At 38.8% G+C, this 66,575-nt stretch overlaps 1 protein-coding gene and 2 non-coding genes across 3 annotated transcripts; 2 read left to right on the forward strand and 1 right to left on the reverse strand.

Moving 5' to 3' along the window:
- Positions 1-6,765: 6,765 nt before the first annotated feature.
- On the reverse strand, positions 6,766-47,176 carry m1ap (meiosis 1 associated protein). The gene is made up of 11 exons (XM_059354415.1): positions 46,913-47,176; positions 46,588-46,785; positions 40,583-40,748; positions 15,778-15,939; positions 15,526-15,682; positions 14,292-14,433; positions 13,249-13,312; positions 12,684-12,826; positions 11,174-11,289; positions 11,002-11,083; positions 6,766-6,987 (listed from the first exon to the last, which is right to left on the reverse strand). The coding sequence occupies exons 1-11, from the start codon at positions 47,174-47,176 to the stop codon at positions 6,766-6,768; spliced, it is 1,716 nt and encodes a 571-aa protein (XP_059210398.1).
- On the forward strand, positions 29,962-30,033 carry trnaa-ugc (transfer RNA alanine (anticodon UGC)). The gene has a single exon. It is a non-coding gene; the product is annotated as a tRNA-Ala (tRNA).
- trnaa-cgc (transfer RNA alanine (anticodon CGC)) lies at positions 46,249-46,320 on the forward strand. Its single transcript has one exon. It is a non-coding gene; the product is annotated as a tRNA-Ala (tRNA).
- Positions 47,177-66,575: the final 19,399 nt, after the last annotated feature.

Raw genomic sequence — 66,575 nt, forward strand, 5'->3', positions numbered from 1 at the left:
TACAATTACAAACATATATTTGCTGACAGAAGTGTGATACAGCCTTTAAACTGTAAATGGTTCAGAGCTTGTTCCTGTTACAAAAGTTCTTTCTGTCACCTCTTCACATTGCTCTCCTCATCTGCTTTGACCTTTCAAGCATCTGCAGAACAGCTCAACTGACTGCCTGATCGCCAATGAATGTGTGTGTGTGTGTGTGTGTGTGTGACAGCTATAGGCAGTGTATGTGTGAAAACCCTACAAACAGGCCTGCTGCTGTCAAGTCAGTTCAGCTCACAGTATGTCAGGGAGGGACTTTGTGTCGGCATGCATCCCACCACTGCCGCCATATCGCCATGTGTGCATTCCTCTGTGATTATGTGTGTGTGCTCAAGGTTGGTCGCATCATAGTGAAAGCATATCAGAGACCTCGCTTCATAGTTTCAGATCTACCTCTGTGAGTATTCTCAGTTTTTGGAGAAATGTCAGGTTTAATGTTTTGCTGCAGGAAACCAAAAGAGCAGAGACACTAGTGCAAAAGTGGAGATTTAATGATTAAAAATGTAAATAAAAGCCACAGCTCGACCTGCACGAGTAGGTGTGAGTTTGTGTGAGCCGTTTCTAGCCACATGTCGCTATCTTTAGCCAGACAGTTTTATCTTCAGGTTTGAGGTCTCGGCACTTCTGCATTTAGACGTCACAGACACTCACATGCAATCTTTGACTATTATCATGTCAGTCACAGTCTTCCTGTCCCCATTTTTGTCTGTCCTGAGCATTTGTGACCGTCTTCTTCCTGTCAAGCTCTCTCCCTGTCTCTCTTTTTTTTTAAAGGTCAGGTCAGACTTACTGTAAGAGAACAGGATGACTTCGACAACAAGAGGCACTGAAACCAGCCTTTACATGATCAGGTGCTTTTTGTGGAAGCTGGACTCTCTTTACATGCTACAAAATAAATGCAAATGCAAAGTGTTGCACTCGTGAAGACGACAATGCTGGTCTCATAAATGCCCCATAAACATTCAGAGGAAAAAATACTGAAAAGAAAACATGTGAATGACGTCAGAGGCTGAGCTGAACATACACAGGCATACTCCAGATCACGACTGTTGCTAGCTTACAGGTAAAACAGTCAAATTTGCATAATCAACAGAAACAAATATTTGCCTCACTTTCTGTTTGAGTACACCTGCATGACTTGATTCTTTAGCTGATGAGGTCACAACAGAGTTTACACTACTACTTAGCTGTTTACATGGCTAATACAAAACTGATGAATGATGATTTCAATCTACATATGTTCTCTGCTGTGTTTGACAGGGGTTGATGCCCAACTGTGTTGTTTACCACATCAAACTATAGACAAACTTGTGCCATTTTCTATCTTTGCATCAGAATAGGAACTTTTTCCACAGGTGGCACACTTGTTTGACCATGCAAACACACCCTCATTCCTTCAACTACCTTCTTTATTTGTGCATATCCATAGATATGCAAATCTTTTATAAAGTGCAAACGTTACATGACCAATATCAAACATGTAATATTGTCATACTGTTGGAATAATAGTGGAATATTAGTGTGCATATTGACATCTGCTGCTGTTTCTTACCTGCTAAGTCTGTTAATGCAACAATTTAAAATAATATACATTTTTTTAAAGAGCTGCAACATGAAAAGTATTTGTTTTTTTAAATAGCGAATCTAAAATGAAATCTGAATATTTTTCAGTGCAGTTCTTTAACGTTTCAAGACGTGTAAACTCATTCAAAATCTTCATTTTGAATGCACAAGACATGTCGAAGTTGAGACCCTGCTTGTTTCTGAACACTTTCACACCTGTCAGCTGCACTTCTCAATATACAACACACTTGAGTTGAAACTCAGCTGCATTTCCTCTTTCTGTTTTAAGATTAAAGTACACAGAATATAGAAATACAACGTCTTTCACTTGCGCACTTCTGACGAGGATTTGTGTGCTCTGTCTTCAGACGCACCTGAAACTGTCCGGGTTTCTTCTGACTGCAGACCACCAGCTTTATTTTTAGCAGAGCGTGGGCTAAGCCATTCAGAGTTTCATTCACTCTCTCTCGGAGGAGGAAACAACAGTTTTTTCTCATTCTCATGTGTAAAGGTGAAGTGTGATGATGCATGATTGCGCTTTGCAAAATGTGCGAAACGAAAAGAAAACGTTAAAGAGCAAAGTTTCCTTTGACCAAACTAAGTTCATATTTCTATAAAATTTCCAGAGCTTAATTTTTTGACCAGAGTCTCATTTTAATTTTGACTCATGATAATCCGAAAATCACATTTCCAGACTTTTTTCAGCTTTGTAGAGCTGCGTGGGAGTACAACACTTTCAGATATCTGTCAGTAGGATTATAGCTCGGGTCCGGACTTCACCTCCTCACTTCCTCACAAAGATGCACTTCCTCTTTCTGTTCTCAGTCGGCTCTGCTTGTAAGAGAGCTGATTATTCTCTGCCTGTGACCTGCATATGAATTGTGCCTGTGTGTTCCTGCTCTGCTCGTCTGCGTGTATATTAGAGTCCTGTGCAGTCAATGTTGGTCAGTCGGGACAATTACAGGAAAGAGACAGTGTATTACAGTTTGGGAGACAGAGTTTTCTTCTGCTCTGCAGATTTCAGCAAAGAAGGAAATGGTGTGTTGAGAATAGAGCAGGAAGTCACAGCACTAATATTATCCTGACTCAGATATAGCTGATGAGACATAGAAGACATGCTATTGCACTTTTAGTCAGGCACACCACAAAAGGTTTTTTTCTTTTAGATCACCATTTACTATAAAAAAAAATCTGAAATAGCAAAATACTGTGGCTAAGTGCGCCAAATGGGAGACTTTTGAAGAAACAGGAAGCCAAGAATTCCATCAATAAATATTCAGCCAAAGTGTACCATAACAGAAGAGTGTCCTGAGACACAGACATGGGTTTACTGCCTGCAAACTGAGACAAAATGGTGCAGCAAAGGTCACCTCTCCACCCTCAGGAAATGATCAATCAAAACTTAAAAGGTTGGAGACAAAATCAGTCATGTATTGCCTACTGAATGCACGCCATTAGGAGTTGGTCATGGCAATGACATGCAGTATATTGAAGAGAAGATGACAACGCTGTGACTACACTTTTTCAAGTCTTTTCAAGCCAATTTCCTCTGAGATGCAATTTTTGCAACTTTGCTAGCAAATGGCACATCTTCCATGTACTATGGGTTAATGTATAAATATAAAGTTTCACTGTGAAGTAGCTGCAAGACTGGACTATTTACACATAAACTAGAGCCCAAACGATTTAGAAAGCAAATAAAATGAAGTAGCATCACCATGGGGTCTATTGAGAATTAGCCTATGGGCTTTTAGCATTGGATATTGGATCATTTCGGAAAATAAGCTCTGTGGCAAACACACATTTCTGATGCTTAAGCATTTTGTTCAACAGGATAATCTTAACAAATGAACACCACTTTTATGATGTTTGAAGCATTAATGCAGCCGAGTAAGTAAGTAAAGTAAAGTAAGTAAGTAAAAAGTAAGTAAGTAAAAAGCTAATGTTATGCTATAGTGAGCTACACCACGGTCACATGACTTCAACGTCACTACCGCTACGCTTCAGACGATCACCGACAAGCTAACCAGCGTTTTGACCAGCTAGTGAATCTGCCTCATGAATTACTCATTAAGATAATTTACAATCTACAAGAGTTTGCAAGAGCACTGAAGAACATGACTCGAAGCTGTGGGGCGGACTAGTGAGAGAGTTCCCGTCAGTGTCCAGCGTGATGTCGTTTAATGTCCCCGACAACCACTCTAGTCTCATTTAGCCACTTGTAAGCAACCGCCTTTTTAAGGACACCTAAAAACTCACAAGTGGGGGTAAATTACTAACATATCTTATGTCATACAACAAAACGTGAACATCTCTTCAGCTTGTGTTAACCACAGACCTTATTTCCTCCATCTAACCACCTCTTCAACACACACTCAGAAAAAAATGTCACAAACTCACTGTGTATAAAAACTGAATCTAGCTGCTGCATATCTAACATGCAGGAGGCCACAAATAGGCCGCTCTTCCATAAAGAGACATATTCTCATAGTACTAGCAGTCAGTGAAAGATTTACGTTTGAGCGCCCTGCGGGTGGAAGTGTAGGTGGTAAAAGGTTAACGTTGGTTAGAGAGTTATCATTACAAAACTCCCACCAAAACCAACATACATTTAGGTCAAGTTATTGACAGTTCATAAACAAAATATGCAGTTTTATGAGTTAAAATGCTTTTCGATAGAAGTTCAAGATGGTTTCTAAATTGACCCTCTCTCTGTGATGGTCTCCTTAATTGAAAACATTTGATTATCAGATCACTGCGATGAATTTTGGGATAAAGTTTTTAAAGATTTACTTCTTATTTTAAAGGTTTCGATTGTAGACTCTGTCATGCATTGTGCCTTGATACATTTTTTGGGAACTCAATGACTGCAAAGATGAAGGTCTAATCTATCAGTACGTATATTACATGTCCATCTTAATGAACATTTTCATTGTGCTATCTGTCTGTGGAAGTTCTCCATAGTGTGTTCTGCAGGCGAACCAGTGGGTGTTAAAGGTTAACTGTGGTGAGATGGCAAATAAAGATAATCCTCCCACCAAAATGTTACTTTAAGACAATTTATTAACTCACAGTTCATAAGTATTAAACTACAAGTCTGAGAGAAAGTCAATAAGTATACAAAATGTAGAACTTACACGATCCCACAACAACTGAAATATCAAAAACAGATTTTTTTTTCAATTTACAGAGTGAAACAATTGTAATGCCGAAGTCCTTTGTAGGTCAGACAATAAACTCCATGAAAAATGCACAACATGAAAGCTGAACAGGAACCGTCAACACTGTAAGATAACAGTGTTTGTTTGGTGTAGTCATAAAAACAACAATGAACAAAGAACGCAGCAAAAGTCCCCCCTTTGGGGGAAAAAACAACAACTGCCGAAACCTGAAAATCTCCTAACTAGAACTTCCGACAACGACACTTTCTTTAAAATTCAACTCTTTGCAAATAAGAACACTTTTGTTAACTGTCACTCAATAATCTGGTGACATTCAACGAGTGTGGCTAGTGTCGTTCCCGTTAAAAGGAGGAACTTTGGCTCAAGCCTTTTGACCTTTACTGAGGACAGAGAGGCTGCTGTTGTTCTATTTGAACAAATGTATGAAATTCACACACGTTGACTCTCTGAGCTTGTGGTGATTAAAAAGAAGAGAGAATCAGGACAGAAAGGAGACAGAGAGAGAAATAGAGAGAGAGAGAAAGAGAGAAAGAGAGAGAGAGAAGTGGGTAAAATGTCAGCGGGCAGAATATGGAGGTCCGGTCAAATTCTCTTGAGAGACAAAAGAATCGTTGTGGATGTAATCCGTGAATGCAGAAGTCCTGTGACATCACAGCGTCATGAAGTCAGTCGCTGCTGGGTAGTCACGAATTTTATACGGTTCAACAAGGAGGTGGAATGGCGGGAGCCTCATTAGGCTTGTGTGATGGGATGACAAAGCTCCTTAACAAGGAATAAATTAATAATAGTGAAGCTGGGTGTTTCTAACTGACCGATATGTGCGTATGAGCGTGAATCAATGATTTCATGTGAGCGTTACATTGTGCAGCAATTTCCAGTGATGTCACTACGTGAACTCCACTCGCCCTCTCTCGAAAATGTTCCTCGTCGCAAACCTCTCGGTGTGGAAACAGTCATATTCAATACTTTTTATCAGTTTTTTCTCGCCTCTGTTCTCCTTCCATCCACCCCCCTCACGCTGCCTTTCAACCCCCAGAGAGAGAGCTCGCTGTGGGGGTGAAGGAGAGCAGAGAGGCCCCTCTGTCTGCTGCTTTATTCTCTGTCTCATTAAAACAGTGGAGCTGTGTTCAGACCGGGGCTTAAGGGCAAAATGGAAATGGAATGTGCATATATGTGTTTGTCTGTGAGTCCTATACTACTATAGCTGCAGTATGTCTGCTTTATTGTCCCTGAACCATAACTTTTCTAACCGGTTTCTGCCTGATTTTTTATGATTCTGTGAGACTTTTTACACATCCTTCAATATCTCTCTGATCTCCTATACCACCCACCTTTTCTTATTTTTTCTCATTACTTTCTGTCCCTTCCCTCCATTTTTAACTCCTCCAGGCTTCCATTGTCCTGCTGTTTCCCTTCTTTTCATCTTTTCTCCCAATTTTCATTGTGTGTAATTTTAAAGTTTTGCTGCCTCAGCGAGATTCCTTTCTCTCTCTCTCTCTCTCTCTCTCTCTCTCTCTCTCTCTCTCTCTCTCTCTCTCTCTCTCTCTCTCTCTCTCTCTCTCACACACACACACACACACACACACCGGCTTGTTAAATTCAGATCTAGCTAATTCTGTTTGTGCGGTGAGGATAAATAGATATGAATTGAAGCATCAAAAGAAGCTGCCTCTGCCCAGAGTGTAGTGTAAAATAGTATGTCTATTCACAGTGTGCGTTTATGTGCAAATTAGTGTGTGTCTTTCCCTCCTTTACAAAGTCTTTAAAGCCTTTATGAGCTGGCTGATTACTCACAAACTTTACAATGGGGACCGATTAGCCACGTGTGTGTGTGTGTGCTGACTAAGCTGCAGAGGCAGGTCAGGATGCTGAAGGGTTTCACAGTGTGTGTTTTATCACCGTCTCTCTCTCTCTTTTTGTCACCTCCCTGTCAATGTACTGCTCTCTCGCCCCACTTTCTCCCGCTCAGCCCCGACTGTTCTTACTGTATCACCATACAGTCATCATCATCGTAAACTTCCTCCTGTCGACTAGGGGCCGGGGCCCGGCGGCTTCCACTGCTGCTGCTGCTGCTGAGGAGCATCAGAGCTGGACGCGAGGCCTTAGCAGGAGGAGGTCCCAGGGAGGAGGAGGAAGAGGAGGAGGGCAGGGGAGCCACAGTGGCCCTGATCTTGCTGTTCATTCCCAGGTGGCGGTTTTGTGGCTGAGAGGAGACAACAAAGAGACTTTGAAAAACATTACAATAAAACAACATAAAGCAACTTTTGTCCACGCCCTGTGGACAAAAGTGGTCATGTTTCAATGTGAACCCCAGTGTGCTAAAGATTGTAGCCCTTTTCAGACTGATATTTCAAGCTGCGATATTTACACTTGTTTTTCACCTTCAATCTGAACGTGCCAGAAACGTGATGGGGGGACCAAGTGATCCTGGAGGTAGTGACAGAGGTGTTAACTTATGCTACCTATACATCAGAAGACTTTGTAAATATTTGGAAAAGACTCCCGGAAAACTATCAGCTCACACCTGCTCACATTTAAAGACAAATGTTTAGAGCCTAGTCTCAGACTGAGATTTTAGACACACTGTGAAACTTGCAGGGTAACTATTTACAAGACTACAACTAGATTATTTTAGCATTTTTTCCCCATCATGCTCTTGGTAAAAACTTACAAAATGGAGGAGAAGCAGCTTTTGGCTCCAGCTGCTCTAGTGTGTGCAGTGGTTTGTGTTGAAAAAAACAACAACAAAAAGAAGAGAAGACGCCACAAAATGCCCCTCACAAAGCTGAAAAAGGTATTTTTTACAGTACAAATAGATATAAGGAAGAATAAAGGAAAGCAAAATTTAGAAAGGAATTCATGATATTAATTTATGTCATATTTTATTATAATTGGTTTAATTGAATTACATTTATCAGCTCTATCAACTTTAATTTAGTTAATCATACAATAATCATTGATTATTTATTACTTTATTATACTTTATTATTTATTTATGTTTACATTTATTTATATATATATATATATATATTTATAATAAATATATTTATGTATACATTTATTTATAAACAGCGCCCCCAAAACTCCCACGTGTGGCCGTAAATATATGACATCACTATTTTTATTTATTTTGGACTGAGCTTACTAGCATTATTGTGAGGTTACTTTTTCCTGTGGAAGTGGTTTTACTGGCCGGTCTAGAACCGGGGACCTTCCCCCGCTCATCTATTGGTTGGTGATTGTGTTACATCACTGCTACTTGCGATAATATCAAACGTGTTTAAATTAAACCCAAGGAAAAGACTGATATGAAACAGCGCAGATTGCTACCTTACACTTTATGATTGAGATGACGGGAGCGTTGTGACTCCACTAAAACTCCTAGATTTACAGTTTTTAGTCTGGGACTGTGAAAATCTTTTGGTGTAAGCCCAGCATCAGCGAGACTGTTTGAGGTGGGCTCAATGTGAACAAGCAGAGCTGGCAATTTGGAAAATATGTGATATATCATCAGACACACGCCTCTCAGTTGAGTCCGACAGTAATCAAATCATGTTCAGCCAAATGCAAAACAACTTTGTTTGAGTCTGTAGAATCTCTACAGTGAGAAAAAGCGCAATGTGCAGTTTTTCCACCATTATTGTTTTGAAGTCACTCGCCGCTGCCGTTGCTTACTGTAGAGATACTGCTGCAGCACATACATAAAGCTTGTTAAAGCACTTCAGTGGGACTTTTGTGGAAACGCAGTCTTGATTTGGCTAGCCCATGCATTTGTTTCTAGTCCCAGCCTAGTCTCAGACTGAGACTTTAGACAGACTTTGTAACTTGGAGGCTAGTGAAAAACAAATGTATTTTTATTACTATTTTTCTTTTTAAACACAGCTGTTTGAAGGATGAGTAGCGATGATTATTAGGTTAGGATATAAACTATAGGCCTACTACATATTTTTATAAGTTTATGAAACAATTGTTGTTGTTATTAAGGCTCGAAAATTAATTAACAATGACTGATGGAGAAGGGGTGGGATTAAATTAGTGTGTACCTCTTCCCACTCCTTTTTTGATATTAAGAACCTTTTAAAATAATGGCCATCTTTTTAGTTTTTTGGGCGATTTTACCAGAGGTGGCCAGCATCATGAGGAGATGATTTAAGCAAAAAAAAAAAAAAAGTGTAAATTTGTGGCCAAGGTTATAATATGTTTGATAATCTTGTGTTAGGTCATGCTTTCTATTTAGTGTAACATTATTAAATTCAGGACGACCATTTTGCTTTATTTTTACATGTTCGAAATCATTAAAACAATTAAAAAGATAAAACTTTGCTTGTGAAAATATGAACATAGACTCTGTATGCCATAAATTGTTTCATCTGATTCTGACAGGCGTTAAGAATAACTACATAGAAATAGCAAATCTTCCCAATGATGGTTGCATCTGCTAATGTTTGTCATAAAGGGGCATCAGTATTACACTGAGATATAACCATAACCAGTTAAAAACTCCTTGTAGCTGCTTAAATAGCATTTAAATAAGAAAGAAAATGGTGTCTTTGCTCAAATAAGAAAAACGACAAAAGGAAGAGTGAGATAAAAGAGAGGAAGAGGAGGAGGCTCTGAAGGAGGTGGAACATGTCAGAGATAAAGAATTAAAGAGGAAGAAGACATTAACAGGGCAAATACAAATATTATGGTAAGAGTTAAGAGTTGAGTTCCACTGCAGTGAATAAAAAGAGAGCGTGCCAAAGAACGGAACAAAACAAAAGCAGAGCTTCGAACATTTTCTCTGTGTTTTGCTGCTGTAGTGAACTATTTGCATGTCAGCAGTCTTATCAACCCTGGTGAGTCACACTGCCAACGGCTACACACTCTCAGGTCACAGTAGGCCGCAGTGGATGTCACGCTGAGATCTTTCAAAGTGAGACTCTAGCTGTAAAAAGGCTTAAATCTGCGTATATTATGAGTTATACTTCAAGTTCTGAGACATGTTAGGATCTTTTTCAGCACAGCAGCAAACAGAGACATTTTCAGTAGTTGAAATGTTTCCAGACTTCTGAAAAGACACTTAAACCTTTTGCGATTTGAATCCTATGTTATATTTAAAAGTACTGTAGAAGATCAAAAAATACCGCAGTGCTGGCATATTAGATAATTTTATCAGTTTCACCAAGAAAAATAAAACAAAAGCAATATTATCTGCCTAAAACACATAGTTTCTGTTTGTCTCAATAAGATCATCTAATCTCTTCCTGTATCAACATTTTAGTTTTGGCACCAGATGTACTGTGTTTAAGTACATTTTAAGATACTTGTACTTTACTCACAGTATTGACACTTAATACTGAGATGCAGTAACTTCATTTGAGAACTTTAGTTACTTTTCAGATTAAATGTTTACATAGAAAACATGTTGAGTTTATGAAATTTAAAACATGGTGAAAGATTAACCACTGGCTCCTTATCGCTTCATCTTGTGACTCTCATATAAAATCATTGTGTGGCACCTGTTAGAGGTCTATGAGGTGTTAGCAGTTTCACGAAAGAGACATTTCCTCTTTAACTTCTCACATGGTTTTTATTTTTAATTACTTATTTATAAAATCCAAAGTCCAAACAATGAATAAAATGTGTGTATCAGAACTTTGTCTTTGCTTATTTTCTCGCCCGTTATTCATCTATTAGGCACCATGGGACTAAACTACCAAACAGTACATTACAGATTGTAAAGTGATAAAAACTAGTTCCCCCTTACAATGCTACAGCAGAAACACTGATGCATCTGTATTATTAATATAATTTATTACAACATTACAGTTACTGGGGATAGTAGTTTCACTGCTTGTAACATTTCTGCATTTTTGTTTGAGACAGATTTTTAACTTCAAATATGTCAACCGCATGATGAAAACTATGTGCTAAGGATACTATTTTAATAAATTAAACATAATACATAAAGGGGAGTTATTGTGTGTGTGTGTGTGTGTGTGTATTTGTGCACTGAACGGTTAGTGCTGCCATCTACTGAGTAAGCACAGAAGTGAGAAGAGAGGAGGAAGTTGCATTAGTGAAGCAAACAACCTTAATGATCTTTATAAAAAACATTCTTCCTGCTTTATGTTGTCACATTGCTTTTGACTTCTGTTATCTACAGAGCAATTGTTCTTATTTATATGAGCAGCAGGTGATGACCTTTACTCTGCCATAAAGCTGCTGTGTTTACCTGCCGCGGCTGTCTGCTGCCTGAGGTTTTAGGTCCCTCTAGTGGCTGAAACTGGTCTCTGTGGGCTGCTGCTGGCTGCAGCCTGGAATCAACACCAATATCATGTCATTAAAACACTCCCATTACATCCAAAGATTGATTTGCATAATATTTTCATTGTCAGCTGCGTCACCTGTATGGGTATCGTGGCTGAGCGAGCAGGCCTCTGCTCCTGAGGTGCTGGTACAGGTTACTGCTCAGAGAGAGAGGGTTGAACACACACTCCTCATCCAGCTGAGTGAGACAACCCTGACACAGAAACAGAAATGTAGAAGTTGCAGTTGCTGTTTACAACCATTTACTCATATGAGATATGTAGTGAAGTCTGGCGGACTTCCAGAGGAACAGGAGAGAACATGGAGTTGTGGCAATGACAGCAGATAATGTTGCAAATAAGGATGTTGGGGCAAATAAAATACAAATTCTAAAACATGGATGTTTCACACACTTCTTGAACCGAGCAGCACAGAAGATCTATACAATCACAGCAGATTTAAAAGTTTTAAATTGAGCATAACTTTTCTTTACATATTCATATTATTAAAAGGGAATGGACAATGAACATTTGGAAGAAGAAGCTATTGATACAAAACCCTTGGCTCTGTACAATATTGATACTAACAGCTGTAAATCCATTTGTACTTGTCTATTGTTGTGAAATTTCCTAATAAAAAGATAATTACAAAAAAATAAAAAAAATAAATTGAGCATAACCACTTCAGTCTCATCTTCTATTCCTGAGTTATGGCGTTGAACATTGGCCAGATGAGTGTTTTTGAAGAATATTATAAATGACACAGTGAAACTGACCTTTTTGAGATAGAATGTCATCACTTCATTGTTTCCTCATATTGGATATTGGTATGAAATGTTGTTCTGGATTTATGGGCATGTTTTGCAAGGTCACAGGGACCTTGACATTTGACGTCCAAAATTGAATCAGTTCATTCTTCACTGTTAGTGATGATTGTTTGTGAGAAATTTAAATAAACAACCTCTTGCCATTTCAAAGATGTCACGTTTTATGTGTGCCGTCACGTCCATAGCAGAATAATAAAAAATTGTACTAATTTTAATAAAAAAATAAGTAGTTTAATTAACATATATAATGTGGTATAAAGTACAAAAATGCAACAATTTCTGAATCTCTGCTTTGAAAGTGAGCAGTGTTTCTGTTCATGGTTACTACAGTCATGGGATTCATATACAATAATAGTAAATACTATGTACAGGGTCGCTCATAAAGTTGGTCTAAAATATTTTTTACCTCTTTCCTTGAAATGATTGTGACTGTGATGTGATTAATTATTGACAGATAAAGTGTATATCTTCTCAAAACTTTACAAATCAATCTCTTCCAAACATATCACAATAATGAAACCTCGATTAACATAAGATTGTGTCTGAAAACAAAACTTTTTGGGCCATCGTGTATTTGTAGTGATACAACTATAACAAGGGTTTTCTATTAAAATATACAGTTCTATTGGTTATTCTCACCACTCAAGTACATACCAACTGTACTTGTATAGGTCTTGCTCAGACACTACTTTTTACAGAAACATTTTTATTATATTCAATTCCATTTCTGCTTTTGATTTCTACTTCTGTAATCTGCTTACAGTGAACAAAGGTCAGCTGACCTGTATAGTGTGCAGGGCATCGGCTCCAAGTTCCTGAGCTGAGCCTGGTAGTGAGCAGGGCAGCAGCAGCTCTCTGGACACCACAGGCTTCAGCAGGAGGGAGAGAGACGGGGACGGCTGGAGCACGTAGTGAGAATACACACCTGTGTGGTCACAAGCACACACACACACACGAGCACACTGTGTGAGCACACTCACCGGGACTCATCAGCTTTCAAATCAAATCAACTTTATTTAAAGAGCCCTTTAAGATAGCGTTAGCTGATACAAAGTGCTATACATGGCAGGACAGACCAACAATAAAAACAATAAAAACAAAGAACAAGCAAAAACAACTAAAACAAAGCGAGTCTCATGCTGGGTAAAAAAACAAAACAAAACAAAAAAACAGTAAATAAAAGTGGGTTTTAAAATTAATCTCAATTTTAAAATGAATCTTAATTTAAATAAAAAAAACACAAAGAACAAATAAAAACAAAAAATAAAACAGAGCAAAGGCTCATGCTTTACTTTGTCTCTTTCCCCACACACACACACACACACACACCCACACATACACACAGACCTGAGGCTCCTGCTGCGGGCCTCTGTGTGGGCTCCACCTGCAGCAGCAGGAATAAGTCACGACTCTGACGGAGAGAGGAAACAAATCGAACATCAAACACTTTGATTCCTTTGTATTTCACAGAGGACTGCTGAGAATGTTACAAGATGCACAAAGTAACCTAAAGAGCCAATCAAAGGCTCCAAATAAGCACAACAGGAAGTAGAGTGATGGATGTCGTATTGTTGTCACTCAAACTCTACACTAAATTAAACATAAGGTTACGTCAAATTACTTGAATATTTGAGTAACTTCTGTGGATAATGCAGTTATCAAGCTTGTAGATTTTTTTTCCATGACAATACTTATTTTTTGTATCTATTTCCATTAATTTGCTCTATTGTGCATAGATTACCATTTAAATCGTTGCCCATAAAGTTGGAATAATTTTGTTTTCAGACACAATCCTCTGGTAATTGTGGTTTCATTTTCACGTTTGGAAGAAATTGATTAATAAAGTTTTGAGAAGATATACACTTTATCTGTCAAGAATAAATTACTTTATCACAGTCATTTCATGGAAAGAGTAAAATATTTATATATATTTTTTAACTTTATGGGCGACTGTATTAAAACAGAGCATTCTTGCATTCAAGCATTCTTGCTTGTAGTTCTTTTTTTCTTTTTTTGTTAATGCAATATTATGTTTTGTTATATATTTTATGATGTGTTAACATAATCTATGAAAATTGTGGAAAAAATCTTGATTATTATTTATATAATTTAGTAAATTATTGATGACTATTACCATAATTTAGTAAAAATAAAGCTCTGTAGTGTGTTGTTTTATGTTAAAAAAATATTTTATGTCTACTGTTCAATTCTACTCATCTGGTATACATAATGCAAAAACAAAAACAAAATAAATAAAAAAACACCCAATTTTTTCTTAGAACTCTAAGATGTTAATATATGCAGTGATACATTTTTTTTAGAAGCTGATACTTCTTTTTCTCAAATTTACAAAGCTGTCGAAAATGTCTAAATTGTAAAGAAACACGCACCCTGAGTGTGTGGCACAGAGCGTGGAACAAGTTGTGGTTGGCCTCCATTTCATCCCAGTCCAGCTGCCAGCAGTTGGTGGGGCGGATCACCAGCGGCAGGCCGTACAACACACTCTCACACACTCCGTCTGCACGCAGAGTCCTAAAAATTATGGACACACAGTTTTTTTATCCAGTCAAAGAAAAAAACACACTGAGAGTGATCATCTGGTGTGACCGCTGTGAGTGTAGCGTCCAACATTTTTAATGACTAAAAAGACGTAAACTATCTTCAGTAAAACGCCGTCTGTATGCAAACACACAAGAATTCATCAGCAGCCGACAGACAGAGGATGACATCATCCCTGCCCAGGTCCATTTGTTAGCAGCATGACCGTCCTCCAGCTTCATTTAAATGTCACTGCTGTAAATCATGACTCATCAGTATGTAAAGCACGAACACACACACAGCACAATAAGTTTCAGACCGACTGGTATGCAAAACACACACACACACACACACACACACACACACACACAGGCATAGATTACATCCTTCTGCAGCTCCTGGATATGTAAAATGAATGCAAATGAGAGAAGAGGAAGAAAACAGTTCACCTAGGTTCTAGGATTAAGGACACTATATTCTGTAAATTACATCATCTGTGTTAGATTGTGCATAAAGACACATTCAGATGCATAAAATGACTTCATTCTATACTTTGTTTTGTGTTTGCTGGTTAGCAGAATATGTTTTTTGTCGTAACTGATAAATCATTTACAATTATTGTTTATTTTTTATGCCACATCCTTGGCCACCACTGTGACCATGTCCCATGAGTTTCTGCTTTCTAACAATAAAAACTTTTCCTCAAACAACTTAAGGAAACTTCTCGACTTCTTGAGTTTAAGCACCAAGTGATTTTTCTGCCCCCAACTCCAGCTGTGTCTTGGACTGTTCTCCAGCATCGGAGCAGAACAAAGCAGACTCAGATGTGACGGGACGGTTTCATCTCAGAAATATTCCACTATTCCCTGCTGTCAGAATGGAACCATTCATAGACAGGGTGGGGTTTTACTGGACACACACACACACACACACACAGCTGATGGAACATGCACACATATTCATACATGTTTCATCTCTCTAGACACTAGAGAGGAAAAACAACTGCATGAATATAAATGTTCCAAAAAAGCAATAATGCCAAATGATCATTTGCATGCTTAATTTAAACTTTCATGTGTCTCTTACTTGATTGCTTTCAGTCTCGGCGGCCGGCTCTGATTGGCTGATCCCTTAGAGACAGGCAGGAAGTCCCTGATGCTCTCAGTCTTCACTCCCAGGTTGGGGTTGATTGGGATGAGAGCAGGGCTTATCAGACGCTCCTGCATGTCACACTTCACACACACTACACAGGTGATAAACGTCACAGAAACAGTGTGAATAAACATTGGGTATTACTGTAACACAGTACCACGGTTTGTTTGTGTGCAGTACCCGTACCTGGATTGTGATTGTGATTGTGCAGGGGGCTGGGCAGCAGGAGGTGGAGATGCTCCTTGTCTCCTCCCTGCTCCTGAAGCCACGCCTTCAACACCGTCTCCACCGCGAGCACGCTGTTTTCCACCTGCTGCAGGTCGACCTCTGTTCCCAACATCAGAGAATCTGAAGACAAACACACCATCCGATGAATTGTGATGACATGTGTGTGTCATAATCTACAGTTTGGAAAAAGAAGATGAAGAAGGGAAAAAAAAGGAACCGATGTGAACGCCCTCCGTTGATGCACCATATTCTGAATGGGTTTGTATGATTATGAAATTTGAGCAGTTGCTGTTAAGGGGAGACATTGCAGGTGGATAGGGTCATTTTTTAAAATCTTATCACCATGAAACCTCCACAGTTTGTTATTTACATAAAGACAATATTTTTTTGCATTACAGTTTTCCTAAATTGTATGTTTAGATATGCAATTGAGGTATTAGCTCATCTAATTTGCATATATTTCCAGAACATAAACTCCATATTGGATAAAGCAAATTGCAGAGTTATTATTTTTATTATGTTGATGCACAAGATTGAAAGATTGTTCTAGAAGGAAATTGGGATATATCCTTTTATCATTTCATTAATCAGAAAATACTAAAAGCCATAAAAAAAACATTTTTGCCATGTTTTTAGGAACAATTTTTTGAGAAAACGGCCTTTTAAGATTTCACACATTATATAATTTATTTTTTTCTTTTCAATAAAAAAAAAGTCTATATATTTTATATAAACATTGGATCTACTTCATAGCCACAATATAGAACATGTAAACATAATATTGTGCAGGAGAGTGGGAGCTTTCCAACGATGCCGTTAGGACAAGGTTTAGACTAAATTACTATACACGTTGCAATTGGACACTAACTTTTAGTGAATTTAGGAGAAATCTACAAATAAAAGTCAAATTACCACCTCAATGTTTGTTTTGGATGTTTTCTTTCCAATATTCTAAAAGAAGACATGTTATGGGAGAAAAAATGCCTAAAACCTCAAAATTGACCAGTGCATGAAAAATGTGTTTTGCCTGTTAGTATCTTGGGACAGGGTTAGAGTTTTTAAAAACCATTACTGCTCAGAACTTCCAACAGATCATGAATATAACAGCAACATCGGTCTCCTGCTTGGGGTTTGTTTGATTGAGGAATATTTTGATTAAAGATCTTTTCTAAATCCATGGCATCAGCCGCTGTAGTAGAAATTCAACTATTTTCATGTATGACCACTAGGTGGAAGCAAAATCCCAAAAATTCAGACTGTTTGAACCTGGTGACATCTGACGGCTTTAGTGTCTCTGGATCATTGAAGAACCTTCTTAAGCTTGACTGGATGAGAAGGCCTGCCACTGATTTCCTGATAGGAAGAAGTAAGGCTGCATTTTGGATGTGAACTGACTATGTAGAGGAAAAAAAAGGCTGTATAGTGGTCTATTTTTTTTCTGGTTGTTTTAGTTAATGTAAATCTCTCCCTTCTCGCATTTTGTGTACAGTACACCTTATCCCATTGGATAGAAAGCAGCTGGCCTGCTTTCCTCTCTGACTTCCACTTCTCATTACAGAAATGAAAAGACACCCTATGGACCTGCCCCACCCTCCTCTCCTACTCTCTCTCTCTTGTTGTCCCCCACCGTCCATTTATTACTGCAAACTAGACACAAACCTTACAGAACGCCCCTCATCTCCCTTTCCCTCTATCTGGTGTTTAATACTTAATGACCCATCAGTAGATAACTAATGGGACTAAAGGGAGAGGAGAGGATCAGGAGGCACTGCGAGGGAGCGAGGGAGGGTACAGATGGAGGAGAGGCTGACAGAAGGGGGGATAAGACCGAGAAAGAGCACAGAAGATGGATGAAGAACAGACAAAGTATTTAAACTCTCCCTGCCAGGAACTTTTAGAAAGAAAATGAGAAACTTTAAATTCCTAGAATAAAATATGTCGTTTCTTCTTTCATCTGTCAGAGGCTGCTACAGTACGGTAGCTATTTTTGGTTCTGGGCCAAAGTTTCCAAAAGTGCTTCATCCAGAAATAAGTACTTCATCTGAGGGGGAAAGAATTGTGTTTGCTCAGTTTTTGCTGATGGACGTTTGTAGTCAGATCCCTGCTGAGGGAAGGGAAGAGAGAGAAAGAGAGAAGATTAAGTGGGTAACAAAGCAGTTACTGATGGCACTTGTGCTTTTCAAATTCTGCTTTTATGTGTCAAAAAGGCGTACTGTAAAGTCAAGATACTTTGCTTTCAATCCTGACACATGCCACATAGCTCTTGCTCTTAATACGGATTAAAGAACTGGTGTGGATTCTCTCATCCTTGGGATCAGCGGTAAAATAAGACCTGTGTCTTCTGTATATCAGCAATGCTGCCTCACACAACGAAGACAAAGTGAGAAAAAGTTTAAAGAATGAAGAACATGGACAGCCACAGGAGGAGGACAGCAGAAGAAGTGATCTTGCTTTTATGGAAATTGCTAAGGAGAGATGAGAGAACTATCCTGTAGAGAACAATAGAGATGGAAGAAAGCGAGTGGAAGCAAATCAATCGCCATTACTTTAGATAATGTCTGTCTGGGGAATAGGAATGGAGAGAGGAGGTGACAGAGGATGTGAGAGAGGATGGTAGAGAGAAAGAAATATGGAAGGTGGTGTGGAGAAAAAGAAAGTATAAATTACACAGAGAGAAAGAGCAGGAGGAAGGAAGAGAGAGTACAGGGAAAGATAAGATGAGACAGAGAGATGGATGGGTATGGTGAGTGTCGGAAATGCTCGTAATTAGACCATGGAGTGTGTACCTGTGTGTGTGTGAAAGAGAGAAAATGTGGCTTGGTATACTGGTGTCCAAAGAGCAGTACATTACTGACAGAGGATGAGGTGAGAATAGTTAACCTCAATGTGTGTGTTCGGCAAGTAGCTGGAGTGATGCGGCGCTGTGTGCGTCTCTCCGGCAGGCTTATCTGACTCCATGAGGAATGTGTTTACACTGCTCAATCCTCCCACAGATGTCTCTCCTTCTCGCTCTTTGCTGGGTTCATTAAGTGTGTGTTTACTGTAGGTATGCAAGATAACGAAATACAAAAAAAAATCAATCATGTGTTATCTCTCGCAACACTATCTCTTCGTGCCTCTTGGTTTATATCCCTTCATGCTGCTCTGGTATAATAACAGATTAAGAAACTATTAACCTGAGCCAGACCGAGTGACCCGTCCCTCTGACCTACAAGTCTAATGTGCTCCTGCATCTCATTAGCATGACCTTGGTGCGTGTGTGTGTGAGTGTGTCTGTAAATGTGAGAAGATAAAGTGTGACACACATGCTGAGGTAAGGGTGCAGGGTGTCAGCTGGATTTCATTAAGCATGTGTGTGTCAGCATATGTTGTGTGTTGTAAATCATAAGTGCTTATGACTCACGTTTGACTCAAACATAAATACTTTAAACATGAATAAAGGGTGATTACTGCATGCATGAACATACAGTAGCACGTCTAAGCAGCTTTAAAGGTGCATGTATTTATTGCTTTGTATGGCCAATGGCTAAACAGATTGTAATGTTACTTAAAAACCGAGACCTTTTTCGGATTTTTATGTTATCCTATAAAAGTCTGTGGAGTGATCTCTATGTTAAGGATTTGGGGTGGTTTTGCATCCAAATGATGTGATGTTTATGCACACTCTAGAGTGCCTTTCCTCTCTTTAGCTCCCCCACAGCACCAACAGTGTAAAACACTAGCTAAAGTTAGCCAACATTAGTGGAGCCTGTCTGGCCAAACATGAATGTGACAGATGTTGAAAGGAAAAGCAGGCCAGTTCATGGAGCTTTTAGTTTTCACACTTTGTGAAAAAATGATCCAGAGCTGGCTTTCTTTATATTGGCATCTCTTTTGTTCGTTTGCATGTTTGCTTACAATATTGAAATGATATCTGAGTGGTCATGCTATTTGTCTAGTTTACCAAATTACTTCACCATCTAAAATTATCCATCATACTGACTTGTGTTTTTTGACAATGTTCATTTTAGCCACCAATAAGTGGTTAAATGGTACAAAGCAAAGGTATTCAATAAAAACTTTCTACCAGCAAAGAGAGAAAATGCAAGGCATGGGTGGGCGGCCAACTAGCTAACTGTAAGTTACACTAAAATTAGCAAGCTAGCTAACTTAGCTCTGCGGTATAGAGCTAGCATTGGTTGCTTTGTAGCTGATTAGGTAATAGCAAATGGATCAACATGATAATATGTGAACTTTGACCCTGACATCAACATGTTTGTCATGTACAGTCTTGGGAGTGTGACTATGAGCAACAGGATGCCGACTACTGTTCACTTAGTGTCCATTAGTGTCATTAATAACAAGAATCTTCTGACAATTCCATGTAATGCTTTAAACGTCTGTGTGAAACCTGTGCCATTTCAGTTATATTCTCTTTAAAAACAAGGCCCTGAAGCCTCTACGTCACATTTGTTGCACCACTGATAGGTTTCTGCCATTAGGATCCAACCAGTTTGGATCCTAATGGCAGGAACTGAGTACTTTTTGCTGACTCATCACATCCCTGAAAACACACATCCTTTCAAGGACTGCTGCTAATGCCTCGTCTCGCTTACTTTCACATTAGCATCTCCCCTCTGTCTCCACCTGCCTAATGATCTGAGAGCGTTTCCTGTCCTGATGACTCATTTATGTTTCCAGATGTTGATGCTCACCTCAGGCACAACAACCCATTTGGATATTTTGGCTTCAGTTGACACCTGAGTGATGCTGTGCGTCTGCTGCATTTTAGATTACATTTTGAGAAGGGCAAACAAATTTGTGATTCACCTCTACACACAACCCTTAACACAATTTGATTAGATTAAAATGTAATGGCTTCGACTTTTACTGTAATTTCCCTGGAGACATCCCTCTTTTTTGTTACACAAATGACTGATTAGCGTTTTCAGAGTAGGTTGGGTTATTTTGCTCACCCCTGCCAATGGGGTAGGGGTCTCACTTTTAATCTGAAAACCGCCTGAGGGGAAAGTTTAAATATTTGATCCTTAATGCTCTAAATGTTCTAAATTCAAAATTGTGTTTAGATTAGTTTGATCAAAGTAAATGTAAGATGGTATTTGTGGATTCTTTTTTGAAATCTGAATGACCCTGGCCACTTTATCTCTATATGTTACATAAACATAATGTATAAATCACTCTGGGAGATAACTACATCCCTTGCTGTCTGTAACAGACATTTTTCTTCCTCTCGGTCTCTTCATATTCTGTGCTATTTCTTTTCCCTCCCTGGCCCACGCCCAGTATTGCTTCCTTTTACTCAATGCATTAGGAAAAATGCTTCGTCCTCGTGACCATCGACCAATGTAACATTAGCCTGTATGGGGAAATTAGTGATACCGCGAGCACAAAAGGAAGCAGATCATTACTCCACAAATCTGTTTCCCCTCATTTAGACAAGGATCCGCTTTACCAGGTACAGATAATGGAAACTGTACTGTAATGTTGGGAAGCTTTTAACCATCACATTGTCTAATTACAATAAGATTATGGTGATGGAGTACTACTTTTTTTTAAAATTAGATTTTCAGCAATACAGCTAAACACATCACAGCTGGTGCAGCTGGTGGAAGGTTTTTTTTTTTTTTCAACTAAGCGTCCAAAAGACACATGTTATGGACCAAGATGTGGTCCATACCTCATGATTATAACTCATAAAAGTATATGCAATTAGAAAATCTCTCTTAATACACCAGATAGTGTTTATTATGCAATCCAAATAAAAATAACCTTATTTGGCACCAATGGCAATTGTGTGATATCAACCTACCACATCCCATGACACAAACTTCACAAAGTGCACATAAACATGAAGGAATCCGTGATGAGTCTGTGGAATTTCCCTCTGACATCCATGATTTCCCATACAGAGCGACATTGACAGCACACGCTCTGTCCTTGTCTGTTAGTGTGTCTAATAATGATGAATAGCTCATTGATGTCATTTGAGACTGTGACAAATAGGACATTGATCATCTGGTCTACAACACAGGCACTTGACAGACCAGCGGCTGTGTGACCTAACTGCCTCGTAGTCACTTCTGATAAAGCCGTGTGGTCACGGAGACAATTAAAGCAGACGGACACTCAAAAAGGACAAGAGGACAAGGGGGCGACAACAGTTATCTGGCTGTCATCACTGAAGATGAAGAGCAAGAGACAAATAGTTGAAAGAAGGTCAAAAAAAGGCGAAATCCTTTCATGACAGCTCATTAGGTACGTTTCCACATTCTGGTTATTTTGATTCTGTGCATGTGCAAAGTTCAACTGGATGCTAAATTAAAATATGTGTGGATAAAAGAAAAGTCCATTAATTTTCCCGCTCTTAATTTGTGCTGTTAATAACAAAAGTCCTGCAGACTACCACAAATCTGTCTGTTCAAGCTGGGGACACACTACACAACTTTCACAGTCTTTACAGATTTTGAAAAGACTTGGAGTACACACTACATGACTGGTTTTAGCAGATTTTTGTATGACGACTGAAAGTCTGGGGAACACTAAACAACTGCTCCTGATGGGGGATCACAGACTACATGATTTGTGAAACGACTAAAGTCAACTGAACGCATCAAACTCTCGCAAGGGCGACAGTTTATAGGGCCAACAAACATACCAGTTGGTGGAGGTAATGCACCAATTTGTTGTTTGCCAACGGTCAATAAAACTTGAAGCAGAAGAAGAGGAGGAGTTAGTAAACAAACGTGTTGTCTGCGCAGCTATCTGCTTGAGAAAAAAATCAAGAAGAAATACGGGTCAATATATTCCTTCTACTTCTGTCGTCTTCTGACACTATTTCCTGTGTCCCCCCCTCTCTTTTTCATTGGCTGTTGGCAACACCTGTTTGCAGTTGGGTCGGTAATCAGATCACACTACCCGAATGTGTCCAGATTCGGTTTAAAAATGTTTGATTGACTGCGACTGAGGTCGGGTCGGGTCTGTTCCCCTCACACACACTAACAGATTTTTGTGCCAATTAACCATGCCAACTGTCCCCAACTAGTGCAGACTGGTGCAGACTTTGTGGGTAATATCTGGCAAAAAATGTTGTTGTGTGTTCTCAGCTTTTCCAAACTAATATCCAACTAATTATTCAAACTAAATAAATCACATTACAGCGATACTTGATCAGCAGACAGAGAGAAGTAAAGTAATGGCAATAGATCAACTGCCTGGTTTCAAGCAGAATATGGGAATAGGAGAGGGTTAGATGGAAGAAAAGGACACAGAGACTGAGGGAGGATGGCAGCTGGACGACTTCTTTGAAGCACTTGAAAAAGACAAGAGGACAGAGGATGAGAGGAGCTCTGCAGACAGTATTCATGGAGGCACATAACGGGAAACCAGGAAATATGATTAAAAATTCAAAGATGTCTAGTTTTTTAGAAAGTTGTTTAAGGACCTTAAAGTGACAACAGTTTACACAGTTGTACTGAACAAAACAATTATGGCTGAAAAAAAGTCCACTTTCTAGGAATCAACAAAAGCTCACAGTTAAAGTGACTCCCACACACTTTTGAAATAAAAATAAGACGAGGAAGGAAGATGATGGTGACAGAGTTGATGTATAAAAGAGGGCACAGAGAGGAGCTGGGAGCTGGGTGGAGAGATGGGACAAGTGATAAATAACAAACCTCTCAAAAGAGAAGAGAAAAATGTCCTTTTCCGTAAGTGTCTTGAAAGCCAAGATAAGAAAGATGCACAGTTTATCTGTATATGCTCAGATGTAGATAAAGAAGACAGGAAGAGGGACGGTGATTTTGTCCTCTTACAGGAGATAGTTAGAGAAATAGAGAGAAGATAGAAAAGAGGACATGAGACTAAAACTCAGAAGGAAGTAATGAGAAACAAGAACAGAGAGAGAGAGAAAAAAGTGTCATTAGAGAAGAGATGAATGATATTTTGAAGTCAGAGACTGTGAGAGATTAACAGATGTTATATAGATAGCCAATTCAAGAAATTAGACTAATTTTGGTACGTGTTAAGATGTAAATGAACCTCAGGCAAATGAAACCCAAATTAGAAATTGAGAATTTAATTGCTGTTTTGTGGTGATAAGACGATCCTGGAGGATTGAACAGTTAGCATATTTTTTCAGCAACATTAGCAGTGTGGTTCTCGGGATGACAATTTCACTCTGACAGTTGGCTGGTAAGACATTGGTCCAAACTAAAGACTAGGGTTTTAAAAATCCTGGAATATTCTAGGTGGAAACTTTGCATGGGAATTACTGGGAATTTCTGTTGAATTTATTGGAATTAAGGGAATGAAATGGAAATATATGGGGTTATTTGCTCAGGTTGCATTTACCATGTCATATGCAGATAGAAGCTTCAATCAACCATCTGTTGTTCTGAAACAAAGAACAGAGAGGCGAGTAACTGAAACAGCTTTCTGTGGCTTCAAAATATGTATCTGCAAACCACAAGCACAGGAAGACTCCACCCTTTAATGTATCAGCTGGTGCATATAACGTTTTAGTTTACCGTTATGAATTGTCAGACAGAAAATGTTTCAAGAGCTAAATAAAAAAAGATGTGTAGATAGATTTACAGACAATATTTTAGGAGAGGTTAGATAAACAATATTGTGCGTGCATGATGAAGAGCAAGCAGCCATCTCTCAGTGTGGGACTAATAGGTTCCATATCCTGGTGTGAAGAGTGATGCCAGTCTCCATCTGTATGACCACCTGCTGCTCTGCTAACGTCACACAGAGGTGTGAACAGCCTGACCTTGGCACCGTGTATTTGTGTGCGTGTGTGTGTGTGTTTATGTGTGGCAAGATGAAAAAGATGCACTACTAAAATTCATGCATTCTCATATTATTGAAGTTATATTTACATATATGTAAACAACACAAAATTCAGATTTTGTCCACTACATTCTTTCTACATTCTTGAAATGTATTAAATTGATGAAAAGTAGCTGCGGTTGGGTGTGTGCACATATGTCAGCAGGTCTGGGTGGGGTTTCCTCCTGAGCACCTCTTAGTCACCACACACTAAAGTGAACTAGCTGACTGTGATGGAAAATGAACTGAATGAATGAGACAGAGAAAGAGAGAGAGAGGGATCCCGGGTTGAATGACTGCAGGTGTGTGGTTTTAATCGTACCAGAGAAGGAAAAGTCTGGCGGAAAGCTCTTTTTACACACAACCAATTACACAAAAATGTAGGAATGGTGTTTATTAACATCCCACAGGAGTTTACAGTGCAGTTTTCTGCCCAATAATGATGTACTGAGAAAGTCACACACACTATCAAAAATATCCTCAACTTACTCCAACACAATTATGATGAAATTGCAAATTAGTTGTGAATCTCTGGATTTACTGAAAAAATAAATCACAGCAATAAAATAAAACCAGAAAAAAAAATCCTTGTTGGAAGGATATAAGTGGAAGACTGTGTACCTCATCATTTACACTGAAGTTGCATGAGGAAGAATCTTTAATATCCAGTGAGTATGAATTAAAGGAATGATAGCAGCAAGTATAATTTAATGTTCATTGGGGCTCCTGACTGTAGACACACCTTTGAAGGAATATTTTGAGATTTTGAGAAATTTGCTTCTCTTTCTGGCAGACACTGCTTTCACACCTGTACAGCCTGTTCATGTTGTGTGTGTGTGTGTGTGTGTGTATGTGTGGGCATTGCTTCCCTGACTCACAGCTCGGCTTCTCCTGCACACCTGCTCTCAATCAGCTCGTCAACCCTCCCAGTCTGCACACCTGCCTCTCATCAAGTCATCAGCCTGCAGTACATCAACCCTGCTTCTTCACTCACTCATTGCCAGTTTGTCATTCTAACTACTGTTGTTGATATGCTCCTGTCCAAATCTAAAGATTGGATTTATCTTGTATTTTACCTTGTTCAAACTTATAAATTGAGATTTTTGTGGTCCAGGATCATCAATCCTCTGTGTTTGCACCTGATTCTTCCAATTCATTCCTGCCAGCCCTCCCTCATTTATCCTTAGCTTCATCACTCATTACCCCTCTCTTGCAGCTCCCCTGGATTTCCATTTTCTTCAGCAATAAAACTCTTTAATTTTCCAAAAACCAACCGGTCTGCTGCCCTGTGTTTGGGTCCACCACCAACCCCATAACAGTTCATACTGAACCAAGAGGAGAAACATGTAGTTATTCAGACTGATGGGTACCTCTGACTTGGCGAGTTTTGGTGATTGTGGGGAAATCCAATTCTTGCCACTGACGGAAGTTTTTTACAGGACTTTAATGCTTCTGCGGTGTTCATTTATGTTCCTTGGTGCCACGAAAAGCTCACAAAGGCATAACTGATCATAAGCATTATTAGCGAATCGACTGCTTGTTATGAATAATGACTGACAGATAAAAATAGGAAAAAGGAGTTTTGTACACTTATTACTGTGGAAACTATATCCCAAAGTCAAGGAAGGATCCTCAAACGGTTGAATTTGAAGGATATTACATCATCGACATTCGCTGAAGGACCGTCCCAATGTCCAGGATCCTCCGGAGGACAGAGTCCTTCTTTTGCCCAAATTCAAGATGCATGTGTGTATCCTCTGTGCGCCCCGCATACCCATAAAGCATTGCGCACGGAGATTTAAAAATGGTGAGCGACGAAACAGCGTCCATCTGGCTAAAATCAAATATCTGCCACGATAAAGTCCTGTGGTTGGGTGGTTTGCTTAGCCTAGTTTAGCTAGGATGCTACTGGCACCTGTAACACTCACAAATAAACACGTTATGTCTTGCTGTACAAAAATGTTTTCAATTTATGTGCTAGAATAGATTATTTACAAACATTTTCATTGAGTGTTTTTCTTGCTGACTAAAAAGTGTATTGGACAAGAGTCGATATGTCATAGGTAAAATACTGTTTTAAGCCCAGTGTATGACTCTATTTATCTTTTTTAAGGCCCAGCAGAATAAGGATTTAGTCTTATTTGGGGTCAGGGTGCAGGGGCTCTGTCCTTCACTGTCCAGATGACCACATGGCAAGCATTTGCTCTGCAAAAGCATATTTGACAAAAAGCTTTGCTTGTTGCTCTTCAGGTCTTGTGAGTGAAGGCAAACTGAGTGGTTGCCTCTGGGGATCAATAAAGTTTCACATTATTACTGTAATGTAATACAAGAAATAAGGCTGGTTGTGAGCCCGCAGGACAAAGATTTGTCTTACCCTGTTATAAATCTTGGCTGCGGGCCAGTGGATTATAATCCTCCTCTCAAGGGACACAAAATTTCAGAGTCATTATTCTAGCGACTCAAAATGGATTTGCAGGATGTATGCTGATCCAAGTGCAACTGTGTGGGGTGTGGAAATGGCTTAAGTGTTCCACAGGAGGCAAATAAGGAGAAGGAAAACACTTCTGAACAAAAAGAGCATTTTGTATTCAAGGTGGCAGTCACAAAGATACTGCAGGCAGTGGAACCGTTAACATAATTACACAATACATTATAGGACACCCACAATCTTGGCAACATGTATATATTCAAATGTGATCTGATGTAGAGTGTATAGACTAAAAACAGGCTCCTCTCAGTGTATACTGTATGTATTGTTTCATCCTTTTTTATCTTTGTAACATTGACACGCCGAACAATGTTAGGCTGAATATGTAAAGTGAATGTTATTATATATAGTATGTATTTTGACGAAACGGACACACTTCTAAAAAAACAAGTGTTTTAGCCATAGAAGTACAGTAAATCTAGGTAAATACATCATAAATCTATGGTAATACAAGAGAGATAAAGTGCGAGCAAGATAAAAGCCGGGAGGAAATGGGATACTTCACACAAAGTCTGCAAAGTATGAGGGAGGAGAAAGTTGGAGACAAAAACATAGCTGTGAATCTGTCCTCCTAAAAAGAGACATAGGAAAAGAGGAAAAGGGAGGCGGAGGAGGAGGAGAAAGTAATTAAGTTGCTGGAAAGAGAAGAGAAGGAGAGAGTGAAAAAGTCCTCTCATCTCTCTGTTCCGCTTTGATGGAGCACGGCAGATCCTGTGAAGCAGAGAATGATTCAAAGAAAAGTGAAAATTATATGGGGAAATGATATTGGTGAGGACCACACACACACACACACACACACACACACACACACACACACACACACACAGTGAAAAAAAGGTGCAAAGAGAGACCAGCAACAGTCATATTTGTAGTGAAGCACATTGGACACACGAGAGTTTAAAATCGGTAAAAAAAACAGATTGGTGCGCTCAATTACATAAACACAAACACACTGTTATACACACACTCCTATTCTCCTAGTCTTTACCACAATAACTGTCATCTGTCCTTGTAAAAAGCTACTTATCTCTCGTACAAACTGGACGGACAGATAGGAAAAGAAAAGACAAATCTGGAGGGAAAACACTGAGCCAGTGCTGTGGGCAGTTTGGGAGGAAAGACAGAGAGAAAGAGAAGAAAAGGAAGTGAGAGATAGAGAGAGAGAGAGAGAGAGAAAGAGAGTAAGGACAGGGAGAGGATTAGGGGAGATATAATGGGCAGTAATCCTTTTCTATTGAGAGATGGATCCAAGAAATGCTGATGGGGTGTCAGTTTGAAAGAGCTATTTGTCCAAGATATGAGTGCTGCTTCTACCTTTAACTCTAAAGTCTCAGGCTAAACACAAAACAGCACTCAGGATGAGCTCTTTTTTTAATTTCATTTGTTATGTGGTTTTAGGCACATTTGTTTTAATTCTAAATTTAATTTCAAACACACATGCACATTTATAATATTTTTATTTGTGCTTAAATATGGATTTACACTCATTTTCAACAACTATAATATCCTCTCATTTATTTTCCTCATAATCAGCCCCCTAGCACATCATGGACATGAAACGACCTGTCCCATTACATTGATTTTGTCAAATTGTAATAATTAGGGCGACTCTGGTAATTATATTTAAATTGTCACATTAATTTGAATGACAGACAATACTGATGTAGCACTTACATTTCAATAATCTTTCCATAAATCTAAGCGAATCCACATGTCATGAATCAATCATGAATACAAATTGTTTATTCTTTTTCTCTGCATCTCCATATCTTCAGAATCCTGCAGCCTTAAAGGGACCAGACTGGTCTCCCCTCAAAAACGTCCATATAAGGCGTCAATATTAGCCTGCCACATTCATGATCCTGTGATACTTGCAAGCTGCTGTGCACGATAAGGAGATACTGGCAGTGGTGGAATGTAACTAAGTACATTTACTCTAGTACTATACTTAAGTACAATTTTGAGGTACTTTACTTGAGTATTTCCATTTTATATAATCAAGAATTGTACTTTTTACTCCACTACATTTAGCTGACAGCTTTAGTTACTTTCCAGGTCAAGAAAAAATCAAACCACGTAAAAGTATATTAAGTAGTTAAAATGAGCCCTGCCTTTTCAAAATTAAAACACTTACATTTATTTACATAAATGCATCGATAATAATAATCCAATAATATATTTAGAATGTACAAAACAATCTGAGTGGGTCCATTCTGCATAAAGAGTACTTTTACTTTTGATACTTTAAGTACATTTTGATGCTGATACTTTTGTATTTTTATTTAAGTAAGTTTTGAATGCAGGACTTTTACTTGTAGTGGAGTCATTTCACGGTGTGGTATTGGTACTTTCACTTAAGTAAGGGATCTGAATACTTTTCACACCACTGACTACTGGCCTTCTGATACAGTTGGTGGGTGTAGTTCGGTAGAAAGAAAATAGTTCCTACGTGAAACTGCTCACAAAAATGTCTGTGGGTTATCTTGAGTAATGATTCCTGGAAAGAGTTGCTGTTAAGTTTTTCAAATGTATTTTTGGGCACTTTGAGCACCACAAGTGAAGTGCAGTAAAGCTTCATTATATTCAAAGGAGGCAGAGGTCACTACAAAACAATCTAGACTGATACATAGCACTATAGGTAAGAGGAAAAAAAAATATTTTTTTCCAGAGGCATTGCTAATAGAGCTAACACTGTTAATATAGCTCTTATTCACTGAGGTGAACGGTGCTAACAACAGCGTCAGTGCTACTTCTCTAATGCTTTTGAACATTCTTCAGCTCTTTTATCAGACCTGAGACAGCCACTTTCTTTTATAGTTGGAGGGGATGTAGCTCAGTGGTAGAGCGCATGCTTTGCATGTATGAGGTCCTGGGTTCAATCCCCAGCATCTCCATATTTGTTTGTAATGGAAAGCTTCTTTGGCATTTATTTGCTAAGTAAAACATCAATTTGCGTTTAATAAAACAAAAAGTGGTATTGTGAGCTCCTGGGTTCACTATATTCCCATCTTTATAGCAAGGCTGTGAACCTCCCAGAGGGGGCCACTGTCTGAGGAGCCTGGCTGTGTTTGTATTGGCGTGTATGAGAAAATAATGTTTACCTCAAAGCTCAGAGCTAAAGTAGAGAAGCAATAATGGAGGTTATTGATGTGAGACGGATGGGTGTATGGATGGAGAACAGATCAATGACAGGATAATACACTACCTCCACAGGCAATCTCAAAAAAACCTTCCGTGGTGTTTGAATAGAATAACGGCTGTCACTTGAAACCTGGATTTGGGGATTAAATATACGTGTATGGAATGACTGCGTTGTCACTTTGAGATGCATTTGCAAACTCTCTGTTTGGATGAAATAAAAGCTTTGACAAAGCTGAGAACTGGTAGGAAACACACTAAAACTGTTTGAATGAATATTTGTCAAAATATGATGATGAGGAAAGAGATTTAGGCAGCTGTTTGTAGGGGATTTACAGGGAGTTTTTAGAAGCTTGCATCACATGGATTTTCATAATACTGCACCTTATTATAAGACAAGAGACAAAGGGCTGGAAAACACAAATACACAAGCACACAGATTTGATTATTATGTAGAAAAGCAATGGAAATCATCACATATAGACATTAGCAAACAAAATTTATGCAAAGTCACATTTACTGAAAATAACTTGTTTTTTAAGTGGATCAGGTCTGTAAAGGCACAAACCAATGCATTCAGAACACCGCCCCCATGATGAAGGCTGTCTTACACTGTCGTAGTTTGCCCATTCTAAAAGAAATGGCATAATTTGCGTTTAAGAGTTTAAAATGAACATGTTGACTTCCAAAGGTAAGGGATGTAGCTCAGTGTTGTAGCGCAGCCTTTGCATGTATAAGGTCCTGGGTTCAATCCCCAGCATCTCCACTTCTTGTACGGCTAAAACAACACTTGGCTCACCGTGATTCAAACTAGTCATGATAAGGGGATCCAGTAGAGGAGGCAAAACTAAAAGATCAACTTTGATGTGCAACACTCGCCCTCCAGCAAACTGTAAACAGCAGTGACGATGAGGGGGTACAGTGCAGATGAGTTCAAAAGTGAATTTAAATGACTCTTTTCATTCTGAGCTCAATCGTCTTTGAGAATAATGTCTAGGACTATGATGGGGATGAAGCTCAGTGGTACAGCGCATGCTTTACATGTATGAGGTTCTGCGTTCTATCCCCAGCATCTCCACTACTTGCGTACAACATTTGCATCCTTGACACTGGTGACAGGGATAATTCAGGAAGCCAAATTAAGAGGGCATCATGTTTGCCCTATAGCAAACTGTCTTGATAGTGCTGATGGGAAAAGAGCCGCAAAGTCGAAAACTCAAGAAGCAACTCTAGCTTACCTGTGTCAGTCCATATTTACTTAACATTCTCTGTCAGAATAAAAGCTGTTCCACAAGAAATATGTCTTTTGTGAACTTACTGTCCTGTTTGTGACTGAGCTGAGCTCAGACATCAATATTTGCCACTTATAACTGGTAAGCAATAGTGGACAATGCTCAAACACTTACAAAGTGACTGAAAAGGGATGAAACTCAGTGGTAGAGTGCATGGATTCAACCCCCAGCATCTCCAGCTTTATACCAGTGATCAATGGGTGCTGGAGTTGCACCAAGAAACTAATGGGAAAAAGAGGAAAAAGCATTTAAGAAGAAAACCGTAAGCTTGAAAGAAGATAAACACAATACACAATTTAATATTTTAGATTTGATAGGATGGAAATGCATTCAAAATCTCATTTTAATTTGAGTAAGTCTCTGTAGAGAACAGGAGTAACATCAGCAGAAAATGAACCTTCATGAATCGTCGCCATAGACAGTTACCAGTATCATTATTAATACACCAAATGATGACATTTTCTGTGGAGGAATGGTGTCACTTTCCATTAGGAGATCAAAAGCATTGGACATGAAGCATTGGTGTTTTTTCAAGCCTACAGCAGCTCATCATCATATCTAGATACTGCAAATATGAATCAATGAAACTGCAAATGGGTTGTCAGGTATGTAAAGTTTTCAAAGAGTGTCTCAGTGGAAATGTCAGTGAAATCATTCATATTCAAACTCCTACTGTGATTCATTGACATTCACACAGTTTATAGCTGTGCTGTTTTCAACAGGGCTACATTCATTCAGAACAATCTGTTTCTGCTTCACAGCTATGTGTGCACAGCTGTGAACATCTGAAATACTGTAAAGAAGTCACTGTGTCACATATGTTGTGTTAACTGTACATGCAGGCACCATATAAGTAAAATAATTTCTTATACTGCACTCCAACTGTACGATACAGTTGCTGAATATATAAGGACAACAAACAACAGCAATATCAGCTAATGTTGACACACTTTCTCAGACTTTCTCTGTAGTTGATTGAAACACAGAGGTGTTGGTAAATATGTCATATACATAGGGGATGTAGCTGAGAGGTAAAATGCATGGTTTGCTTGAAGAGGTCCTGGAATGCATCTCTAGCTTTTTTATTTTTTAGAATAAACATCCTCATAAGTAGATCTTTCATGAGAAAAAAGCTTAAAGTTGTTGTGACACACTTTAGTTTGAAACATAGGGGCTCTAGCTCTAGTGGTAGAGCACATGCTTCGCATGTATGAGCTCCTGGGTTCAATCCCCAGCATTTCTACTTAGTTTATAACCAAGCAATGTCTGTTCTGGCTAAGATTAATAGCAGGCAAGATGTAAGGATTAAATCCAGAAACAATATGTGCACTGCAAGGTTATTATAGTTAACGAGAAATGACGAAAACTGGAATTGAAAAAATATTTTCGTCAACTGAAATAAAAATAAAAACGAGAGTTTTTTTAAAAAAAACAACCCATAACTAACTGAAATTGTATTGTGTGGTTACAAAACTAACTAAAATTATAGTGAAAATGTCCTTCGTTTTCGTCCTTGTCAACTTTTTTCATACATCATCCAGTGTTTCTATTTCTCTGCTGCTGAGTTGGCGTATTCCTGTTTTGTGGGCTTCCAGGAGAAGCCGTAATGGCACCATATTGGCTGTAAAGACCAACTTCTCAGTTTTCAGAAAACATTGGAATTTTCCCCATAGCGCAAACCGTTTAGTTATTATGGTAAAAGTGTCGCTGGGGCAACACTTTAAACTTTGGATGTTGTGCTTTCACCGTGCAAGTGAAAGTCTTCAATTCAACCATGATATTACAAATCACTTTTTTTTGCTGCGCAGAATACATGTAGGGGAAACACTGCATAATCCTTTTTGGTTGATATGAAATGTATTTATTTATTTAGCTCCAACTAAATAGCTGCTGGTTAGTGAACATGCAGGAACATGGTTAATATGTTTACTGAGACTGGGATGTCTACGCTCGATCCAAAAAACCCCCCCAAAAAAACTGAACTGTAAGAGTTAATAACCTTATTGGAGCTAAGATGGATAAACCAAAGGAAATAAAGGCAAAAATATTATCATCTCTTTGAATCTTGCACACAACACATAAAAAAAACTAACACTAAAAATTATAAAAACTAAACTAAAACTAGCAAACTCACTCTAAAAACTAATTAAAACTAACAAAATTTGAAAACAAAAATTCACAACGAAATTAAAACTAAAACTAATGAAAAATCCCAAACTATTATAACCTGTTGTATATGACAATACAGGCAAATGCAGAAAATGTCACTGTAACTGAATGTCTATGCTAAGTGAGATCTTTACATAAACAAAACTTTACCCGTACATTTTTAAGGGGTCTGCTCCTTTGAAAAGACACAACCACTAAGACGTGTTGGTTTTTCAAAAGCATCGTAATCTGAAGTCAAATGATTACCATCTATCAAAGTGTTCAGGATCTGGGAAACAGAATTAGTCATCATATTTCACTGACAAAAACAACAACAAAAGAACAAAAACAGGGGAAAGTGGATTGATAGTATCAGACTTTGAGGAACCTCACAACCTGAAAAAAGAAAGATGACGAAGATGATGACACAGCTCGGGGGACAAAGGCCCAGGTGTTAATGAGAGACAGTCAGACAGAAGTAATCTATCACCGTCGCTGCTCCAGACGGTGCTTGTACGCATGTGTGTGTGTGTCTGTGTGTGTATGGCTGTCTGTCACAGTGGGTGTCCTCCAGTACTGAAAATGACTTTGCAAAAAATAACACGTCTTTCTCCCAAAACACACCACATGATTTTGTCTTGAGAGTAAATACACACTTTGTCTGGTGTGTGTTGGAACATGTTGTGCCAAATCGAGCTGATGTCGAGAAGAATGTAATGTGATGCTAAAAAATGCAAAATCATACCAGAACTCCCACTGATGTGCAGAATAAATTAATATGAAGCAGTTGTCTCAGGTTCATTTCTCATTGTCACTTTAAGCGTACACAAAACTACATGGAATAATTACTAGATAGAAGTTTTAGTGTCACTTTTATTCCTGTGTCCTTTTAGCCACTTTGGAACTTTTCAGATGTGATTGGTTGGACTTGTTTTGGTGTAACTTCCTGGCATTTTGGGGACAGACTCTGCAGGAGCAAAGTAACAGCACAGATGGGGCAATATTTCACTAACTGTTAAGAATGCAAAAATGCAGTCTGGCTACCCGAAAGATGTCTGGGTTAGTGCCAGCGCACTACAGTCAGCCGCAGGTGATGTCACCCTATCTCCTTGGCCTCAATCAGGCAATGGACCAGAGGGCGTCTGTCGACTCTTATCAACACCTGTCTATCACTGTTCTTATCTAATCAGTCTAATCCTCTCTTTATTTTGGTATTTCTTTTATCAGCATTTCTTTTTATTTCTGTCTTTCTCCTTCTCTCTCTGCTCCATCATAAAGCTTTTCTGTGTGAACAGACGGGCGTTGCTCCCTCCTGCCCCTCCTTCTTCTGTCTCTTCTCCTTCACCTCTACTTCCGTCTCTTGTCATTGAGGTCTGACCATTTTAGAAGATGACGTCTGTAGCTGTGAAGTCACTACATTTAATTAACTGCATCAACAGAACACACTGAAAAGTCAACCGAGACAAAATTTAATGTGCCATCCTAAAAAAAAACACCGCCTCTAGGACAATCACTAACAACCTTGTTTTGATCGATTATCCTAGCATCTCCTTTTGGCCAGTAAGTTATTTTTTAAATACATAATTTCATCTACTTTTACCAAAGTCTGACCACAAATTAATCATGGGGAATGATAAAAGAAAGACTCTTGTGCACTTTTTAGTATGGAGGAGCCACATCCCTGGGGAATGCCCAATGAAAAAAAGCTAGCACTTATAAGAAGCTGCAACAGTCTGCAACAGTTATTATCTGTCTGGCTTTTATGACACAGTGTCTAGCATGTGGGAAAACATAGTTACAACTACTAGTTTTTACAGAAAGAGAAGACAGTAGGAAAGTAGGAGTAGGAAATAGTACTCGCGTGAAATACAAGAGCTGCAAAGATTCATCAATTAGATGTCAACTATCAACTAAAATGCCAACTGTTTTGATAACTGATTAATTTAATTGAAAAAGTAAACATTCTCAAAGCAGTTCATCTGCAAAAGAATGCTGCACAACTTACAGATTTAATTTGTTTGATTTGTAGCTAAGAAAAAACAATGCAATTACATATTTCTCCTCTGAAACTAAACAACAGAATGAATAGTTGGTTTTGCAGTCCATCCCTTAAGAATCATTGCACCCAGTGTGGGACAACTTGTTGAATCTGTTTCAGTCTACAACTTGTTTAGATGTGAGAAGGAAAACCAAAACCACTGGTGCCGTAATCATCCCTGTCTCTGTCTCACTCTGCTCTGTGACCCATTTCTCTATCTTCTCCCTGGTGCTCAACTGTACAATTACAGAACAGGCCGGGGATTCAAGGATACACTGGTTGCGTTTCAACAAAAACAGGATGCTTATCAAGGCGTTGGCCCTCAGACACTCTCACACACACGGTTGTACTTTTATACTTGTGAGGACCCTTGTTGACTTATAGCATTTCCTCGCCCCCAACCTTCACCTTCAACCTCCATAACTGCATGCTGCAGAGTGCAAGCACACACACACACTGCAGACCTCACACTTGTCAGGCTGCCAGTCATTATCACAGTATCATTGTATAAGAGTTATGTAAGTTATGGCTTTAACTCACTTTGGTTAAAAAAAAAAGAAAAATAGATACTCCACCCACTTACTATAATATACTGCACTCTGTGGACTGACACACACACATGCACGCACGTGCACACACACACACACACACACACACACACACACACACACACACACACACACACACACACACACACACACACACACACACACACACACACACACACACACACACAGCTAAAATAAATAGTCTGGTGTCAAGTGAGACATATTTGGTACAATCACTCTCTCTCTCTCTCTCTCTCTCTCTCTCTCTCAGATCATACACATCCAGCATCATACACACACGGAGACTATTAAGATTCCACAGCGCACCCAGATTCCAGAGTATTCCCAGAATAAACATTGCTTCCTACATTTTTGAGAATTAGATATGGCATATTAGTATCATATGTCACATCTCTTATCAAAACCAAAATTAATAAGTTGTTTACAAATTGAGAGAATGAACTGAACGATTGGTCAGTCAGCCAATGAGAACGCTTGTTAGATCCCATGGCTGATTAGCTAAGTTCTTCTACAATACCCCTCAGGGTCATGCAAATCATAATAAAGCAAATGGAAATAATTTTTGAGCACCTGTTTTAAATGTTGTCAGCACAATAAATTGCTGTTACCAGTTGTTATCAACCTCATACATATTGATCAGGAGGTACCTGCTCCACCTATTGTGTGAAAAGCACACTATCAGCACATTAAATGGCTGGTTGCAGTTTTGTTACATTTACCATTTAGTTTCATTAGGTTTATATGCCAAAACTGTTTAGCTTTACAAATGAAAAAGTATGACTCAGAAACTGGCCAAATGGCATGGTTAGGTTTAATTAAAAAAAATCATGGTTTGGCTAAAATACCTTATGTTACGCACATCGAGACACTTGCATGATATAAAAATTACTTATAAAGTTAGCTTTTATTTCCCACTCTAAATCTCTCTTAATCTCATACAAATACATTGAAATCCTGGTCTCCTGGTTGGTCTTATATTTAAGCTTTCACTCCATATAGGAAACAATTATTAGCCACTTAACGTGGCCACCTTACAATACACATTAATATAGCAGCCCATCTAATGTGCTGATAACGACCTTCTCAACATACTAGAAGGTGGAGCGACCCCTACTTACCATAGCTTCTAACCCCTGCCTTTGAGGCTGATGACACCCAATAAAATGTGTGACAACGTTTGAACCGGGTGTTTCTAAGCATCTCTTTTTTAACACAGTGACAGCCCTGTCAAACTTTCATTAGGGTATTAGGCAGCAGTGCCTAAACTACTTTCAAACGACTATTTAATGACCTTTGCGAGCATCCAGTAAGTCTGAGTAGAATTCACACAGGCTAGACAGTTAAACTTCTTATCTTTGATTTAAGCCAGCTTCATTTTCGGCCAGATGAACTAGGAGGTCAGTGGAGTTCTTGGCTGCAGCGCTGACCCCATTTCCTTTTCTGTGTTCTCACAGAACTTCGTCCAAAATGTTTGCGGTTTCACTGTGAGTAATGTCATAGAATGAAAAAACCCTAAACTACATTCAGAAAAGTGGTTTTCATACAAAATGAGACTGTGTGGTCCCATATTCAAGAAGGCCTGGTTGTTTTGTTGTAAAACAACAACTTCCATATGTTTTACTGTAAATACATTACTAAAAAAAGAAAAATAAGTAATCTAATGTATAAAGCTGTTACATTACACATTTGAGTTTTGAACATTTTTTAGATAACTGATGGTGACAGAAACCACACGAAGATGCATATTAAAACTGACACTTGTGTTACACAGTGGGTACAAAAACATCCATCATTTTTGTGACTCAGAAGAGATGATATGTGCTCTGAGCCACCTACATATTTGTTCCACCAATTACAATGTGTGTAAAGATGTTATGGTAGCAGCAATAATATTTTCTCCACTGTGGAAAGATCCATTTCTAATACAGCAGCTTTATGTGGGACATTTGTGGCCTAGGATCACCACTGGTGTTGACATAATGAAGAGAGTGTGGGCTGAAGTATCAAAGAGCTCCAGACTATTATGTTTCAAACGCTGCTATAAACACTTGGAGACACTGTGGAGGAACACAGTGATCTTGTCCCAGTGGCAACACAGCAGTTTAAAGGCCTGACTAGCATCAAACTGTGGTAACTACATAACAATGTCTCCAAGGCTCCATTCCAAACATTTACTTGTTCAATAGCATTGCTTTTTCATTACACACTGGAGAGAGAACAGGAATAAACATCAGTCATATTGATCCATGGATACAATAAAGACAAAGGAATTTGTCCTAGAGGAGCTGCTGCAGGGACACTCCTGATGTTCTTCTTTTTTTTTTTACAGTCAAACTTAACAAACATAAGCACACAACATGGTCAACACGGCCCTCTTTCCTCTGATATTCACCTAACTGATTTTCAAATATGTCACTCCCTTTCCCCTTACTTTTCATCAAAGACAAACCCATAACTCCTAGCTTATAGTTTAACTTTTTGGCCTCTGACCCCAGAAAATGATCACTGCAGTGTTAGCAGTTTAATCCTCTGAACCACACAATCTACCTGCAGGTTGGAAAGGAACCTTTCCCTAAATGACACTATTCGTTATATCAAGAAACTGTAAAAACGGAAATTATGGACGGATTCTCACATTGAACAAACTGTGTGACTAAAGCTTCCACCATAAAAAAAATAACAAATCTAAGCTTAAAATGTTTAAAATATTTCCTTAAAGTGCCATTATTTTACATATCTCATTTAAAGTGCCAAACAAAACCCTGTTTACATGAACCAGATCCTGTAAAAAACATTAAATTCTGCACTGGTCAGCGTAACTACACAGCCATTAATGACTCCACTGAGACCTACAAACACATGATACAAATACAGTGAAACTTTTACTAAGAATTCAATCACTGTTTTTTTTTAATGATTTATGGCATTAAAGCTGTGGAAAAGACATGTTTGAGTTCTCTAGCCATGACTGTGCTGCGTCCATAGAGTTGCTTGGCATACATATTTCAGTAAAATACGAGGCCACAGTGAGTAAAATGAGAGAGGAGCAAAAAAACAATATAAAACTGCTTTGGGTTCAGAGGGTTAACATAAGTTGTTTTTTCTTATATAAATAAAAATGGGAAAAAAATCTGAGAAGATAAACATAATTTTGTGTGACAGTAATTATCTGGTAAAGCAACATAAAACTGGATAACATCTGCTTTTAACACAAATTGGTCCTCTCCACCCTTGTGGTCATTCCCGATCCATGTTCTCTGATTTAATTATGTTTGGTTGAAAATAAAAACAAGATTTACATCTCAGTTAGAATAACACTACAAAGCTTCGGATTAATTTACATTGTGGTTCTTGATATCTTCATGATTAGCTTCTATTGATGTCAATACGACCAAGGCGGCTTCAAATCGAGAGGAACATTATTATTGGGACAACTGGGGCAAACCTATAACGTTTCACTTTTGATATGATGTAAAAATAACTAAGAAGGAGTGATAACAACAAACACGGCCAGATTACATAACTGACATAATTGTGTCAGTGAGTTAAAACTCACTACATCATTAATATCCTATTTCCAAGCATCTCAAACACTTCTGAGGAAACAAAAGTTGCAGTCAGTTCAGTGTTTTTCTCCGCTGATACAGACAACTGTTTATCACCATGGAATGAATATTTCAGATGGTGCATAAATATTTTTACAAGAAAGACTTCACTGCTTGTGTTTACCACACCCTCTCTCTTACACTTGCTCTCATTTTGCTCTCCTCCCTCCTCCCTGTGTGTTTTCCTCTCACTTTCTATTTTTCTGTCTGTTCTTTTCCTTCCCTTCATTTCTCCCCAATCCTCCCTGCACTCTCTACTTATTCAGACCACACCCCTTGAACCTTCATGTAATTACAAAGGAAGACATATCATTATGAAATTAGTCTTTCTGAGAAGATTGGGAAATGCTTGGATTGTAGCCAATTTCTATAAATTGTGACATGTGTCTCGAGTGTTGACTGAAGATATGTGACAAACAGCGTAGTGTAATAAATGGGTCAACGCTACACAGCTCCACTGAAGATGATTAAGAAAGCACAGGGGAGAAGTGTGTGGAAAGTGAGGGGGAGTAAAGGAAATAGATAGCAGACCTCCTTGTGAGACTGTGTGTGTTAATGCTGCTTGCTAACCGAGTGTCACTTTGTGATCCAGAGTGTAAGTGTGTGTTTGTGTAAGTGTGTGTGTCTGCATGTTCTGCATATTTCTTTCCTACCTTCAGTCTGTGTGCCTTCAGGTGAGTTGTTGTCTTGGCCCCAGTCTGCCGCACTATAGACCTGCACCACCAAGAGCCGCTTCAGTGACATCAGGTCAGCATCTTTGAGCCCCATCTCCAACTGGCGAACAATGCCCCGCCCTGGCTGGCTGGTCACCACAGTAACCTGTGAATAGAAACAGGAGGAAATAAAAAAAATAACAAGAACATCGAGTCAAATTAGAAACATTAAAAGGTGACAACCAAGCAGAAACCCCCGGATCAGACAAGTGAAGGCGGAAGTACCTTAAACGCGTTTGAGCTAAAGGCCAGCAGGAGGCGACTACATTGGCTGCAAAAAGAAATCTGAGCATATAGAAGTCTATGAGAAAATGACCCTACTTCGCATTTGATTTATTTCCTAGGTCAGGGGTAGGCAACCTGTGGCTCTTCAAGCCATCTGCAGTGGCTCCCTGTGGCTGTGAAAAAAAAAAAGAAAGGTTAAAAATGAAACGGTTATTTTAGTTTTCATTTATCATTAGCATAGACCCAAAGCAATTTGTATTCTTCAATTGTAAAAATGTGTAGTTGATGTCTAGTTTTGAGTTTCCTTAGCTAGGCTGGCTTTCCATTCCAAACCTCCCTAGATATTTCTTCAGTGTCCAGTAAATGCTAGTAAATGCTCATTATGACCTGTTAGTAATGTTGCTAGGCTAATTTAGACTTAGGTAGACTGTTTTATCTTCATTGTAAGGCTCAAAATAAGGTTTGCGGCTCCATTACTATTTCTCTTTTTTAAGCCAACAATGGCTCTTTTGTTAGTGAAGGTTGCCGACACCTGACCTAGGTGAACATTTTCCTAATGAGTTTATGGTCTTAATCGCTAGTTTTAGGTCTTTTAAATACAGCATGATGTTCTCCGGAGCTCCACTCTCTTTTTCAAATACGGTCACTTCTTGCTGCAAAAAACAAGATGGGGACAGCTAAAATGCCAAACTCAAGGCTTCAAAGCAATACTCCACAAACCAATGGGTGACATCACAGTGGCTACATCCACTTCTTTTATAAAGTCTATGGTGTTGACCCTTAACTAAAATAGAACTGTACATTTCATCACGTCTCGTCATACTGTACTGCAGCAATATCACTTTTTCCTTCATAAGTGATTGTGCAAACATCTTTTGAAGAATTTGAAATTTGGTTTCAGGAAAATACAGTAAATTTAGATGGCCTCTGCGCCATGCCGATTAAAGAGAAGAAAGAAAAGCACAACTATGTGGGGTAACAGCACTTGTTGTACTTTTAATCCATCCTCCCAGTTTCCCTTTGATTGTTATTAAGCCACATAGCTGTTCCTTCCCACAACTCTTTCCCAGAAGCTCATTTCTGAATTGTTACAGCTGGCGTTATGAAAGATTAAGTTCGTGTTTTAAGTTTCTATATCACCAGAAGAACAGGCCACAACATCACCACAGCAAAGCATTCTTTGGGTCTGACTGTTGTGTTTCTGTTGTCCTTCAGGGACATGACATACAGTAAATTACTGTCACTAAATTAAAAGCATGATGTCAGAACTCCTGTCTTAGTCCCAGTAAAGCAAGCTCCCACCCTAACTTAAAAAAGGGGCATAAAATATTATAATGACACAACGCTACACTTACACGTACTGTGAAACTATGTTTTTAGTGAGAAAAACACAGCTTTAACTGCCCTATGATCTGTAATTTTAATGTTTCCTGTCATTGAGCTATCATCAACTCACACGTCATGGCACCGTGAATGAAAAAAACCAGCTGGAAACGGACTGGAAAATGTTTTTCACAAATCCATTATTTTTCAGATAATGAAGATCTCTAGACAGCATGTAAAATAATTCCTCACTATGCCTGATGATGGAAGGAGATGAAATTAGTTTTCTGCAGAATTTACATGCCTAATGGGGGGGACACAGATAAACTAATGTTAGGCTGAATCACATTAACGGTAAATGATGATTATAATGGGATTATTTCTGCTTTCTGCTTCCTACCAAAAGTAGAATCTGCTGCTGAGGTACCACAGAGGAAGACACAACCCCATGAATGTCAGAAAACGTATGTATGAATGAAGACATGTATTATACAAGTGGAACAGCAGCACACGCACAGATACACACACTACACGGGGCCATGTCTCTGCTTAGTGTCTCTCTGTCTCCTAATGGTGCTATTCATATCTGCTGCTGTCGGAAACAGTGGGTCTTAGTGTAATCATCTGTCCAGAGCTTCCTAATAAAGCTGGTTGGATTTGAGAAATCCTCATCAACAACCCAGAGCCTTGTATCCAGAGGACATGCTGTTCAAATTTCGTAAGAAATACAGCGACTGGTTCATTCCTCAGTTGGCGCCCATTATGCCCAACATTAAAATTGAACAAAAGAGATGCTTCCATTAATGTCAAATGATAGTCCCATTCCACAAAACTATTTTTGCTGACATGTAAATGCTGTGTTTGTGTCTAAAGTTTTGCGTCTGGTAGAATATTTGCCCAAAGCTGGCTCTGAATTACATAACATAAAGAGGGATTAATAGCTCTAATAAATGTGCTGCATCCACATGATAACCATGACCTTTTATTGACCTTTTTTGTGCAATTCAATCCACTTAAATCACAAGGAAAGGGATGTACGCCTGCAAGTGGAAACAAATCAAACAAACCAAAACAATTTTGACATAATCTGTACAAAAGTGGGTGACACTCTAAAAGGAAAGTGGTTGAAATACTTTGTGCACTCAGGATTTGACATTTAAATGTGATGGAAGCAGATATTCTAGCATGAAGGCGCTAAAAACTATTGAAGCTTTACTGATATCATTTTTTATAACTCTTCTTAGAGAGATGGCTCAGCAGCAGATGAATAGAGCCCATTTGCTGCATTTGAAATGTGCACAAGCTGGTTTTGAGAGGGCTGTCTGATATAACATTTGCAGAGTTTTCAGCCACTAAAGTGGACTGTCAACAGAGGATTTTTTAAGCTTTTAAAAATGCAAATTAGATTTCTAATTCAATATGGTTTTGCAGCTGTTAAATAGACTGAATTGGACCTCATTTAACAGATATGAGTGGAGCCTCTCTTTTCAAGAGACTGACCACTGGGACTGATGTTCGTTAACTCTCGTTAACTGTCATATAAACTAAAGAATGTACTACATTAAGTTGCATACATTTGTGTTCATCATCGGCACCCCTTTTCACACTTTTTGAGCTTTTCATGAGTGATGTCTACAGTGGATCAACTACAAAATGCTGTCTTTGCATTTTAGTGTGGATGGGGTAAACTGATGATGATATAAGCCTGCTAATATATGGGCCATAGCTATATGTGTTACTAAAGTTAGAAAAATGACTTTATCCTCTCTATGATTGTTCTTTTTTTAATGTCAATACAGCCTACCATGCAGAACAGCCATTATCATTCACCTATATTTTTGTTATACACAGCAGGTCAGGACTTACTGTTTGTCCCACTAACAGGTATCGTTTGAAATCAGCATTCCAATCATGAGTTTATGCTTAACCATGTAAGGGTCTACCTAAGAGACCATTACAACCATTTGTTTGAGAAGAGAAACAGATAAATATGTAAATGAGAACAACTAAATTGTGCATTCACACAGTATACCCAGTTGGGACTCAGCTGAGGAACCAGGCTGTAATGAGAATAGCGTGCACATTCTAGAAGAGTTTAAACTGAAGGTTTTACTGCATAAATAGAGAATGTAGCACAGTGGTAGAGTGCATGCTTTGCATGTATGAGTACCTGGGTTCAATCCCCAACATCTCCAATTCTTGAGGAACTATATAACAGAGTTTTCAGATTAAGTTATGTGTCTCCAAGTGGCTGTACACAGAACGAACAGCCTATCGATTGCTTGAACACAGCTCTTACTTGTGGACAATAATAATGTATGATGTACTATGTGTCTTTACATTCCACATAGTTGTTTACTGACATTTATGCTCTGAATGTTGTGTACAGTCCTTTAAAATACTGTATTGCTTTGAAATGATTTGTCACATTCACATAAACTCAATATAAAACTAATGCCAACTGAAATAGGATGAAAAAGAAGAGAGTGTTACATGTGAAGCAGGGTTACAAACAGCTTTCTCTGTTATTAAAAGAGGGGATGTAGTTCAGTGGAAGAGCACATGCTCTGCATGTATGAGGGCTTGGGTTCAATCCCTTGAATCTCCACCTCACATCTCTAACAAGTCACATTTCCGTTCAGGTAAAAAGTCACCACTGGGAAACTTTCAGGCCACTCTCTCTCGGGGTGTCTCCATTTAAAAAAAAAAAAAAATAGGGGCGTCCCAGTGGCTCACACTGGTAGAGCGCTTACCATGTAGGCTGAGTCCTTTCCTGCGGCGGAGCCGGGTTCGAATCCGGCCTGAGCTCCCTTTGCCGCATGTCTTCCCCTCTATCACCCCCTTTCAATCTATCACTTTCAATAAAGCAAAAAATTAACCAAAAAAATAATCTAAAAAAAAAAAAAGGCCCCAGAGGGATTTAGCAGACTCCGGATTGACATACGTTTTTCAATCCTTCAGTAATCGCTTAGCGACAGTTTCGACCATGATGTCACAAATGGATTTAATACGGGAGACGCGCCAAACGTAGACAATAAGGACGGAGATGCCAAGATGGAAGAAGGACATGGAGATGGAAGCTTGCTGTGATTCTTGTCACTGTGTTCATGCACAAGGTGGCGATAATTATGGATGAGAGGACTACTCGCCACTTCGCCAGCTTTTAAAAATGGCGCATGTTGTTGTGGCGTCGAGTACTACGTCACATCCCGCTTAGCGTTCTATCCAATCAGCAACCAGGCATTTTTCAGGGAAGAAAAATGTCCCTGCTCTTCAACAGGGGGGCTCACATTCAAATTAGGGACGTTTCGGCGAGGGAGACCCGCCTCATTGCCGGTATTCGGCTATAGTGTAAACTAATGTGCAATTTTCTACCAGTCAAATGATTTAATGGCAAAAAGTCCCCCCAAAAACAACAGCTATGCATGTTAATGTAGTGTACAGACACTTATACTGTATAACTTATAAATATGAAGCTTTCCGACATTCCAGCAAGTGTATGACATGTATGAGGTCCTGTCTTCAATCCCCAGCATCTTAACTTCTTATCTACAGGGTTGAATGATGCTCTCCTTTGTGTCACTTAACACAACACAGTACACAATTGTTCAAGGATGAAACACTTAAAAAACAGTTCAGGGTCTTGCACCGCCTCCGAAGTGAATGCAGCAGACATACGAACAAAACACACAAAGAAGGAGCTCTTCTTGCATAGGATAGGAAAATATTGAATTCACAGTGCTCTCTACCTAAAATAGCTTTAAACATGCTTTGCTGTCCTCCACATTTTCCTTTTGCACATACACAGTGAGATTATAAATGTGTATATAGTTAGTATATATTATATCAATGTTAATGCACTGTTAAGATTGCTAAGGTGTAGAGAAACATCATGGTTTTGGTTAAATTGACCACTTTGTGAAGGTTTGGGGAGTTTTGTTGTCTTGGCTAAAATAATAAACACATAATGGAGGTCAGGGACAGACTGGTCATGCTTCTGTTGAAGTCTGATATTTTGTCTGTCCATCTGTTTAATCCAACCTGTGTACACTTTCAGAGGGGATGTAGCTCAGTGGTAGAGCGCATGCTTCGCATGTATGAGGTCCTGGGTTCAATCCCCAGCATCTCCACTTCTTATGGCCTCTATTGAAGCAGCACTTTAAGCTCTCCGACATTAAATTAACAGTTATTCAGACGCACTGAGCGAATGACATTTGCTGTCAGCACTGAGGTCAAGAGCAGCTTGAGAGCCCTTCTAAAATACACGAAATGAGGTTTTGTTTGGACTACGTTGGCCTATGATTGTCTAACTTTTGCAACCATTTGGCTGTAAAAGTCAACTTGAAATCGTTTTAAAGGCAGCTGATTGTGCATGTTGAGGGTCTACCTATGCTCACCTCCACAGATATATTGTTGCTGGCCTGGCTGCCAGCACTGGTATGTCTGATGTACTGTTTGAACTGCTGCAGACTGTCCAGCACCGCCTGTCGCACCAGCTCGCCTCCTCTGGCTGCTCCTCTGATGCACCCTTCACCTGGAATCGTCTTCAGCTCCTCGACACAGGAACGCAGCCTAGCCAGGTTACCACGGACCTGCTAAAAATAGAGAGGGAGAACAAAATGGAACAAAAGTGGGAGATAATGTATGTGACAAAATGCATCTATAGGAAGATGTGTGAGAGAGGAGGAACAAGAAAAAGCAACAACACTTCTTCTATCTTACCACAAATGGCAGTAGACATTCCTGCTGTCTGCTGATGGCGTACAGGCTGAGAAGTGGAATCCTACAGGGTCCATCCAGGCTACAGGCCAGGGACAGGAAGTTCTCCAGAGCATCACAGAGCACTGCACAAGTCTCAGACCACCAGGGTGGCAGTGCCTCCACAATCAGGACTCTGGCTGGTTGCCGGGAAAATGAAGAGGACCAGTAAACTAAGTTCCCAGAGTTGGAGGAAGCTGCTGACTTCTTTCTGCTGTCCATCGACATCTAAAAGCAACACAAACAAGTATCAACAATCAAATTGAAAAACTGTTAACAAAGCCTTTTATCCCAGTCAAAACATAAATGATGTTTTCTACATATTAGGCAACTTTTCTTCTGATGCTGACCCCAAGTTTGAATTTTGCATGTGCAAATGTAACTCCACTCTCAATAAAATTATCAAAATGCCCAAAAAACATAACAACAAACCACTGCCCTGTAATGATAATCACCCCATGCAGTCAACAACATTGAAGTACATAAGCTGTAGTCATAATCATGAGCAGTGAGCACCACTGTAAATAGAACAGGAATAAATAGGCTATGATATACATGGACAATTATGTAAGAATCTAGGTTATAAATGGTTCTGTTTTCACATAACTCAGGGGCTTTTCCTGACTTCTGAGGAGGCTAATGTGAAAAAAGTAACTACTAAAGTAGGTTTTGTGCAATAATGACTGAAAGAAAGCTATTTCATGGCTGAAAATTAGACTTTGAGATCTGTTTGGAGGCCATAAAGTCCTAGTGGAATTGAGCCATAAGGCATATGCAAAGCAGACAACATATTTTGCCATCCAGGAGAACAAATTTTCCTTCAAGTGGTCAAGTCCTGAAGCATTTACTATGTACAAAAGGTACACGCTTTGATGTGAATGAATGCAGACTGTTAACTTGTTGTTGATAATTAACAGCTATCTGAAATATCAAGGACATGGCAGGTAAATGATAAACACGGCAGTAGTGCTGTCAAAAGTCTGCAATGATGCAAGGATAAGACTTTAACAGAAACAGAAACTGTAATGATTCCTGTGGGAAAATGGGTCATTACAGCAGCAGAAAGTAAAACAAAGTGGGTACTGGATGGAATATAATCAGAGCACTGGAGATAGTAATAAAGGGCTGCACAATAAATTGAATATTAAATGTGATCATATTATTGGCTTCCTACAATTAAATGAGCATAATTGACTCTGCTCATAGAAAACTCCGCTGCATATAAAATTAATCGCTTCCTAAACAGCCAGCCACCAGGGGGCGATGGACATGTTTTGGCTTCACGTTTAGGGAGCTGTAACGCTGCTGGGTGTGCAAGTAGCATCTACAATCTACAGTATAACAGTTATAAAGACAGATGGGACGGGTGAAATAACAATGAAATTTCTAGAGCAGAATTCAACGAGCTAGTCCCCCTAAATGGATCATCAACCATTAGTTTGGAAGTATTTCAGATTTAGGGCAAGTCATGTTAAGCAGAACAAATCATATTCAAAGAGTACATGACACTTGTTCACCTAAAAAAACACTACAAACTGCAGTCCTCATCAACACAGACAATAACAGTGATGCCGATAGGAATGTCAACGATGGACTGAATTCAAGTGAAGAAAAACCTTATTTTAAGTCTTATTTTGATGCAAATATTTTCTTAATTAGCAGGAATGTGGCACAACCTAAAAGTGAAAGCATTGCTTTGTTAATTTAATTTTGAGTTGAGAGTTTTGGTACAGTTTTATTTGTACTTATAAGAGATGCACTGTAAATAAGAAACCAATACTATTCTGATGCAAATATTTGCTCATTAGCCCAGAATTTAGCCCAAGTGACAGCAGTGTGCTTTATATAAAACATTACATTTCTCTAAACTTAATGACTAATCGTGACAAATAATTATAATTAATTAAATATTGATCAAAATAATTGAGATTTTGTGCAGCCCCTGTAGTATCAGTATTGTATCAGTGTAAATAAGAGGGCTGCAACTACCAGTGCTAGTTAATACTCACATCTGTAGCTCAGTAAATGAGCATCCTTTCACACAAATCTAAACATAGCTTTTTAGAAAAAAATGTCCAGCCCTCTAAGCCGTTTATAGACACATTTCTGATAAACCCTAAACCTAATCCATATGTATCAGGGAAAAATGCATCTTTTTTCCCTTTTTACAGCTTCACAAGCATCATTGGGTGGAAGGGGCCTGTCTGTGTGGCTGTCAAAAGGCAAGAGGCAGTCATGCAACACAGAGGATGTGGCCAGAGGGATGGAAAGGGGAAAACCCCTCACGCTTCAGAGAGTCAATCACACCATCTGAAACCTTGTCATTATGGGACGAATGACTGTGTGAATCTGACTTTTTGTGTTTGGTCCCCAGCATCGTCATTACTGAAGGGAAACTTATTTTTTTAGCAACATCAATGACCCCCTATTCTGACATCGGTACTATTTGTCATTTCATCTCCACACCTCAGTGGGTGAGAACACACAGAGTGAGAGAAAAACTGATTAAATAGGAGATAAGGCAACAGATTACAACTTCCACCAACAAACCAGTTTTGGGGACTTTTTGGTATTTCATAAGAGGACAAATTGATATAAGCGGCAGACCAGTATACAGATAACACACCAAATGGCAAAATTGATCAAGCAATTAGTCAATCATAAAATAATACATTTAATAGATAAATTGTTTAGGGCTGCAACTAATAATTCTAAACCTTGGTTAACCAAATAATTGTTATTAAAATGCCAGAAAATAGTGAAATGCCCTGTGTAATTTACCAGAGCTCAACATCTTAAAACGGTATTTTTTATTTGACCAACTGTCCAAACATCCAAAGCTATTCAGTTTATTGTCATGTGTGACAAAGAGAAATACATCTAATTTTAACATTTAAAAAACATGAAACCTGTTAATGTTTGGCTTTTTTGAGGAAAAAATTACTAAAATGACTGTACGATGATCAAAATAGTTGCAGTTGATTAATTTTGTGTGGATCGACTAATTGATTGGTTGTCTCATCGCTGCAGCTCTATTCTCAAATATAAGGATTTGCTGTTTTAAAAAAATCATTTTTATATCACCAATGATGATCAACATCATTTTGAGATATTATAGAAAAAATGAGAAATAAAATAAAAGCATAACCGATGATGAAAATAATCATTAGCTGCAGTCCTAGACATAGGATAGGTCTTAGTACAATACCATGAATTTCTAATTTAATACCTAAACATTTTGAATTATTTGTGTATTTCTTCCTAGTACAATTGCTTTAAAGCAGGGAGAAAATACTTTTATAAACCAGAGTCCAGGGTTTGTGTTTCTAAGGACTTGCAGAGGCCAGTTTTGTTTACAAAGTCCTTTCTATATTTGAGTGATGAATTAATTTAAAGGGGGATGGAATATTTCCACTTTCTGTCGTCATGTTGCTATAAATCTGCCACTGGGCCTGCATTACATCATTCATCTGTCACAGCATGCTTTAAACACATCAAACACACACACAAACAGTAGCACTGGTCTGCTGATGCCCACAGTCTGTGAGCTAGAACAAGACTGAGGCACCAACAACATCATACCAGATTTAAACTGAAAATATAGGTGGAAATAACAACATGTCCTCGGGAAAACACCTAAAGGCTTGGATTGGTCTTATCAGAGCAGAAGTCATTGACAGAACTAATCCCTCCTGATCAAAAGCTGAGCTCTGAGCGCTCTTTATCACCAGAGCTCTTAAACCCACTGTCCTGAAACCCTGCTCTGTTCTCATCTACACAGAAAAGGGCTATTTTACTGGTAATAAAGGGCATATTGTGTGAGGGTGTGAGTGCTGTTTGATCTTCTGCCTTTCTCATCTTTCTCTGACTCAATTCTCCTCTTCTAAGCCAAATTCTGTCCTGCACCACCCAGATCACACATCTTTCACCCTCACACCTTTGATCTTGCGTCATCTCTCAGACAACTCAAAACATAAATAAACCCCATCAGATTCAGTCCAGTACCCAAACAACATCGCTCCTTTTTACCATACTAGTATTGTATGGGTTGGTATCTGGTCTGCTGAATTGTGATCACACAGACATTATTTGCAAAACAGTATGTGATTTTTCTTAATGATCCTGTTCTACACAACATCACAGAACAGGAAAATACATGTATGAGCCATGCTGGCCAAATGTATCAGCATCAAATTAAATATATGAAAAGTGATTGTATAATTTACTGAAAACAAGATGATCTGGTGAGAAGAAATACTTTTAACTCTTTTGTTGTTAAAAGCTTAATATTACAACCCCCTTTCCAAAAGGTTGGGACATTGTCTGAAACGTAAATCGTCACCCTGTTAAAATAATCGCCTCACTCATTTTTTCAAGTTTTGCAGATAACACAAAAAACTTCACCAAAAGTGTAACATATGACATTTATTGACCATTTCACTCAAAAAGGATGTAACAGAGGATGGCCATTGGCATAGTAATAACACTGTGTGTAAATTATGTAACTTAAGAGAAATAAATGACTTTTTTTGCAATTTTTTGAACATGCCTTTGTGACTTAAGACTTCTACATAAGAGTCACACAAGCCTGTCAGAAACATGACATGACAAGAATCATGAGTATTAATGTTACTTCAAAGTGTCATTAATGTTCATGACACATCCCATGTCATGTTTATGAAATGCGCATGTCACTCTTATGTAGACACCTTCAAAATAAAGTGTTACCATATCCTGTTTAAGTCACAAAGGCATGTTCAAAAAAGTCACATTTTATTTTGACTTAGGTATAATAAATCCGCTTAAGTCACACACTTGACATAGGCCATTATCTTAAAGGGGTAAAATCACATGATCTGATCAACTGAGGATGTAGGTGATTTTACCATAGGTGGCCGGCGTCATGAGGAGATGATTTAGGCAAAAAAAACCAACCAATTTTGACAAAAAATGACGATTATATTAACAGTGTGACGAAATAAAACAAAATACATAAATTGCTAATCCTTGTGACACATTTAATAAAGATATATAGTGTTCAAACTGATAATCTGTTGTGTTTTGGGGAAAATGTTCTCTCACTTATGAATATTGAATTCATGTTTAATTCGCTCTGTTTTTATTCACGTTGTCTGATTAGAATAAACAGAGATCAGCACCAACATATGTTAGCCGAGTGTAGCCAACATTAGCTAACTGTTGACATTAAAGTTACCTTAGCACGTTACGTTTCTCCACCTCCGCTGGCTTCTGCTGGAACAGTCAGCTCTATGAACGCGGTAAATATGGGATATCCTTTTAACTACCACGAGAGAGATTTGACCAGCAGAACAACAAACTTTACCTCGTCCTCAACATAGATAAGAAGGGTTTATACGTTTTTTAATATGGTCCTCAACGCCAGATTGACAGCTAACCGTTATTATGACAGTGTAAATAAATAAAGTCGCGAGCTGCTTCTGTCAGGGGCGCGAGGAGGCATAAAGAAAAAACGTTAATTGGTAAGATACAAAACGTCACCCTGTTAAAATAATCGCCTAACACATTTTTCAAATTTTAACTGTGTGACGATATATGTTTTAGTTTTGAGAGAAATATTTAGACATTAATGACATAAAAACACTGTAATAGCTAGCTATAAGTCAAAAGCCTTACCCAAGTAAAGTATAAAAATAGGCTATTAGCATCAATATAGGCCTACACTTAAAGTGCCGAGCTCATCATGCAGAATGATTCATTACGTATATTTTACATTACTGGATCAGAATTATTGATGCATTAATTTGTACATCACACATGCTGTAGCTGGTAAAGCTGGTGGAGCTAATTTTACATGTGTTTGACATTTTCCACATTTTTTCATATTTTAATTATAAGGACATAACTAAATAATAAAGATTTTGGGCGTACACAAGAACATCTTGAGCTGCACCTGCAAAGAGACAAAAATACTCAAAAATACACTACAGTACTGCTTGTCTTTTGTTTAAGAAAAAAATCCATATCGATTTATACCCATTTATTATAAGTTCATCAAAAAATGATGCATCTTGTCCTTTCCTCCTCACATGTTTTTATGATTTTCTATCTCCCATTTTTAGATGAATTGAGAAAAAGATGAATGAGAGGCTGAGGGCAGGAACTCAGGGACAGAAAGGAGGAGCGGTATGGAAATTTATTCCTTGATGCATGGTTCAAGTGCTTTCTGGTAGTCAGCTCAGGTGTGTCTGTGTTTGTGTGTGTGCTTGTGTGTGCTACCTTCCAAGCCATGAAGGTACAATCAAGATGGGAAAGCAATTGGAGAGGGGGATTGTACAGTATTTGATTTTGGTGTGTGTGTGTGTGTGAGAGAGAGAGAGAGAGAGAGTGTATGAAGGGGGTTCTGCATGTCACTTTGTCAGGGTGTATGACATTGACATGAAGAAATGTGGAACATGCACATCTGCTTATTGGCGATAAGATGAGGTGTATGTGTGTGTTTATGTGAGATAGAAAAAATAACTCCTGCCAACTCTGTGCACCTGAAGAAATCATTTCCAGGTGAATTTGTGCCCAGTGGAAGTCCTGACTTGAAAGCTCAGCCTGTGTGTGTGTGGGTGTCAACAGTTGATCGGGGCTTAAAGTTGCAGATTGGGCGGTGGCTGAGGAAAGTTTTCCTCCTCAAATCTGAGGGCACTGACGATTCTTCATCTCGCCTTCTTTCCTCGTTTCCCCCCTCCCTCTGTTGTTAAGCTGTTCATCATGTCCCAAAACACACCTGCTCCCTGTCACCGTTTACTTTCAATCACTCTCTTCTTTCTCCTCCACGTCTTCATCCCACCTGCCTGTCTGTGCTTAAAGCTCTAATTTGATCTGTAATGTATATGCTGTGCATAAGCTTAACACAGGAATGCATAGATTTCACTCTGGGGATCTTCCACTGAGACGGATGTTGAGCTTTCAGTCTCAAATATGAAGGCCCATGTAAAAGGATTAGGTGCACCGATATGATTGGAGCTTAATCGCTCTTATGCACAGACACACTTACAAACACACGTAATCAAATAGACACGTGCTTCCTGATTTAGTTGTGATGAACGCACATACTTCTAGGTCAATAGGAGCTTTGCCACAGTGTTCTAATCCGCTATGCCTTTTTGATTTACTCAGGGGGATTGGGGAAAGTTTGCCCAGTAGTTTCAGTACTTATTTTGCACACTAGTTGCTTTTTTCAGTCCAGTATGGTTCTTGCACCATTTAGATCTTTTTACTTTTGGGCTTAGTTTTTTTAACTGTGCGATTGAGGTTAAATGAATGTTAAGTCGGTTGTGTTAAGTTGTTTGCTGCCTTGAGAAATTTTAGTTTAATTCCCTGAGATGGGAACAGGAGCATGAAATTAGAAAATCCCCTCAGTACATCCTTGCAGTTTTAGTTTAAGAGGGTCAGATGGATAGCAGATAGCAGGGAGAAACTCGGTGTCACAATTGTTTTTAATGAGCGAACAATGGAGCTGGGTACAGTCTCATTTTTATTTGTTCTACTCACTCACACTACATTTGTGTTTGTTCTAAACTTGCATCATTATTTAGGTCATTTGCTCATTAATCTTCATCCCTAACGCATGTCTGTATTTATTTATAAATATCTTACAAACAATATATTTAAGTTAATTAATTTTGTTCTTAATCCATACACAAAAGGAAGTGTAAAAAGCTGTATTTTACACATAGAGTGTATCAAAGAAGTGGACACAGCCACCGTGACATCACCCATTTCTTTGTGGACTTTTTGAAACTTCGAGTTTGGCATTTTCTTCACCATCTTGTTTTTTTTGGCCATATTTGGATAAAAGGGTCTCGCAGGGGAGGGTTAGGGGTTGATCTAAATATGCATTGACACACCTCTATCCAGATTGACGGGATCTCTGTGGTACTGAGCCATTGTTGGCCAAAAAAAAAAGAGAAAAATTATTGGAATAGAGCCGCAAATCTTATTTTGAGTCTGATTATGATATGATATGTTTTTTTTTGTCAGAATACAGCAAGTACAAATGGGAGGCTGAAGAAATATCGAAAGCCAGTCTACCTAGAGAAACTTGAAACTAGACTTGAAGTTGACAAATTTGGAGGTTAAGGCACCGGGCCGTAGACTTTCATAAGCCATAATGCACATTTTAGTTGACCAAAATGTTAAAACATTTTATTTAATGCCGTATATGAGATACATTTTTACAATTGAAGACAACAAATTGCTTTGGGCCTGCACCAATGCTAAATGAAAATGAAAATGAAAATATAAAGACATAATGGTTGTATTTTTACTAATACATGTATTTAGACATGCATTTTTAGACTTCTATACAATCAAACTAATTTCTAAAGCCAGTGGAGTTGTCCAGAGGCGTCTGACTCAGAGGTTGCTGCTTGGTTACTCTGTCAAATGTTTCTTCTTTGACTTGATGCACTTTTGAGTTTTTCCATTTCCCCTTGTTATATGTGCAGGTTTATAGTGACCAGCCAACCAGGACGGGGCTGACCTGGTGTCACTGATGCGGCTCCTGGTGGTGCAGATCTTTACTGTGGCAGACTGGGACGGAAAAAAAAAACCCTCATGTGAAGGCACACACACTGAGACTAAAGGTAGGAAACAACAGCATTAACAAACTAATTCAGACCTGGAGGCTCCATCCACTTCTTTTCCACAACCCATGATTTTACATGGGGCTTTTACTAAAACAACAGCCAGAGCAATTATGGAGAAATCAATAAAAGGGCAATGCTAGCACATGAATGAATGTTTCCCTCTGTTTCCATTCATCGTGCTGAGCTAACAGCTTCTATCACTAGCTTTATATTTACTATATGATACTCCTTTATTCTTTGCAAGAAGGCAAGTAACAGTATTTCCCTAACAGGAATAATGAGTTCCTTGTTACACGGAAGTCACACACACCTTGTTATGTTTAAAGAAAAAGAAAACCCACATAATTATTACATGTTGGCTGTTATGTCTGTGCAGGACCTCAGTGTAAAACCAACAGGCTTGTTTCAGCATGTTAGCTAGACTTTACAATGTTGTGCTTTTTTCAACAAGTTGGCTGAGAAGTAAACATGGATTGTGGAAATTGCTTGTTCACAGTATTAGCACAGGACACCTCTCATGCTGAACTGCAGCAGGTATCTGCTTGCTTCTAGACAGGGGCATAAAATCTCACAGTGCAGCTTCAGAGATTGTTTATTTTTGTTACTTTGAAACTAGATTTTATTCCTTAAGGACGAGACAGACAGGAGAGGAAAGTATTCACAGTTCTAAATCATGTCATAGAGCAGGTACAGCAGCTTTGATGACTGAGAATATGAAGATGTCTGCCAGAAATGCACAGCAGGGAGCTGTGCATTGCCACTTTAGAGGTGCTAAATTCTACCTGACATGTAAAACACAAGTGTGAACATGCCAAAAATGGGATTAACCTAAACCACCTGAAGGCATTTACCCTCAGGAGAAAATGCGACTGACTCAGATACTTTGTCTAACTCTTAATTCTACCTGAACTGAAATGCCTTGTTTGAAATTTCTGTGCACATATTTGAGTTTATAAATTATATCTCCTCCTTACAGCTCTGAGGACGATCACTATATGAACAGTTTAATCAGAGACCATCATGGCCATCTCCATAGCAAATTATTTTCATGAAATTACATATTCTCCTCTTTAAAAAGAATCCAAGCTCTATACCTGATAGCAGCAGGGAACCTTCAGGGCAGCTCAAGTTTCAGTTTGAACCTTTTTGCAGTTGTGCTTACTGAGAAATGAGAATGTTCAATCAAAGTAGACCCCATTTTTCTGTCTGCTGGGACTCAGCAGGACAAATAAGGACAAGCCACACTGTTCTTTTATCCACATGAGTCTCATTTCAGAGCCAATCTGATCCTATTGTTGCAGAGGCTCTGTTTGGGCCGTCGTGTAATGGTGAGTGTTACGGGAATTGTGGCTTTAGGAAGTTTGTGTGTGTTTGTGTGTTTTGAGCTTAGCAATGGTAGGCATTAATACTTTGAGTGTTTGCACTAATCTTGGTGGGAAAATGACTTCACTGGAATGCTTTTTAGCCAAGTGTGTGTGTGTGTGTGTGTGTGTGTGTGTGTGTATGTGTGTGTGTGTGTGTCTGTGTGTTGTGTATGCTTGTGTACACGTGAATAAAGGCTTTGTACATGAGAGTATAAGCCAAACCTGTTTACTGTGGTTTTGTGTTTGCTGCTGCTACACAGTATTATTGAGTTAACAGTTACCTTGATGGGAGGGCTTTACAGTAAAAGGCTGGGTGCAGGCCCTTTATGACTTAATGGTCTAATGGGAGTTCTGCTTTCCGTGACATGGAGTATGTCTTCCTTAAAGGGAGCATCAGCATCAGATAACACAGTCTTTTTGGCCAAATGTAGGGCCTGCTGCTTTGCTGAGTTTCCAAAATTTAAAAGCAGGAAGGAGGTGATATTCAGCACTATATTGATACAAATCATGTTAGCAGTTGGCCATGTTTTGTTCATCACATGATGTTAATGTCTTTATGAGAGCTTCCATCTCTACTCATGAACACGTTTCCATGAGATGTATGACTGTATGGTTTTCAGAATAATGACAGCATGACTAGGCACCATAAGGTTGATGAGTCCAGAGCCCAGTCTTTACTTAACCCACCTTTGCACTGTCTTTCGACTTTTTTTTTTTCCCAGCCCGCAACTTTACTGTTTTTTGTTCACTGTAACTCCTTTCACTGGCTCAGTTTCTAGCCACAACAGTAAGCTGTTTTCAACAGAAAAAGCTCTGATAAATCCACTGTACTCTACCTGCTCAATGTATCCTCATGAACTGTTTCGGAGTTGTTTAATATGATATCATACAAAATATGACCGTTCAATGGTTGCATTTTCCTTGTTTTAAACATGACAGCTGCTGTTTTGAACACCTGGTTACTGTAGTGAAATGGTCCATCCACAACCAATCCCACCCACCCTAGAAGGACTTTGTCAGTCTTTATATGATGTCACCTCACTTCCTCACTACCTCGTTTCCTTACGTCGATTACTACGGCCACTAGGGGTTGCAGCTGCTGCGCCACCAGGCTCACGTGGGTTATCTACATAAGAAGACAAAGTTGACGACGAGCAGATGAACATAGTGAAACTGGTATTTCTCACAAGAATTGGTGGGGATCAAAAAATGTGACTTAACATTAATGAGCTGACAAGAAACCCTACTCTAAAGTCGCTTATGTTGTATTTCTTTCTTCTTTCTTTCTTTGATACAATGTATTTTAGCTGGTGAAATATATCTGCAAGAGAAATTAATTTGTTAGCTTTCCGCCTGGCTTATTCAGTGTGTAACTGATACCATTCAAGTTCTGCTAAATGTAATCATCCATTACATATCAATTGGCAATCTAATTTGTTATTGAAAGCCTGGGGACACTTCCCTCTCTAATGAGATGATGGATGGAGAGTTTTAGCTGGTCTGCTGCCAGGGAGCTCTTTTCTTTTTTTTTACGAGAAGGAAGGGGATGTAAAGGTTGAAGCCAGTCCCTCAAATTTTTAAACTGATACTTAGCAGGAGTCAGCTTCTCTCCCAGACTCCACCACACCACCACACCACCCAAAAAAAGTCTGTTTCCAGTGTCATCTTAGCTTAGCTGGTGTTTCATCTTAGCTGTGAGCTCATTTCATGGGGCTTTGCATCAGCAGTGTGAGAAAATGGCAGAGGAAACAGATTGTCTACCAAACAACAGAAGCTCCTGATGATCTTGTGACTGCAGCCTCATCAATAAGTCAGTGTTCCTAATGTACCACATGAACAGGAATGAAGTTCTCTGGAGAAAAAACTCCTGAGAGAGTCCTCATGAACATGCATGACTCATCTTGGACTGAACGTCAACATCTCTAGGGCTAATGCAGTGAGTGAGATGACGTTATACTGGTCAGGTCAGACCCTGTATATCTCATGACCTCATTAATTAGTTTATTACATCCTTGTGACTTGTTATATCACCATTATATAGCCAGACTGGGGATGTGGGGCCTTTTAATCTTACTGTATTTACTGCATGTCAAATCACTAACAAATGGGGCTATTTGAAGATCCCATGCAATTACTTCAGGCCTTGATAGTGATATACTGTATATATGTGGCACACAACAAGTTGCAAAGACAAGGGGATCTGTATACAACATTAAATATCTTTTTGTGCCTTAAAAGATATTTGATCTCTTTCACTCTAACCCATAGATTGTGGATGTATTTTCAGGGTCTGAAAATGATCATATAAAAGCATATCACTTGATATATTACCTCAGTCAACATTTTTCTAATGACTTTTAGGCTGTGGCTCAGTTGGTAGAGCTGAGCCTACTGATGGGAAGGTCAGTGGTTCGATCCCTGATTTGGATAAAAGCGCTATAGTGCAGTCCATTTACTTTTATAGTCTCAATTGTTGTTTAATTTGTGAACTAAGGTCCCATTTACAGTAAAATCGACAATAAAGCAGGTTTAGGGCGTGGCTATGTTGTGATTGTAAAGTCAATATTACTGTGATATTCAGGACAGCAATGTGTAAATTTAAGTTTACATTTAGCTGTAAAGTTGTTTTTAGGTATTGTTGCAACATTTTGTTACCTGAAATTTTTTGTTCAGATTCTGATTGTACAAAAAGAAACTCTAAGGAGTTGGCTTATTAATTTGAGTTGAGCTCGACGCTCTCACCTAATTCACTTAATTCAACTTTGTTCAGCATTCGGTTGTAAAAAGCACTCACTCAAAAGCACTTGGCTGTTTTTTTCCGCTAGCCCAAATTAGCATCCCAATTAATTTCACACTAAACGTGAATTACAGATTCACATTACTAACCAAGCTATCTAGCTAACGGTAGTATGAGCTGGTGGCTTTGCTTTTACTAGGTTGTACCTAGTGGGGTTACTATCCTTTCATTCAAATATCGTCACTCCTGGTTCCATAAAAAACAAGATGGCAATGGCAAAAAATGCCAAACTCAAGGCTTCAAAATATGTATGATTGACCCTGAAGATGATAGCTTCTTTTCAACCGTCTACTTAGTTCAGGATGCTAACTTTCAGCATATGTTGAAATGGGCCCAGACGAGGCAGACTCTTACAATGCAAATGTAGACAAGTGTGAGCACTGATGCTCTTTGTGTTCTCTTACCATACTATATGTATTATGTTGAGACGTCAGGAAGCACTTCCTGCTTATCTCTGCTGATGGACACTATAGACAGTATAGCTCTGTACAGTAACAGTTACAGCACCACATGGTCTCATCGGATCTGCCGATGTGTCATGTGACTCTCCAACAATCCACCCTGTTGTTGCTCTTTATCCCACATTCAGAAAAGGGGGACAGGCAGCAGCATAGACGATAGATTGTACCAGCTGTGGTGGCCTGACATGTTAATGACTTTAAGGGTGTGCATTTATTTTCTCTGCTTCCTTTTAAAGGGGCAAAGCTACAGTCGTAGATCTCACTCATGTTAGTGCATTTTGTATCCAAGCGCACTTTCTAGGTGGCACATTGCATTCACACGTGACAATGCCATTGCTTTCTCTGTCTCGTTCATGTGTATGAGGTGAAAGGTCGACATGGCAGCTGAGTACATCCTCGTAACGATGTCACCACTCTCTCTCTCTGTGTTTCCATTAGCTCACTGTCTTGCTCTGGGCTACATAATGACCAGGTCACTGTCATATAGACCGTATTGTCCTTGTGGGGCTCCTTGTTAACATGGATGTTTGGTTTCCCTGTTGATCATAGTTTAAAGATTCATGTCGTGTGCATGTTTCATTTGGCATAATACCTAATGTGTGCCACCCCCAAGGCATCTGATCAGCTCATAAACTCTGCATATTAATTTGGCCTATCTACACACATTAATAGTAACACGACCCCCATGTGCGGTGTAGCTTTCATTCTCCAGGGCAATGAACTGATATATTGTACATGTATTACAGTATGTTTTGCTGATAAATGAGGATCTTCCCATGCCTCCAGTTCACAATATTTTAACCTGATCTAAAGGTTACAGTACGCTGACTAGTTAGCACGCCATTGCAAAAAAAAAATTTCAGATCAACATGAATGGTTGCTAACTTCAGAAGGAAGGTACAGCTAATTGGAGGGAGGCTGTATCCACCCATGCAAACATTGTTCCAAGCCGATCATCATAGAGGAGACAGCGCTGAATGACAAGAGCCTTGTCTATTACATTTGCAGGCGTGTTGAGGATTCGTGCGTAACGGAAGAAATCACTTCCAAGCAGCAGTAAAGGTATCAGGTACCTGTCAGATTCTCATGAATATGTATAAATGAAATTAATACATAAAGGTGTTTGCGCAGAGGTTTGAAAATATATAAAGCTTGTTAGAAAGTTTAGAAAAGAGAAAGACTGACAAGCTGCCAAAGAGGAAACCACATGCAACATGCACACATAAGATGCTACTGCTTTCCAGCTGCGCTTTGAAAAGTGAATATGAAATTTGTGGGAGGCGATCCTTCTGTCATAGACAGATTAGGTGAAGCAAAAGAAACTAGAATTATAAATGTCAAGGTGTTCCTTTAACCTGCCTCCAGGTTTATGCATCATCCCTAAAATTACTTCTGCAGCAGAGAATTCTTCATGGTCATTTTATGTTTGGAGGCAAAGTATCATGTTTTCCTCTTTCCTCTCCCACCTACCTGCTTCTTTCCCTTCCAGGTCACATTTTCAAGTTATATTGCTGCCACGTGTCAGAGTCAGAAACAGAGTTAAATCAGTATTCAAAGTTTAAAAAAGTATGATATTTCAGCCACAAAGCTAATGCCTATGGTAAAGTTAGAATGTTATAAGTATGTTCAATATGCTCATAAAGTTGTATTCAGTATGATTGATTTGACTTCGGATAACAACACTGAGCTATCCCATGACTGAAATAGCCACATTATGTTAGCTACCACTGTCATTTACATTATTTCTCATGTTAGTTGTCAAAGAATGGAAACAACAATTCCCATGATCCTTTGCTACATCACGACAAATCCATCTTTTGTTATTGTTGTGATTGAGAAACCCTAAGTGGCAGAAATTACATTCTGTCCCATTTAAATCTGAAAAAAGTTACAGTTTTTTAATGTGATATTTTGATATCATACAACTTACACACATTTGAATAAATATACGAAAACTAAACCACATCATAAACTCTAATTTATGGGTTATGTGTATACACTTCCAGTACCACATACATTAATTCACATGCTCATACACAGGATTAAGTCAATTAAACTAACATTTTTTCATCATTAAAACACATATTTAATATTTATAGAACTCAGTCATCTTATTTTTTCAATCATGGAGAAGTGACACACTTCACTTCGCTTCGCTTCACTTTACTTAACATAATTGCACATTCATTGTTATCTAATTGTCGCCACAATAGAAACTAATTTTGCACACACCAGACAAGCTAGCAGAACAGAACAAATACATGAATATATTATATGCTTATAAAAGCTGAAGTACCAGAAACTCAAGACACAAAACAGGAGAATAGTATACATCAAAAGTCATTAGCCACCTTGAAGGCTTTTTTTGATGCATTAATTGTAATTTTGTAATTAAATCTGCACCACCACCCCTTCTCCTCACTGATCACTGATTCCTTTCTTCTTTCTCTCTCATCTTTTCATATCTTACTTCTATGCATTTACATTTAAGGTGTTAACCTCTTATCCATAGTGACTTACAATGAGAAAGGATGTGGGGGTAAAGCGATCTTCAGCGGGATCATTACCCATTCCTCCGTTTGTCCCTTGATCCTTCCAACCGACCCAAATTCCTCTATATCCACCCCCGTCCTCGGCTCCTTCCCTTCACTCTTAAGTGCTCTTCTGAATCAAGGTGCTCTGACAATTGCTCTGGATAGACAGTTTTTCACCCTAATCCTCAGGCCTGTTGTCATGGAAATCGGGCTCTCCAAACGACACCATTCACATGAAACATGAATGATGAATTTGAGGGGTTTTTTTTGAGTGTGTGTGTTAGAGGGGGCCAACAGGCAGATTCCAGCAGTTAATCACTCTTCCTGTCATTTCCTCAATAGTGGAAGAGGGAATTGAAGTAAAGAGAAGAAGAAAAAGATGTGTTGAATGGAGACAGGAAGGTAGAAAATCTGCCCAGTGGTTAATTTCTCAATGCATTCAATGCATTCGCTGACAGGGCTAGTGAGTTTGCCTAATTGCTTTGGGCGAAAAACTGCTCAATCCAAAGAGAAAAACTAGGCTAGGCGCTTAGCCATCTCAAAATAGATAGAGCTGAATGCCTTAGTCTCTTTGGTACTGATGCGAATTGGCCAGTTTTAATAACCCTGCTAGGACTGCAATATGGAGAGTGAGTGTGGCGAGATTAGGAGCTACTCCACTGATTCAGTCTTTCTGAATTCTCCAATCTCTCACTGTGAGTCATCACTCAGTAGTTTGTGTCGTGGGACCAGTTTTGTGTTTTAGTAGTATCTCCCCCTACTCCTAGACATTCATAAGTTTATTCTATTAATTTGTTTTATAGGCTATTTTATGTATTTCCTTATGGTTTTTTTCTGCTTGGGAACATTTTTCTTATCTGACATTGAGTACAATTACAGAATTACTTAAACTGTATCGAGATTATAAGGGTTATCCTGTCTTTGATCACCTTTAGGTTACATTGTGCCTGGAAGAACATGGTTATCATATCTGTCTATGCATCATTAGAACATCATCCATATTTAATGTCTCCAAAGATTTTGTTTGTACGGCACTAATTTAGGGCTACATGGCGGTGTACTGGTTAGCACTTTTGATGGTCAAGTTCTATCCAGGTCCTCCAGCTTCCTCCCACAGTCCAAATACATGCAGCTTAGGTTTAATTGATGATTCTGAATTGCCCATAGGAGTGAATGAGAGCATGAACAGTTGTCTGTCTCTTATGTGTCAGCCCTGTGATAGTGTGGCGACCTGTCCAGGGTGTACCCCGCCTCTTATCCAATGTCAGCTGGGATTGGCTCCAGCCCCCCATGACCCGAGTGCAGATAAACAGTGAAGTTATGAATAAATGGTACTAATTTTGCAAAAATGTATTTTAGAGATGCCACCTGAATTCTGTTTGAGGATTTTTGTTTTTTGACAATTGGGGGAACATGGTTGCAACACAAGTGTACATGTATGATTAAAAGGATAACCCAAAAACAAAAAGACACAGTAGAATTTTTGGTCATTGCTGTAATCAGATGTCATATAGGTGTGTACCTGTGCATTAAGATAGGAGAGCGATAGCACGGGCTGTACCCAGCATGCTGTTTGGCAGTGAAACAATTTATAGAGGCACTGAACAGTGCATACATAAATACACTAGTTGTTTGTTCCGTAGATCGCAAAAGCTTGCACTGCACCTCCTTGGGTCTTTAGCAATTGTAACGCTAAGTGTGAAGTCAATCGCATTGATGGTTCTTGAGGAAATCAAAGGACATGCATACTATTAAGACTTCCATTTTAGTTAGAAATACATTATAAGGGTTATCTTAACAAGCATAGTTCTAGTAGTGGAAGAAGAGCAACCAGCTAGTTTTTTACACCAACTTTCAACTTCTTAAAGTCAGACAGACAACCATAAGACACATGTTCAATATGCTTACATACCTCAGTGTGCAGGGTCATTTTTTAATTTAGCATTATGATTCCTGTGAAGCATCTAGGATTAGGGTTTATCTTAGTTTTAATTCATAAATGTGTATAACAGAATATTACGGAAACCTGGGAAATTGTTGTTAATAAGCTTTTACCTCATTTATGCTAGTGAAGGAAAATCCAGCAGAAGTGAAGTGAATTTAAGTGCAGAGGACTGAATATATTGCTTGTTCTTTGTGTTTATTAATATGTTCATTTTGCTCTTGATTAATAATAGATGGATAACGTCACAGTGGAGAACATTATGAGGCTCACTCTTCACTGTTAATCAAGCACTGAGTGGTTCAATAGGTCCGTTGCCATAGAAACCAAGAATGAACAGTGGACCAAATCACTTGATTGGACATGTAGTTGTTCCAGTCATTAATGGAAAACTAATGGGGCACTTTGTCCTAATTACAAGACGGAATCAGTGTGCGTCAATGTGTGTGTGGGTAGTTGCACAATCATGCAATTTTTCAATATTCACCATAGGGCTAAAAGTGTGTATTTTAGACTCAGTCTGACATATCGTCTCCCCATTGGGCTAATTTAATTTTAATTTAATTACTTGATATACTGCTGGGTAGCTTGTAAATTTAGTCCCGGGATCCATAAAATTTTATATCAACATATAATGATAAATCATGCTGTATTTGTTGATTATACTGTGGTCTGGGTGATTCTGATTGGCTGCAGAGGGGCCATTCATTCTTGACAATGGGCACTTATTAAGTAGACGATGGCCCATAAAACAACTTTGATTCAGTTCAGACACACTCGTGTTAATTGTGGTTTCATTTTCATTGTGATATGTTTGTAGGAGATTGATTAATACTTCATTTGAATGTTCACCCTTTGCCCCTCTTTCCTCCTGACTCGTGCTTTCTCCAGTGAACTCTGTTATTCCTGATACTGATGCAGCACTGTATCACTACCCCGTCATATGATGTTGTTCTCAGGTCTGCTGCCTTTCATGTCAGAGGTGCAGACACATATTTCAAACAACCTTTCAAGGAACTCTGTGTTCCTCTTCACTTTTAATATCTATGAATACTTGTGATTGTTTGTGAGTTGGGAAAGGGATCATATGATACGTGTGTGAGGCATAATATGACTTTGTTTTTCCAGTTCATGCAACATGTGCGACTGAAAACACATGCAGTCTCTCTGTCTACCGTCCATCCATTGATCAACCTCTCCTCATTATGACAGGCTGCTTCCTGTTTGGAGCATGTCAGTCATTTCCTGTACCAAGGGTCAAAGCAAGTCTGTTTATTTAGCAAAGTGACATATCGTTTTTGACAGTTTTTCTACCTATCTATTTTGGATTATTTGAAGTACTTTCTTTCTCTCTCACACAGTTGAGCATCTCAGCAACTGTAACCTGATAAAGTCGGGGAGAGACAGAGCTGCCTCGAAGTGTAATTTGCTGCAAACTTCTAGTAAGAAGCTCTAATCAGTAATATGATCCTCTGAATAATTTCTGTCGCATTCGTGTTATCATCCAAGTGTTATCAATGTGCGAGGATTTGTGGATTTGAGAAACATTCATATATTACAGTTCTCATTTTCATGTCTTGATTGCAGCATGCTCACGGTAAAGAGCTTCTAAAGAGGTAATTATGGCATAAATAACTTACTCATGTTGGCTTTTCTTGCCTCCAGAGAAGAGAGGTTAAATGGATCATTTCATTCAGTGTCTGATTACAGCTCAGGTGACTGATTATAAGCCCTAAAAAGTAGTTAGTAGTTTTGTCCCTTCACCAAGTACTTTGTAATATATTCCTATGCAGCAAATAAGCGCATCAACCAATAATGTTGTGCGGAACAAACATCACAGTACACTAGAGTTAAGCCAAGGGTTATGAGGTGCGCCCATACTCATAAGGATTATAAAGCAACATGGAG

Source organism: Centropristis striata, chromosome 17, assembly GCF_030273125.1.
Source record: "Centropristis striata isolate RG_2023a ecotype Rhode Island chromosome 17, C.striata_1.0, whole genome shotgun sequence".
Taxonomy (NCBI): Eukaryota; Metazoa; Chordata; class Actinopteri; order Perciformes; family Serranidae; genus Centropristis; species Centropristis striata.

Bases quoted from the DNA above. Each gene is read 5' to 3' on its own strand.
- m1ap (XM_059354415.1), bottom strand. From the start codon at position 47,176: ATGTCGATGGACAGCAGAAAGAAGTCAGCAGCTTCCTCCAACTCTGGG. The intron at 46,786-46,912 runs GTAAGATAGAAG...CTCTATTTTTAG, and splicing joins AATGTCTACTGCCATTTGTG to CAGGTCCGTGGTAACCTGGC. The intron at 40,749-46,587 runs GTGAGCATAGGT...TTCTATTCACAG, and splicing joins GCAACAATATATCTGTGGAG to GTTACTGTGGTGACCAGCCA.